Source organism: Haliotis rufescens, unplaced genomic scaffold (genome assembly GCF_023055435.1).
Source record: "Haliotis rufescens isolate VD_foot unplaced genomic scaffold, xgHalRufe1.0.p SCAF_8, whole genome shotgun sequence".
Classification (NCBI taxonomy): Eukaryota; Metazoa; Mollusca; class Gastropoda; order Lepetellida; family Haliotidae; genus Haliotis; species Haliotis rufescens.
This window is the reverse complement of record NW_025964372.1, coordinates 46,047,366-46,101,396: the sequence shown is the minus strand read 5'-3', so window position 1 is coordinate 46,101,396 and position 54,031 is coordinate 46,047,366. Positions and strand designations below refer to the sequence as shown.

General features: G+C 39.8%; 3 protein-coding genes across 4 annotated transcripts; 1 reads left to right on the top strand and 2 right to left on the bottom strand.

Annotated features, from left to right (window-relative positions):
* Positions 1-4,426: 4,426 nt before the first annotated feature.
* Positions 4,427-9,694, bottom strand: LOC124143580 (60S ribosomal protein L28-like). Its single transcript, XM_046512606.2, has 4 exons — positions 9,540-9,694; positions 9,036-9,159; positions 7,181-7,299; positions 4,427-4,560 (listed from the first exon to the last, which is right to left on the bottom strand). The coding sequence occupies exons 1-4, from the start codon at positions 9,618-9,620 to the stop codon at positions 4,477-4,479; spliced, it is 408 nt and encodes a 135-aa protein (XP_046368562.1). The 5' UTR covers positions 9,621-9,694; the 3' UTR covers positions 4,427-4,476.
* Positions 9,695-14,456: 4,762 nt separating this feature from the next.
* On the top strand, positions 14,457-21,942 carry LOC124143579. The gene is made up of 4 exons (XM_046512605.2): positions 14,457-14,827; positions 16,348-16,457; positions 19,018-19,254; positions 20,381-21,942. Exons 1-4 carry the CDS (start codon positions 14,598-14,600, stop codon positions 20,500-20,502), a joined length of 699 nt encoding a protein of 232 aa, XP_046368561.2. The 5' UTR covers positions 14,457-14,597; the 3' UTR covers positions 20,503-21,942.
* Positions 21,943-26,376: 4,434 nt separating this feature from the next.
* LOC124143578 (protein odr-4 homolog) lies at positions 26,377-43,971 on the bottom strand. Of its 2 annotated transcripts, XR_006862304.2 has the most exons (13): positions 43,788-43,971; positions 42,839-43,018; positions 41,066-41,161; positions 37,386-37,489; positions 36,712-36,748; positions 35,048-35,188; positions 33,978-34,148; positions 33,145-33,267; positions 32,196-32,280; positions 31,066-31,245; positions 30,211-30,306; positions 26,876-28,326; positions 26,377-26,826 (listed from the first exon to the last, which is right to left on the bottom strand). XR_006862304.2 is itself a non-coding variant. In XM_046512604.2 (12 exons), the coding sequence occupies exons 1-12, from the start codon at positions 43,881-43,883 to the stop codon at positions 28,259-28,261; spliced, it is 1,377 nt and encodes a 458-aa protein (XP_046368560.2). In that variant the 5' UTR covers positions 43,884-43,971; the 3' UTR covers positions 26,377-28,258. The 2 variants fall into 2 exon arrangements, 1 of the variants encoding a protein (XP_046368560.2); XM_046512604.2 differs by having other exon boundaries at positions 26,377-28,326.
* Between the last annotated feature and the right edge of the window lie 10,060 nt (positions 43,972-54,031).

Sequence of the window (54,031 nt, the reverse complement as noted above, 5' to 3'; positions counted from 1 at the left end):
CTTTTACGGGTAGACTGGGTTGCTGAAGACCTATTCTACCCCGGAATCTTCACGGGTCTGTCGTCTGCGGGATTCGAGCCCGTGAAGAACACACCGAAGGCGAACGAATGTCGTATTCTGCCAGGGCGACATGGAATACATTTTATGAAATGAACAACTAAATATTTAGTTTCTAACAGTTTTTCCGTTTATGAACGCTGAAATATGTGTTTGTGCAGTAAGTGTTGTGTTATTCTACGCATTGTACGAAAGTGTGATTTGGTAGTTTTTCGTTCAAAGAAACGAACAGATAGATAAAGATTCTCTTATCTCGATCAGGTATATCTTTGCTCATAATATGCCTATCAACAAGGGCAAGACATTTTTAGGTCATTGATAAATGTGCTCAAATTTGTGCTATTTAAATGGTACACTGGCCCGGAGTCGCCAAAGAGCGAGGTGCACGTGCGAACGCTCGAGGAACACCTTTCACGTGCATCACGCAGGGCCGACTCACACAGTGTCCTCACTGTTAAGCATAGCGTTCTTGAATATGCTTTTAAATACGGTTATAAAAAATGTTGTTTGAATATTTCAGGTGCTAGAGTTCTTTGAATGAATGTTAACAATGTTCTAAATAGGTATCTGTTCGGCGCTCCGTCTTACGTCTAACCGACCATATCAACGATTAAACATCGGATCCAAGCGGTCTAAACCTTAAATGCTACTGCAAATCATTACATGTTGTTTTTTACCAATATTGTTTGTCATTTGTTATTTACTTGGGGTTTTTACAAATTGTGTTCAGCAGCTGTCAACAGGGGGCGTAAAATGAACAAGAAACGAGTATTATTTTTAGTGTAGTAAAACTTACTACAAGCTTAGTTTGTTTGTTTGTTTGTTTGTTGTTTAACGCCGCACTCCGCAATATTCAAGCTGTATGCCAGCGGTCTGTAAATAATCGAGTCTGGACCAGACAATCCAGTGATTGTTATCATGAGCATCGATTCAGGCAATTAGGATACGATGACATGCATCAACCAAGTCAGCGAGCCTGACCACCCGAACAAGCTCAGTAAATATACCATTGCAGTGAGTAAATTATAAGAAGATTCTTTGAAAGATGGATAGTAATCTCTACTAACTGATTAGTAAATGTGTACTAGTCTCAATAGCATACTAACTGATTAGTAAAATTTGCTAACATGTTAGTATCTGACTGGATGGGGAAATTCACTAAGTAAGTATGTCAACTTTCTGTTTCTGTCTGTGATGGCTTTTAACCAGTCAAATGAATTGAAATATTCCCCAAATCAGCAATTAATATCAGGTAACCCCCATTGAAAACTCATGGAACCTCTTAAATATGTACATTTGAGTGTCTATTGACTTGGCTGCCAAGTGTACTGATGTCTGTAAATATCTTGTCATCACTGAGTAGCATGTTCTTAAAGAAACACGTGTTGATGAGTGAGTGAGTGTGGTTTTACACCGCTTTTAGCACTATTCCAGCAATATCATGGCGGGGGACACCAGAAAACATGTTGAATCATATGTTAATGAGGAAACGCGTTGAAGAAGAATCGTCACGTTGATCAAGATACACATCACGCAACAACTATGGACTATGCCGACATTATTTTCTTGTGAAACAAAACTGTACAAATATAAGGTGTTCAAAGAACGACAAAATATCTAACATATGAGATCAAAAGTCCCACTGAAGAGGTGGAAAGTTGTTTGTTTAATTATTGCTTAATTCAGCAATATTCTAGCCATGTGATAAAAGTCCTACGGAGGAGATAAAGACATATTTACATGTGGCACTAGGACGCTGCTACGCGCCAGTTATTCGTGAAACGGCTGGGGTCTTGGGCGATTGTAAATTTGGACAGTGAGTGAGTGAGTATAGTTTTACGCCGCGTTTTACCCGAAATGGACTTCACACATTGTACCCATGTCGGGAATCGAACCCGGGTTTTCAGCGTGACGAGCGAACGCTTTAACCACTTGGCTACCCGACTGCTCCAATTTGGACAATGAGTACTCGAATGGGAAATACATCTTTCTATAGTTTAGTTGAACGTGGAATGTGTTGTACACATCGATTCAATGTACATACCAACTTTAAAATATATTTTCAAGACGCCTTTACTTCCATGATTTCAAGAAAACATTTCGCTGCAACAGTGAGAGGACGGATGCTGTATGAACGAATATATTTTATGTACGCATCAGTGACTATTGAAGAGTCAGTAAGTTTTCACGCCACCTTCAGCAACGATCAGCATTATCATGACAGGGGTCACCAACATGGGAGTCGCCCCTCATATCCATGCGAGGAATCGAACCCGGTCCTCCGGAGTGACGAGCAAGCGCCTTAACCAGTGGGCTTCCAATAGTCCTCAGTTATGTGTGGCAGTATATGTTTTTCATAATTATATCTATTGTTTTTGTCGGTAGTGAGCGGTAGACTTATAGGACATCAATTTTAACATATATTATGTATTGTTTTCATATAAATGGTGTGATGTGCGAAGCTTTAATATTGGTGTCACTCCCTCACTCGAAAAAGTTGGTCCAACTCCTAAGCTGTTGAATATTGTGTGAAAAAACCCACGATGCATGAAAATGAGACAAACGTTGAAATGGTGCATAATACTGTTGGGTAATGAGTGAGTAAGTTGGGTTTAACGCCGCTTTTAACAGTATTCCAGTTATATCACGGCGTGTCTGTTTAATGTGGGAGGAAAGCCCGTGGTGATGCAGGTCTCAGACGTTTACCACTTCGGTGAAACCCACGAGCACGGGGATGGTGCTGACAAACCTAGAAACATAATCGGGGCAAACCGGGATCCGAACCCACAAACATAGGTTTCTGGCGTGCCCAAGGGACGCAACTCTGCACAGCGATTTGCGGCGCCTCAGACGACTGGGCCACCCGTGCCCCCCTGTTGGGTTATTTATCCAATTTACTTCCCTTTCCTTTACCACTGATTTATACGGACTTTTAATATGAAGTTCGAGTATTATTTACCTCCTGAACAGTAAAGTGTAGTTCAAAATGAAGAGTCTGTTTCGATATTTTGCAGTGCTTTGGTATAACAATATGGAGGCCTGCGGCTTGATCTTATGACCACGTTACCATGTTCTTGGACAACATTCCCAGGAGATTTTATTACGCTTCACGTGGTTTTGTAAGGATAATGCACAAATGTAGTGCGAGGCGTGATCTCCCATGAGAAAATACATTCGTCGAGACAAAGTTTGTTTGCCAATTAAATAACCAAACCTGATACAAGTTGTTTTTTTCATTTTGAGTGAGTGAGTGAGTTGGGTTTAACACCGCTTTTAACAGTATTCCAGTGCGGCGTATCAGCTTAATGTGTCAGGAAAGCCCGAAGTAATGCAGGTCTCAGAAGTTTACCACTTCGGTGAAACCCACGAGCACGGGTATGGTGCTGACAAACCTAGAAACATAATCGGGGCAAACCCACAATCATAGGTTTCTGGCATGCCCAAGGGACGCAACTCTGCACAGCAAATCGCGGCACCTTAGACGACTGGGCCACCCGTGACCCTTCATATTGAGTGATTGAGTTTGTTCAACAAACAACTGTTTCAGTTAACCGATCCCGTTCGTCACCTTTTACAACAAGCATAGTCACCGTATGCTTGTCATAAAAGGCGACTCATGGGATCGGGTGGTCATGCTCGCTGACTTGGTTGAAGCATGTCATCGATCTTGATTGCATGGATCGATGTCCATGATATCAATCACTGGATTGTCTGGTCCAGACTCGATTATTTACATACCGCAGTCATATAGCTGGAATATTGCTGAGTGCGGCGTTAAACAAGAAACAAACAAACCCAACCAAACCAGTTACACAACATGTCAGCTTGATGTGGGAAAAGCCCAAAGTGGTGCAGGTCTTGGATGTGTACAGCTTTGGTGAAACCCACGACCACAGCTTTGTGCCCACAAAACTGGGAACATAATCAGGGCGAATCTGAGAACAGGTTTCTGGCACGCCTACGGACAATCTCATTAAAATCAAATCCTAGTTCTCCCTATCGCTGAACAAAGTCTGTTTAGCCGCAGCGAGAACTCAGATCTGATATTAATGAGATTGGCCTACGGAATGCAACTATTCAGCACTTTGATAAAGGTCTGATAACTTTGACAGATCTCGACATTGCCCTTCTACACAAACATTGTTGCAGTAAGATACTTGGTTTGATCGTCACGTGATACACGGGATGATAGGGTACATGTTTGTACTCTTCAATCTCATAAAAAATTATGTTAATAATTGTTTCCAAGGGGGGCACTTTGCAAAGCCTTAAATTTGGGTTCCAATACATAAAATAATGTAGATATTCATATCATTGTGTCGCAAGCGCTACAACCCTATTACTCCGAACACACAACACAAAACGTGAATTCACCCAGACAGTTTATTATCTGTATTTACAATTTTTCTTGCTTGTATTTTAATCCCTCTTTGCCCGTCCAGCCTTCTTGACAACAATAGGCTTCTGGCTCCGGATGATGGCGCTGGCCCGCCGCACTGCAGCCTGCAACACAAAACAACACTCACGTTGTGCTGGCATGTTTGTGTTCCATTCTAAAAACAAACACTCAAACGTGCGTGACTGTCAAACGGCTTTTCAACAGTACATCCTGAATGAGACAATGGAATATCATTATTTGTTTACTGTTTCCAAAGATGATAGTGAGTGAGTGAGTTTGGTTTTATGCGCTTTTAACAGAATTCCAGTTATTTCACTGTGAGTCTGCTTAATGTTGGTGGAAAACCCGAAAGTGATGCAGGTCTCAGACGTTTACCACTTCAGTGAAACCCACGAGCACGGGTATGGTGCTGACAAACCTAGAAACATAATTGGGGCAAACCGGGATTCGAACCCACAATCATAGGTTTCTGACGTGCCCAAGGGATGCAACTCTGCACAGCGAATCGCGGCGCCTTAGACGACTGGGCCTGGCGTGACCCCCCAAAGATGATAAGTAACTTGAGAGTGAGAGAATGAATTCACCTGGCATGTGATAACACTGAAATATTTTCCTTTTTGGTGTTCAATACAATCCATCCCTCTCCTTCAATCAGAATACCTTACATGGTCATATATTCATAATTGACATATACTTTCACAAGGCCACAGAAATCATCTGCTACAGTCCCTTTCTACCTATTGGTAAAGTGGTAAAGTGGTTTTGTCCACAAGGAAATGTCACCAGCCGTTGAATTTTACTAGTGTCAGACTTTTTGCACCCTCCCTTAGAATACGACAAACCAATCAGAATGCGCGTATGATTTCAAGTTCTTCGTCAAAGAATCCCTCAGAAATAATTTTTGATTTTACATGTCTTTCATCTAAAAATATACCAAAGACACAGTTAAATGTGTGCAATCAAACTGTATGCTTTAAATTGCATCTGAAATATATATAATATATGGGGAAAATGTGTGAACCATTACGCAACGAGTTGACAATTGTTTTAGTTATGCCTGTTTGCGCTAAGACGCAACCCGGTTGCAAAAATGTCCCGGAATACCACGAGTTGGTCACGAAGGCCATAAACGCCTGTAATCAAGTGTGACCAGCGGTAACTGCATGAACAATAAGGCACGACATCAAGGTTATAATCAAGGTGGTCACACATTGAAGCCACAGTTGGGTCTTACAATGACCCTGTGGGGATTCCAGGTTACAATATGTCCCCAGCAATCTGTGCTCGTTGTAAGAGACGAAATGGATTGGATGGTCTGACTCAGTGACTTGGATAGTTCGTGTCTTCGTACCCTGATGGTGTTGATCATATCATCAATCATTGGATTATCTAGTCAAGAATCAGTTAGTTACAGGCTGCCATCATATACGTGCAAACTTGCCGAGGATGACGCTCAACCCCCTATCCTCACCACATGAAACAGTCTTACAAGCATGGGGGCATGGGACCTATTCTGAGCTAGACCCAGCCTTAATAATCTTAATTTTGAACTTCAAACAATAACATGTCATTTCACCAACAAATATTGTATTGCCATCTTACTAACGAAACTACAGTCGTGGTTTGCAAAAACGCCCTTCATTACTTTACTTTGCTCACGAACACACATTTATATTACTGGAAATAGCATATCAACAAATCGGTAATAAATGACAACATTCAGAATGTCTGAGTTTGTTAGTAGATCTACAGAATATTAGTTCATTGGCAGATTGCGCCAACTCACCGTTATTTACAGCAACCACGATCAGATTACCTCTATTACCTTGAAATAACCCATAGTTGCCAGAGAATAAATACTTTTATCAATTCATAAATATCATACTTTGACTTGTTAAAGTCATATTTGTTTCAGTTTTCACTATGTCAAAATAATGTTTTCACGATCAAAATCACGAACCCCCAGGAAACCTCAATGGTGACTTGTATTGATTATCCTGCAATATCAGCTTGAATATCGTTGTGACGAACTCGTGTCATCTTGCAGGTTACGGAAAGGGGCAAGTCGTGACAGGTGACAAAAATACATGACCTACATTCCATATAAGGGAAAGAGCTGAGCACACATGATGTAACCATTTCAAATCAACATAATTGGAAGATTTCGGGAAGTATAAAAGACACCAACAATCTTGTATGAATGAGTACTGAAGGGCAAACAAAGACTATGGCAAAAGGGCATTACATTTGTCGTGACAATGAAATTGAACTGTGATGTGTCAGTCAACGCAAACCTTGCGACACAGGATCCCCCAGTGTCCATTTGCTATTTCTATTGTGCTCCATGTGAGAGTGAGTGAGTGAGTATGGTTTTACGCCGCTTTTAGCAATATTCCAGCAACATCACGGCGGGCAACACCAGAAATCGGCTTCACACATTGTACCCATGTCGGGAATCGAACCCGGAGCTTCAGCGTGACGAGCGAACGCTTTAACCACAAGGCCACCCGACCGCCCCTTTCCATGTGAGAACAACAAAGACCCCAGGTATGGGTCTGACAAGCCCAGAAACAATCAGGGCACACTTGGTTTTGGAACCCAGAAAGACAGGTTTCAGACACACACAACCCCCCCCCCCCCCCCCCCCCACGAAACACCTCATGCCACCCTTAACCCTCACTAGCCATGAGGTATACTTATAATAACAGAGTCCACTTTAGTTACCATCTTCAAGTCTTTCCTGTACTTGTTTCGTCGGATGGTTTTCCTGACGGTAGCAAATGTCCGGCGAGGATCTCGCTTCATCTCAACGCGAGTGAAAGCTTTGTTGGGTTTGCGGGTGCCTGGAAGTGAAAAAAACAGTTGTGAGGATTGGTTGGCTTGTTGTTTTATGCCACACTCAGCAATATGCCAGCTATATGACAGCAGTCTGTAAATATTTGAGTCTGGACCAGACAATCCAGTGATTGATGTCATGAGCATTGATCCTTGCAATTGGGATCGATGACATGCTTCAACCAAGTCAGCGAGTCTGACCACCCGATCTCGTTAACTGCCTCTTGAGACAAGAAGTCGCCTTTCACAGCAAACATGGGTTGCTGAAGACCTGTTCTACCCTGGATCTTCACGGTAGTGGTACAAACTAGTATGTAACCAAATACCACATTGTACCCATGTCGGGAATCGAACCCGGGTCTTCGGCGTGACGAGCGGATGCTTTAACCATTAGGCTACCCGACCGCCCCAACCTGGGAAAGGGCCTCCCTACATAAATGTATTCCTTGTTGAGTAAAATACTGGAATACAGTACTGGACTACCGTTGGACTACCAGTGTGTGCATAATGCACGAATACAATGAGCTTTTTTATTTCACAACGCGAAGACGTTAGCATAAGCACACAACACCGGAAGTAGCATGTCAACAAATCTCTACTGAAGTATGCAAGTTAGTCCTGTTATTACATTGTCTGGCCATAAAAGCTTTCATAGGGTATCTGGACTTCCATTTGTACTCCATTATAGTACTTTTATCCAAGATTTCATTCAATTTTGTTTACATTAATTTTGATCATGTATGAACAGATCAGCAAATCACATTGTCTCACTTTGAACTCGCCTTGAAACGAACATTAGTCGCTAGAGATACAAAGCCTTTGGTCGTCCTATAACTGTATTAAAATGGTTTTTTTCAGTTATGATATTGGCCATGACATTAAGTTGTTTTTTTTAACTAAATCACCCACAGACTGGGGAGAAAATGTGTGAACAGCTGATTGCTATTTCTGGCTTATTTTACAAGACAAATACACATGTAATCCTAATCTCTGCGTATGAAACATTGTCCAGCATACAGTACACAAATACCACTGAATTTGCAAATCGTCTTGTCCAGTGTTTTTTTATTGTAAATTTCATGTTTTCATTGACCTAATTTGCAAATGGAAAAACAAGCGATGCAGTGTGCATGTAAAGGGAAGTAACTGCATGCTCTATTAGATCCATTGTTTTTAAGTATTCTAGCATTTCACTGCAAGAGTTGTGTGTTCGGAAAATTTAAGGAATTTGTAAAATTGAAAATAGAAACATAAGTGAACTGTGCAGTGGATTTTACGATGATGCAGGCGGTATCTGAGAACCAAGACTATTACTGTTTTAGCCTTACTGCAAATCACGACTACATTTCATCATGTTAATGTACCTGGTTTTCAGCTTTCGAATTTATGAACTTATGAAAACATCAGGTTGCTTAATCTTTTGAAATAGACCAATCGCAGTAGTATCTACAATCGATAAATTCTCACTACCAAGTTAGCAATACAAATGGTAACAATAGCAGTAATTGTTTTGAGCTCATTCAGTAATTGTTTTGTAATCATTCAGTACATGCTGTAGAGGGTTGTGGTTGGTCCTGAAGAAATTACGGTTGAATCACTTTAAACAATCTTCACACTAAAGTACTAGAATAACATCAGATCTAGATTTTCCTTCTCTATAATGTATTTTCTTCGCCCATGTCAAGTTTGAGTGAGACAAATGGATGCCCTATAAGATGCAGACCGAACACATTGCATCACTGACCCGTTGCATTTCTGGTGACCATGACAATGCCCTTTCCGTCTTTTGCTGGCTCCACGCCAACAGTTTTCCTGCGGATCAGACCATTGTAGCGGAAAGAGTTGATGTTCTTCAAATTGTTTCTTTCCTGCAATCAATACACACAAACACGCATGTAGTACATATTTGTTTGTTGTGTAATGCCGCACTCAGCAACATTCCAGCTGAGGAATATTCCAGCTACATGCAGAGATGCCAACCATTACAATTTGGAGCCTAAAATTACGATATGACACTTGACCTTTTTTGACAATGTATTTACATGCTTATAATATCACTGAGACCAAATTGTTTATAAACCAGCGACATGAAGCATTCTCCAGCAAACCAATGACAGCCATGCTTTCAATTCACACAGCGTTAAAATATCAATTACTCAGTGATGTCGGGTCTCTGAATGATTGTTATGCTTAAACACACTCAAGTCATTTTATTGATCGATCTTTGCAGGTTTGAGAGCAACTGTACCGTGCTGACGGTGAGGCCGGGTCTCTTCAACAAGAAGGAGGAGTTATTCCTGATGATCATCCACTGCAGGTCGGCCGACATTGTGACACGTGGTGACGACGATCTGTCAGCTGAAACAGGAAAACTATGAAAATAACTCTCAACAACCTTGTTTACTGCAAGAAATCAGAGCAATCAGGGATATAGAGAATCTCTCCCGAGTGTCTTTCAATTTCAAATTTATCATCACGAGTGGATAAAATTGGAAAAACTCCGAGGCTTGCCGGGGAGTTTTTTCCACTTTTATCATCAAGTGTTGATATATTTAATATCAAAAGATTTTATTTATCATCCAACATTATTCTTCCACCTTTTTCAGTTTGTAGACAGTCATAAGTAGTGTCTTAAGTGTAAAAAGTACTGCTTACAGCTTTTGTAGCAGAGCCATTTGTGATGTCATTTGATTGTGACGTCATGGTAGCCAATGACGTGGTTAACAACCATGTGGTTAACCAGTGGTTAACAACCAGAGCATCGATCTAGGCACTTGGGATATTGATGACATGCATCAACCAAGTCGGCAAGTCTGACCACCCGATCCAGTTAGATGCCTCTCACAACAACCAATGCTGACCTGGATCTTCAAGGGGCCTTTGACTACCGTATTTTCTTGAGTATAGTGCGCACCCATGTATAATGCGCACCCCCCTCTAGCGGGTTCAATATTTTGGAAAAAAAGAAATTTGAATATTATGCGCAAAAATCTTTTACACCGTACCCTTTCAGCGAAGTCCGGCAAACGAACGGGTGCTGAGAAACTTCGTCAGTACAAATTCAAATTTGAGATAAAAAATCACCAGACATGTTTATTTATCGTTTAAATAGTATTTATTGTTCTGCTAGGCATTGTTTTATATTTAGGGATTAAGATTACCTTGCGTATTTTCTCGTAAACTAAGCTGGAAACAGCAATCAGCTGTACACACGTTTTCTTGGAATCGACCGGTGATTCGGTCAAGACACACCCAATGATATAACTTTATAAGATTTTTAATGGAAGGATCAGCGACAATTGTATCTGAAACTATTTTATTTATCAGGAATAATATATTCCATTATTTTCTTAATTATATGCAACCTTTACTAAACATATTTAAAATAATAATAACCCTAAGCGAAGCAGCTGATCGCTATTCCCGGGTATTATTTTTTACAAGGAACATGTCTGACCAGTCACCGTCAAGGCTCACGCGCACGTGATCACGTGATCGCGTGAACTTCATGTTGACATAGAATCGTCAAACAAAAACAAATATGACTTTTAACGAGTCAAAGTATGGCATTTATGATATATGTATCGATTCTCTGTCAACTAAAGTTTGTTTCAAGGCGTCAATAGCGGTATTCTGACCGTGGTTGCTGTTAATAACGGTGAGTTGTGCGATCTTCCGATCGCTTCACACACGATTTCGCCGAAATTAATAAAAACAATATTATAAGGAATTTTGAATAAAATCAATGAAATAAGTTACAAACATAAGTCCAGATATACAAAGAACACTTTTTATAGCCAGACAGTGTAATTACATGATTATTTTGCGTACTTCAGTATGGATTTGTTGACATGGTATTCCCGGTGTTTCATGCTCACGGTAATGTCTTTCCATGGGGGAAAAAAACATCAAAACTCATAATTCGTGTATAATGCGCACCCCCTTCCACACAGCTGTGTTTTTTGGAAAAAAAGTGCGCACTATACTCAAGAAAATACGGTATTAACTGAGGGTGTTGTGTTGGTGCAGCTAGACCTTGCAAGAAAAGGCCAAAGCTGCTGAAACTTCTCTATAATTGGATGGAGGTAAGTCCTAAATACAACATGACAACACAGGTACAGTTGTCAAATATCACATCCTTTTCATACATTAACAGGTATGTTGAGAAGGATGGCTAAAAAGTCTAAGAAGCTGCGAGTTAGGGAGTTTGTTGCAGTTGGGGGCTTCATTATCATGATCATAAAAGACTATTTATTTTTTCTTTCTCGTAAACACAATACTTGTGCATAACAATTATTACTAGGCTGTTCAAGACATCCAAGCGACATTAAGTTACAATCTTTCCAACCTTAAATACATTTTATTCGACGTGTATACACGCATCCTTACAAAATAATTGATCACCAAACCACCAGTCATCAGAAACATGACTGACATGGAAAGTGTTTGTCGCTGACGAGGATTCATCTTAAAACAATTACAATGTGCAGTACTTGTAAATGAACTTCTATTCATAAGCCCTTCTAAATAATGTGCCCGTGATTTAAATCATGACTTTATAGTATACAAATATTCTGTCTTGGTCGCGGATACACCAATGCTTCTAAACAATTTGCTAACAGTCTCCCTCAATAAAATTTGTTCTGTCTTCACTGGGGATTTCGTTCGCCTAATATTAGGGTGTGTGCTGAACCCGATGTCATGTACATCTACATGTGTGCCCTTCAGTTACATTGGCTGCAATCCCTTCACCCTGTCAACAAATCTGTTAAACTGTCCGCAGTACGAACTAAGCATTCAGAAATTGGAGAGAAGGGAAGCACATGGCATGTGCGTGATGCTAGAAAGAGATTATTTTGTGATCTGGCCATTCTACACTCATAATTATGGGTAAACGTGATATCTAATACCATCACTTTGACACCTCCATATCAAACCATCATAATTTTCATAATTAGTGCATTTATTCACAGTTTTCTGCGACAACAATTGCAAAAGCACTGTACCTCAACGTGAGAATTGAAAAAGAGGCTGACCGGAAGTAACGGAACTATAATATTTATCCGCGAGCACAAGGAAAGTAGTTTCTATACAACTATTTAACACAGAGACCTGATGACACGAACTCGTGTGGTTTCGATAAAGTCAATAATTTCGTGTTTATTTTGTCCTCGCCACTTAAAATTGATTCACGAAATATTGCGATGATTAATTAACGAAGATAGATGCATGTGTGCTAATACAAGCCATTCGAACCATAATAAATATTACTTTTTATCCATTTTGTTAGCGATAAACATCATCATTGAGTTTTGTTTGCGTGGTTACAATCCGGCTGAAGATCGTCCCTTGTCTCTTGCCTCAGTTTTCATCTTGACAAATACTTGCATTGTTTAATTAAGAGGATAAGGGTTAATTGAATTTTGCATAATTAATTACTTTGTTTATGCACCATAATCAGTTTGTTTGGATGAGGTATTAGTTGCCTCTACTACGATGCGCATTAAGAAGTTAATTGAAGCTGAACAGTTTTGACAGACCATATCTAAAAATAATATATCAGTCCGTAATAGCCTATAAAAATATAACAACTTATCTGAGGCCATATTTGTGTAGCAGAATATGTGTGTGCATCGATAAATGATGTCAAAAACACGGCTACGGGTGTGATTCGTTTTATTAGATGACGAGTGGTATACCTTTCTTTCACACCCTGAAATGCATAATAACACTCAATAAGAATCTTGTAAATTATGACAATTAAAATGAGAACATGCTACATCATTAGGATTACCTTATACATATATAGAGGATATGTATACGTCCGAACATGATACATCATTAGAATTACATTATACATACATATAGTATATGCATACATCAAATCAAAATACTTCTTATTGGTGTAAAACGTGATCAATAGATAAACATAATAATAATAATAATAATATATATTTACATGTGGTGATAAGTAAACATACCAGAAGTATGGCCTCTAGTTGTAGGTTACACTTTAGCCTGTCACGACTACATGGTCAGGGCTACAGTGACATCAAAGTACCTATAAATATGGAAGTTATTCTAAATGTACAATAAAACTAGCTTCTTTACACAATGCTCTTGCGCGTGTGGACATTATTATCAAATCAGTGCTATTGTTTATACATATTTACAGATCTGAACACAGCACTACCATAAAACACAATAAATTACTAAACATCCTAAAACTATCATAAATGTCCACACACTTACAATACATTTAACACATATATGATAGCCTCATAACATAGTCAAAAAACACTCTGTCCAGGAGAATCAGACATTGACTAAATCTCACACACATCATAACAAATACTTTATTTAACGTACACCTATTTATATAATCATATTTATGAAAAGATAGATTTATATATGTTTACGTATTAAATTGGAAACATACCTTGACTTTACAAAATCTGTAAAATGTGCCTACTTGCTGTCGCCTGTCAGTGACTTGTCTGTGTAGTGACTGAGGTGCAAGTGAGGGTTAAAAAGCATGCAAAGCTGACCCTAAGGAAAACAATAGGGTCAACCACTCAACCAGAACATTTGCCCTGGATGACACAAAGGAGCTGATAGGGTAGTGACTGACCCAAGCATAACTAAGTTAAAAGGTGTTGTATCAAATCTTCATTAAAATCCCTAAAACCCATACTGCAAACTAATACTAAATACTAATACTAAATACTAATATTAAATACTAATATTAATAATAATACTAATGCTAATACTAACTACAGTATGTATTATTTACACTATATACTAATACTGACACAAATAACTAATGCTAATATTAATACTAATACTAACTACACTATGTATTATATACACTATATACTACTGGTATATTACTGGTTAGTTGACAGTTAAACAAAACCTGTAACTGCCACATTTGCATTGGGCCATTTTCTCTATATCCCGTTTTTGAAACGCAAATTATTGATATCATAAACTAATTGATGACTTAAGGGAATCGAGATTAAATAGAATATCGGCGCGGTATAATCTTTGCTATCAAATCACCTATTCACGGTCTTCATGTGAGGCTTTAAACAATGTTATTGGTAGTATAAATAGTTATGTGGTATATAGTATATGAAGAAGTACATTTTGCTGCGGGGCCATATCCGGCTGCGAGGTGCCGGAAATTATTTTAATTTGACAACAAGAAGGTGTTTGACAGATAGATGGTGCAAATGTTGCTCCTTTTCAGGGATGTTGATGTCATATATGGTCGGAATTGACTTTCTGTGCATACATCTACCCCATGTCAAAAGCAACCATGCCATCGAAGCATGACATTCTTTCTGAACATCTCTATACGAAAGTTGAAGAGCTAAAACCAAAATATTCCACTGCACAAATTACCGGGATGCTGTTGGATGGGAACGACGAGAACGTGATGAGAATGTTGGAAGATCCTTCATATCTGAAGAATTATGTGACAAAAGCAGTGCAGATATTGGAAAATCAAAATTTTACATCTAACAGTTATAGGTACAACATTAATATTTATATGGTGTTCGCATTGACACTTGGTTGGTGGCGTGTCATCGTAGCCTGCAACCTCGGGGTATCGCGGTACTTGTCATGTACGCTAAACGGAACAAAATGCACTCACTAACCTTTATGATTATTCGTGTTCTCTAGATCAGGTGTATTTTATTTTATCTAACAATGCATATTTCACTGATAAAAGTTCATTATTTACATTAGTGGCTCCGAGTAAAAGCCGGGCCTCGCGCTCAGTTTGACAAGGGAGAGAACTCCATCGTATCGCGATACAGAGAAAAGTTGTGTATGGAGGTCCGAATTGGACAAAAAGAGGACATAATTCTACCAACCACTTGGTATGATCATGCCAGACATCAGTGATTTGTCAAGACAAGTGCAAATACAGCACAAGTAAAATTCTAAATGTGTTATCAGTAATAGGTATTCAATGCATATTTACCGAAAAGTAAGAGAAGAATATTTTAAAAATCAACAGCAAAATATAAGAAATGATATTCTAAGATTTAAAAAAATAAAATTGGATGACAATAATTTGTCATAAAATGGAAAAATGTTAAAAGTCAACAATAAATAAATAAAAAGCACTACTAGTACATGTATATCCAAAGTATGTATGTATCTTTTGGCTTCTAGTGAAGAACGTATTTCTAAGTTTGGCATTATGGCCCGTATGATCTCCCAATAGATTCTCGGCACAGAGCGGGAAAAATTGTGCGGACTACGTAACTTCCGTTACCTTATTAGTCGCCATGAATATGCAGATGATCTAGTTCAGGTCGATAGAGAAAGTTTACTTGGGGAACTGCGGGTTATATCGTTGGCCATTGATAGATGGGGTTAAGGCAATATTAAAAAATATGCCAGAAGTAAGTATCAACACATTAATAACTCCTTACTTAAAGCAGACGGAACATTCCGAGGAAATTGAAATTGTTTACAAAGTGAGCACTTCCTGGTTACTGATTTGCATTAATAGACAGCCGCTAGGAGGCGTGTCCTGCGTGAACTACCGAAAATCACAAATGCCGCGATACGATGAATGCCGCGGTACCATGGGGTCCGAGTATACCTCAACGGGGGGATAGGGTGGTCACGCTCGCTGACTTGCATGTAATTGTAAACCAATTGTGTAGATTGATGCTCAGGATGTCACTCACTGGATTATCTGGTCCATACTTAATTATTTACAGCATTAAACCACGAACAAACAAACAAAACGTACTTGACAGCATCTATCATGTACACAATATCAATCACAGTATTGTCTGATCCAGACATTCTTATTTACACTCTGCCATCATATACTATAGCAGGAATACTGCTGACTGCAGCGTTAAACAACAAAAAATGAAAGCTGATTAAACGACAAAGTAAAATAAAAACAAACTGTTTCCGAATCATCCTTATGAGATGAGTAATTTGGATGATGGTGTTGTGGTCCTTGTTGAGCACTGAGAATGACTAAAGTTTTACATGTTTCAGTAAAGTTTTAAATGTTTCAGTGCATCGCGAGACGTGAGGAAGCCAGCAGCGGAGTCCTGCCCAGAACTCTGTGATGCCCTGTATGATAAAATAGCTGTTCTTGAACCATCAATGCCATCACAGTTAACAGGTGTAGTAGTGTTCTCGAGGATTTTGTACATATACATTATAGAATCATGTGTAGTATTTACTTCTGTTTCCTGTTCTGTACCTTTGACACTCTGGAAGGCAGTGCAAGAGAAGTGACACCAAGCAGAGGACCTGGGAGCCAGTCTAAACAGTAATCTCTATCATAAATGAGTAGGTTTTATACTGCATTGAGATATCTTAATTCTACATCACAAATGATGGAGATCTGGAACAGAACGAAAATCGGAACTAAATCCTACACATGATTGTATATCTACTCAGGTATGTTCTACAAGGTTTATGATTGTTTTGTTTTAATGGATGTTAGTGTGTCACCGGTATTAACATACACCTGTATGCCGCAGCTGAAAACATTTTAGAGGGTAACTTGATACCAATCAGTTGTGTTTTTCTGATCCAGACTTGTTTTTCAAGTCACCTTCATAAAGGTAGATTATTGCTGAGTACAAGAAACATACAAGACCATGTCTTGAAAAGTATTTATCATACAGATATCGCCTTAGTTTTAGCCAATAAGATGTTTCATCTTATTATATAATATACTTCATCCTATTATATAAGATGCTACAGGATGAATTGCAAAGAACAGTGAAAAACAAGGCTATGGTATATTTCACGATAAAACATTGTTCTATTACAGAGCTCCAGATAAGCTGCGTATCTGCGTGAAATACGCATCAGAAATGCAGAAATACACAGTAAAATATAATCTAAGCGTATCAAATACGCAACGAACATTACAGATATGCTACAAAAATCAAACTTGTGCGTATCATCAAAATATTGTGAAGTAACCCTGCGTATACGATTAGCAAATCAGCAACTTATTTTGAAATTATAAACGGGCATTTGTCAACCTTGCCAAACTCCACAATGACAGTTACATCATGATCATTTGCCATCACACTTTCTTGTGGAAGTATCTGGGTATTTTTTAGTCCTATAAAGCTCTCCAACCCACACGACACCAGTTTGTAGGGACTAGATGAATAGTGTTTTTAAATATTTAACTTAAATACCCACATGTGTAAAAACTAGTGGGTAACAGAAATTTGAATACGCAGATAGAATTACTGATACCCAATGATTTTAAAATGTATGGGTAAAATAGCCACAACACCAAAAGCTTATCTGGAGCTCTGTATTATGACGTGATTCTGAAGATTCGAACATACCCTTGAAACACGATGTCTTGAATTGGACCACACTATGTTAGAGTAGTGAGTTGCTCCCCTTAGCTGTAGCTGGGCAATGCAGATAAATGCAATGGCCGAAACAATCACATGAAAAAGTGGGCAAGATATGGCAATCTGTAATGGGAGGAAAGGTACAGATGGTGGCTGTGAGAGTTGGGAGAATATTCAGGAAATACCAAACTGACAGCCCCATCCTTCCCCATTTTAAACAATGGACTTGTCTTACATTGCCGAGATCAGATTGTATTCAGGGCATCATTATTTACAGATGGGTTCTTGTTTTTGAAGCTTGTAAATTTAATAACATCCTTAAAGAGGCTGTAAATGATGTTGTTATCTCTTATAAGATATCAACGTGAGAGGGAGTTGTTTATCAAACAATAAAACACTGCAGGGAGAATAGGCCACTCGTGTCCTGAGTGGTTTATTCTCCCTGCAGTGTTTTATTGTACAATAAACAACTCTTTCTTGTCATTTATTTCTAAAGTATATATGATCTCTGTCATCTTATGTTACAAATGTAGTAGATGTGCATTTACCCAAATTGATATTAAGTCATGGTTGGTGAAAGATTTAAAGGGCTCATGAAATGTAAAAGGCCAGTTGAGTCTCATAAAAGATCTTTTTGGTGACAGCTGATTTTCTTCCATTCATGCATGTAGTAATTTTCTGTTCAATGCACAATGTATTCAGGGTTCATTTTAACACATGCACATGCCCCAATCTCCCAATTTATGCTTGTTTGTTCTCAAGGGATAACATGAAACTCACTCTCAGGGCATGCCATGAGTAGAGTTGGTCTCCAGCCTCTAAAGATTGTCCCATGGCAACTTTGGCTCACTGACTGAAAGCACATCACTGTACCCCAACTGTGTGGGACCGCCTCCGTGGTCTAGTGGTAGAGCGTCCGCCCGGAGAGCGGAAGGTCCGGGGTTCAATCCCCGACCGCGTCATATCAAAAGACGTTAAAAGATGGTACTTGTTGATACCCTGTCTGGTGCTCGGCATTAAGGGGATAAAACAAGGACTGGTCGGCTCGGAGTCAGTATACTGTGTCTAAGTGGAGTATTCATGTTAAACTGCGGCATGGTATCTCAGTGAGCTAGCACTATAAATCGGCATCAGTCCGGGCTAGTACAAGCAGCCACACACACACACACGTGCATGCACGTCGCTATATAAGTGCAATAATCTTGGACGCGACATTAAACCCCATTTCACCTCACCTCACCCAACTGTGTGGATGAATATTTATCACTTGTTTGTCTGGTCAAAACTCAATTATTTACTGATCGTCATCATTTAAACAATATCTCCCTACATGCTCTATTTCCCTGTGGACAGGCATGCTGGCCGAGCTGGACACTGACACTGTGTCACAGCTTCTAGTATCGCCCGAGATGTTGAAACTAGCCGTGTCCCGAGCCAAGGAGTCCTACCTCAAGTGTAACCATGTCTCACCGGATGGCAGTGTTCCACACACAGAGCCAAACAACAACCAAACGACAGACAGTGATCTCGGACAGAAAGTTTATGACAAAGTTCAGGAAGTTTTCCCTGATCATGCTTCTCATATCACAGGTAAACCAAGACAGCACTTTATATTCTTTTCTTGGAATGTCACAAGAATAATTTTATGACACAAAAACGTTTTATTGAACATGTCTTAAAGTTGTTTCGGTCAGTAGGTTCAGTGAGCAAAAATACTCTCTCAGTGCAGAATGTTTACAGTAATATGTTTATTAATTCTGTCGGAGAAAGCATTGTATCCATCATAAGCTGCAGTTACCATGGTAACCAAATTGTCCAGTCAAAACATTTCAATATTTTTTTTTAATTATGAACAGTGTCTTTTGTCTTTTTGTAGTTCAATGTTCTTTCAAGTTGTCCAAAAAGAAGTGTCCTTAAGACCAACTAATGACAGAACTGTGGAGTAATGTTTATGAACATAATAATCACTGGGGGGTAATTTTCTAAAGGTTAGCGACTTCCTACTTTGTGATACTTACTCTCAACATGGCGTGTTTGTGTTTGTTCGGAAATATTTACAATTTATCCTGTGATTGAATTTGATGCTTGGCACATCTTAACGCACAATCAAGGTAATTAATTTCCTTTTTTGGTCAGTTAGTCCGAGTCGATGGTCATTGTGACAGTGAGGTTGTAATCGGCTCCTCACAAAATTCATGAGCAGGAGGGTCTGCCTTCGACTGCCATTGTAAAAATCTTTTTCATACTTTCCTTTAGTAAAAAAATTGACCCGTGAAGATCCATTAGAATAGAACCTCAGCAACCATGCTTGCCGTAAAAGGCGACTATGCTTGTTGTAAGAGGCAACTTACAGGATCGGGTGGTCAGGCTTGCTGACTTGGTTGATGCATTTCATCGTATCCCAATTCCATGGATCAATGCTCATGATGTCAATCACTGGATTGTCTGTTCCAGACTCGGATTATTTTACAGACTGCTGTCATATAGCTGGAATATTGCTGAATGCGGCGTTATACAACCCCCCAAAAAACAGTAAAAAGATCTCACCACTGTTTGATTTTCCTACATGCGGATGAAAAGCTTTACCCGCCTGTTTTACATGTCTGATACAGTAACAAAGCTCCAAACAGTCAACACAGATACCCACTTACCTGTTTTAACATGAGAGTGTAAGGAAAGTGCTGACTGACTGAGGTGATGTTGACTGTTGTTTCAGGGATGCTGTTGGAGATGGGGACGTCACGGTTGCAGCATCTTCTCTCCGACGACCCCGCCCGACTGACTGTGTACATGCAACAGGCCTACCACACACTACAGCAGTACCACGCCCAGTGCTGAGGATCTCCAGCCACAGATTGCCTCTGCATGTCTTATTTATCATACCCCGCTTCCACATCGTTGCCATGGTTTCTCGTGTCAAACAATATGAAAAATATCTGTTGATGCTAAGTTGATGGTACACATGCTTTGCAAATCCTTTAATTGACCGAAATATGCACGGTACTTTATAAACCAGATGTTGATTTCATTACGCAATTTTGATTGGACTACGCAGGCTTGTTACTCGAGCCAAAATATAACTTCATAATACCAGCCTAGTTCGGCAAGGGTGGAAAGTGGACTGTTACAGTCAGTTAACTCCCTTGTCTCAGGAAGATGGACACAATCTGAGTGGAGGAAGTACCCTTTGAACACTACAGGGGTTTCAAGGAACCCGTTTTTGAACATATTTTGCATTTCAGTTACTTCACATTACAATGTAGGGAAATGTTAGCATGGTTAGTCTGTTGTCTGTGGTCCCAGTACAAAGCTGTGTCTTGTCAGATGACCTCAAAATGATTGACGTGGCTCTTGTACTACACAACTGGAGGGGGCACGGGTGGCCCAGTCGTCTAAGGCGCCGTAAAACACCAGAAACCTATGATTGTGGATTCGAATCCTGATTTGCCTCAATTATGTTTCCAGGTTTGTCATCCCCATACCCGTGCTCGTGGGTTTCACCAAAGTGGTAAACATCTGAGACCTGCATCACTTCAGGCTTTCCTCCCACATTAAGCTGACATGCCGCAATATAACTTGAATACTGTTAAAAGCGGCGTTAAAACCTCAACTCACTCAACTGGAAACTAACCAAGTTTTGACTAACATAAGGACTGCCATCACAGGTGGTTACATATCTCTCAATTATTAACAGGGCACATGTGTATCCAGTCCCTTAAACGTTGCAATTCTCTTGGCTGAGTTGAATCCTTAATAGTTGAAGCCTGTTATGGTGAGTTCGAATCCCAGTTCACACGGATTATGTTTCTTGGTTTGTCAGCACCATATTCATGTTTTTAGGTTTCACCGAAGTGGTAAACGTCTATGACCTCCATCACTTGGGGCTTTCCTCTCACAAGTCGTGAGATGATGACATACTGTTCAAAGCGATGTTAAGCCAAGATCACTCACAAACTCAGTATTACCTTTTCAATTAGTTTTTTAACTCATGAAGATTTTTACAACTTGAATATGAAAACAAATATTTCCTTTGCCATCATCAATGAGCTTCCATCAAAACCAAAGGTCATTCATCATCACATGTATCAATAAGGTACCGTATTCGACATAATAAGCATCCAGGGCGCTCTCAAAATTAGAAATAGGGGGCTTTGTTAGAATATATATTGGTGAGAAAACAAAACAGAGTTGAAAGATCAGAAATTTCGTGGTTTATGCTGACAGTCTGAAATGTTTATATATGACAGATATATTTTTCCAGAATTTAATTGCCCATAATTAAGGGTGCATATGACAAACCAGTGCGTATTATACGAGAATAAATAAGTCTTGTGTACATTGATCATTCAGAAGGAGTGCTAATAGGGATTGTTCACTAGCCAATACATTAGCAAATATCGCTGTGGGTGCTCATTAGAGCGGGGCGCTTATTACGTCGAATACGGTATATGTATAATATTGCGAGGACCTGGAATGATGGGACTATTTTAGTTGCAAAGGAATCCAATCTCATTAAAATGTGGCTTTTTACTCTGGTATTATACCTCCCTGCATAAACACATGTAATTGTCATTCAAAAGTGGTGCAATAGGTAGAAGAAATACAGTAAACTACGGTTATAACGAACTCAAAGGGACCACTAATTTTATTTCGTTATAACCGTAGTTTGTTATAAGCATATATGCAGCATATATACAACAAATGGCCGGGACTAAAAAATAAGTTTGTTATATCGGTCAGTTCGTTATAAGCGTGTTCGTCATAACCGTAGTTTACTGTATCCTCAAAAGACATGCTGATTCACATCCAACAACAATCTGCTTGAAGGTCTTGGATTTTCACTGCGTGATTAAAGAAACAGTTTTCCCTTTCAATCCTTTTCCTTGGAAATGTTATATCTTAAAATATATGCAAAATATTTTGCGAATTTTCTGAAAAAAAATAGTATTGCTAAATATTTTGCATACATTTTAAGACGTAGCATTATCGGGGGAAAGAATGGTTGCCAGAAAAACGTTATTTTCAAACGTAATTGGCGTTGCCAATGATTGGCTGATGTGACCTCCATGGTATGGTATCAGAGCAGAAGATCACATTTTAATGAGCCCGAACGGAAACAGAACGTTTGTGTTTCAGCAATGCATTGTTGCAGATGATGATGATGGATTTAGTTATGATCACATACTCATGATAATGAATTCCACTTTGTACAATTGTCTTTCCATATATATGAGGGCATTTGCTATTATATTAACAACTATTTACAATTAGTATTTTATTTGGTTGTCTGTTGCCTGTACTGCTTGATGTGTTCGGCGTGAGGGTCAGCGTCTGCCCCACCCAGCGCTGTGCTGGGGGGACGGTGAAGGGGAGAAAAGATTTTGTTATTTTCAGGTTTGTTTTTCTCTTTATTTTGGGGGGAGTTGGTGAATCAAACTAATTCAGTAAGGTGATACGTACTGGCTAGGGTGATATGGTGTGATTAGACCGCCGTCATATAGCTGGAATATTGCTGAGTGTGGCGTAAAACAACAAACCAACCAACCAACTGGATCGGGAAATCTATATCTTTGTCTCTGGGAGAAGTTTGGTGCTAGGTCTTCAGCACAGCATGAGGAGTACCGTAGTGCTGCCACAGTGGTTGTGAAGGACCTGATCGGAGTCACAGATCTTCCTCCATGTGCTTTGTCTGTTTGAAGAAAGGGTGGCTGTGAGGTGTTATGTTTTTCCTTCATCTGACATGATCTGGTTACATAGTGTGGCATGATCAAGTTACTTGGCATGACATGATCTAGTTGCATGGTCTGACACGATCAATTTTCATGGTCTAGTTGCATGATGTCAAATTACCAATTTACATGATGTAACATGATCTAATTAAGGGTCTAACAAGATCTATTTACCTGGTCTAACATGGTCTATATAATGGTCTAATGTAATCAAGTTACAGATGTAACATGGTCTATTTTATGGTGTAACATGATCTTGTTGTGTGATCTGACATGAACCATTTACATGGTCTAACATGAGTTACTTACATGGTCTAAGTTTGTTCAGTTTTTGTAATCATTCCATGAAATCCACCAAGTATTGATGATAGGTTTGTTTCCCAATGCATGGTATTATAACACTTCCAGTGTCATTTATTTGTGTTCACGACCACTTTTGCCGGGAAATCCTGAAGTATAAAATATCCGAATGTGCATATGTGATATTGTTTTGCATTTTCTACAATGTATGGGTTGTTTCGGTGATAGAATTATTGGTGTTGTTTTTCAAATGATATAAAACCAAAGTACCTTTTGTTACAGAATGGATTTTAAACAGGATTGGAAAAATTATGTCAGATTGTATGATGACTTACAAACAATATGTTGTATGTTTTGTTTTTTGTTTCCCATCCTCAGTCCGCCATGTTGATGTATGTACTTTACTACTCAAAAATAATTAAGGACTAGCCGATTCTTTTATATTACTTAAGCTAATCTGACATTATGACTGATGAACCATAGTAATATGAAAGAATTGTGGGGTCCTTAACATTTTTTAAGTCATTTATATGTTGATCTCTATACCTTGAATCCTGAATGGTTCATAGATAAACTAAAAAAACAGTGTGAGACAAGCGGACGTGGGAATTAAAATGACGCTGAGCCAACTAGTCCTCGTTTTAGCCCCTTAATGTCGAGCGCCAGAGTAACAACAAGCATCATCTTTTGATGTCTTTTGGTATGATGTGGCCGGGGATCAAATCCATGACCTTCCTCTCTCTGGGCGGACGCTCTGTCCACTAGGCTACAAATTGCAATAACACTGCTAGTTTCTATGAAATATTCTGGGTAGAGGTAAAGGAATGTTGTGTTACATACTGCAACAGATTGAGGATGTTGTTTGGGTTCCAATGAAGAAACGAAGAACTGCAAATATAAGGACTATATATGTACCTTTTCATGTATGCTTCAAGAATTTAGTATTATGATAATCGCTTTGCATTCCAGATAAAATTTATAATGAATATGTTCTCTTGTTTGTGTTTTGTACTGAACAGTGAGTGAATACTGTTTCATGTTGCACCTCCGTGGGTATTCTGTAGCAGGTACCCAGTACCGATGCTTGTCTGAGGTGGAAGATTGTTGGGTTACAATGTGTCGTGATTGATCGTACAGCATGTATTGTTGCTCATGCTGTTGACCACTAGTGTGCTTGGAGGAGACTCGATCCTTTATTCATTTTCAAGCCCTCTCCTCTCCCCTCAATCTTGGTAGCTAGCATCAAGATGTGATATAAAATTGATTGAAGTTGCTGTGATTTGCTGACTGCAGCATTAAACAACATTCGTTCACTCACTGTGACTTTCTTTGTGATATCACAGTGGTGGTTCAAACACACACATTCAAAAGCATGACTTTCCTAGTGGTGTGAGATACAGCATTTAGTGTTCAGAGTTACCTCCCTTACTTCTAATTTGTTTTGTTTGTCATAAAATGCAACACTCAATATTTCAGCTATTTGATGGCAGTCTTTTGATAATGTTTGGACCAGACAATCTAGTGATTGACATCATGAGCATCGACACAATCAGGCCACAATGACATGCAATCCACCAAGTCACAGGGCTTAACCAACCGTTCTTTAAAGTCGATAAGCAAAACTCCAATGGAAACACATATTTATGTTCTCAACTTTTGTTCCAAGTATATTGTCGGTGTATCAGATGACAGACTGCTCACTATTGCAACAACTAATCATAATCCCCCCTCAAATTAAAACCTTGATTAATTGATAGTAAGTTAATTTTAAGGTACAAATCTTTTTTTTAGGCCAACTACATTGAACGCGGGCGAAAACATTTTGTAGGCAAACTAATAGTAAGTAAAAGGCATCATTGTTAAATCCAACTCATTCACTGAACGCCTTTAGTTTCGACGTTGTTACCTGACAACACGGCTCCAGGAACAACCATCTTCACAAGCCATCACACCTGTTACGTGGCAGTGGAGATCGTGGTATTTGTCAGCGGTAGGAAATGACAAACACAGTTAAAATGTTGATTGCTGTCATGGCAGTTTTCAGCGGTCTGCAGCAGCAAAAGTCATTTAGAGTTACCTCCCCTGGTTGTTGACAATCATGACATGATCTGGTTTGATTGTTGAAGTTTCGAAATAAAGGAGCTACACATGGGTGATTCGAGGCCCTTTTAAGACCAGACTTGCATCTTCTTGCCAAGAGTGGACAGATACCTGTCTGAAAACACTGATTTCTTGCCAGCTTCCAATACTATTCAGAATCAACAGTGACAATATTCTGGAGATTCATTAGTGCACTGACCTGTGATAGGGCTTGTTACTAATTGCTCCTGTCTCATATTTCACCATTGGTATTGTGATGCTTACGACTTGGTGAGTATGGGTATGTTTGCTGACAAACCTAGGAACAATCAGAGTCAACTCTAAGATACGAACCCCTTCTCATCGGATTATCACAACTAAGGGAGGCAACTCTGCACAATGAAAAGCAGCATATTTGGCAACTGGACCATCCTGCTTCCTCTCCCAAACTTAAACTTTTTCGTCAATTCTAACAGTGGAAACAAATAGAGTCAGAAACTTCAGAACGATTTTCAATATAATACTCCGGGATTGTTCTTTTGTTTCCAGCTTCAAATCAATGGGATCATGGTTGTTTCAATGCAACAACAACAAAAAACAAGACAACTGTGTCAATATTTATTTGTACATCCAAGCAAACACTTTTGTTTTATACATATAGATTATGTACAATATCATTCATACAAAAGATTAACAGACTCAAGCCAACACTAAAGCTTAGGCAAGTCAAAGCCACTCACATCATCAAACAAATCCTTATCCTAAAATGCCTCACAGTCTTTAATCACAATAAAACCTTTCCCCAACAGACAGAACAGACATCTTCTGGTATGTATTTTTCTGTTCACTGCGCATCTCTTGTGTACCATCATTCCACCATGATTTGTGAATACATATGGCTGCTTTATTGTGTAGTCATTATATTTAACCAACATGAGCAAGAGCTCTGACCAATGAGGGCTCAGAGGACACTTCCTGGTTCCAGCATGAGCTCTGACCAATGAGGACTAACAGCACATTACCTGGTTCCATCAAGAGCTCTGACCAATGAGGGCTGGTTCCAGCAAGAGCTCTGACCAATGAGGGCTCAGAGGACACTGCACCTGGTTCCAGCAAGAGCTCTGACCAATGAGGGTTCAAAGTACACTTCCTGGTTCCAGCAAGAGCTCTGACCAATGAGTGCTGGTTCCTGCAAGAGCTCTGACCAATGAGAGCTCAGGGTACACTGCATAATAAAGGCAATGTTTCTAATGCAACATGATTCAGCCTTGAGGCCTCAACTCTACACGTGCACATAGCTTCAATATCAGGCAACAATTGGGTTCCCAAAATTCATGCGTGGAATAGGGCTCATTTGACATTCATGAATTATACAAGGCCTCCTTTCATTGTCTTAGATAGATAGGGGTCTGTATCACACCACATAGCGGCCATGTGTAGTCTCAGGACGAGGAATGTATTGTATACAATCCCTTGAAGTACTGACGACACCTCACGACATATCTTAAGTCAATCTATTCCCAATATAAACTGGTGCAGCCAAGAATTGTGAACAAAAAGTCAATTTGTCAAAAGTATGCAGTTACAGAACAGAAAGTCAATTAATTGGCATTTCATTTCTCATTGTCTATCACGGCAACAGTGAATGGGAAACACTGCGACATCTAGTAAGTACGACATCACCTCATCATGTGACTTCATGGAACTGATAAATGGATGACCCTGATGTCATTAATGACGTGTGTAAATGACCATGTGTTTATCCATTTGTTAATACATAAGAGCACCAACATAGACAAAATGGTGGTTTCTTACTGAAGGTTTTACCTATGTGCAATTAAAATATTAATAAAGAATAATCAGTCTAATAAAGAGAAAGAAAACATTTATCGGGCATTAGCGTGTCACTTTTAATCCTGTACATTATCTGTCATAATTATTGAATTTTTTTTTAAAATTTTCAAATTTCCTGTATCATATAAAGCAGGCTGTTATCAATGCTGGACAACTGACATTGTGTTACAGAGTTGAGATAAATGTTGCCCAGTTGTGTTTGTTGGTATTCCGGGAGGGTTAAATAATAAAATGTGTTCCTCCCTCATCACTTTCGGTTTCAATAAAAATTAAATGGTCCTACCACCCTCATATTTGAGGCAAATGTGCTTGAGAAACAGTGGATTCGTACTTCGGCAAGGGTGGAAACTGGACTTTTATAGTCAGTTAACTCCCTTGCCTCAGGAAGATGTTTGAAACCTGACAGGTTTCAAAACTTGTAAAACTTAATGCTGAAATTTAACCATGCCATAAAATAGCTAATATTTTCTTGTCAATACAGTCAATGAATCGGTTCCTATCCTATAGCACCTCGTCCTGTTTGACCTCCAGGGATGTGTAATTGTGATGCACCGAGACAGGGACAGCGGCAGTACCATAAACTTGTAGAAACAGCAAGAAATAGAGAAGTGGGTCTAGCCTGACCCCCGTCATCAGCTGTCCCCATACATCATGTAGGCCACGCCCGCCAGCGCCGCCACCAACCCACTCACGGCCATGCCTGTAGGGGAGAAGACAATAGTGCACTATAAGACACAAGCAGAATTATCAGGAGACTCTTACAGTGATGGGTATTGGCCTGAAGTTAGTATTGCAATTCATTGCAATCATGATTCGATACACGATATTGCGATACGTACCACAATAGATTGCCTAATTTCATCTGTAATCGGTTACAAACCTGAATCAAACAAGCATGAAAGACTAATCTCCCCTGCCAATATGACATGTCTGCTTGTTTGCAAGCAAGAAATATTGCACGGTTTTGAAGATCTGCTCTGGAAACGAGCACAGCCGCCATTTTCAGTCTAAGTCAAAGTCGTTGCTAATGAAATTTAAAAAAATCGAAATTTTTTCAAAATTTCCAAACTATCAAAAGGTACCAGTTCACCACTAGACCTATCTACGTGCATAAGATATCTCTCATGGTTTTTGAGTTCTGCTCCAGAAAAGAAACGTGACAGACGGACCATATTTTGGACATCTTCGTATTTTGTTGGATGTTGCTATGGTCACCACACATGCATAATAGACCCACATATACAGGAAAATGGTCGCAAATAGTTTCGCTTTTTCGATCACAGGAAACAGTTGCTAATTTCATAATTTCTATCCAACTTATCTATTGTTGTCACTTATGTTAAATTTGCCAACAAGATGAAAATACAGATTTGAAAAACACAATATACCGGTATTTTCCAAACATATTGTGATACGTATTCATTAGTGTGTCATATCGTGGTATACCTTATGTCGGTAGTATCGCGCACCTCTACTCGTACAATGGCATGTGAGGGAAAACACATCGCTTCCTTATTCTGGGGTAAATCTGTTTGAGTGTATAGTCTCGTCATGGATGTGTATGATGCTGCTAATCTCACTGTTTTCAGCTGTTCTAACACTGGAGTTGCATACTCACACCTGTTCATGCCTATCTACAGCATCACACGGTCAGGTACCTAGTGGTTCAAGTGTTGCCTGTTTGTGATGAACACCTGGGTTCAATTCCCAACATGGGGGCTTTGAATGAAACCTGGCTTTGAGATTCCGGGTAAGAATATACTGTATTCGACGTAATAGGCGCCCCGCTCTAATAAGCGCCCACGGCGATATTTGCTAATATATTGACTAGTAAACAATCCCAATTAGCACCCCTTCGGATTGATCAATGTTCACAAGATTTATTTATTCGCGTATAATACGCACTCGTGTGTTATATGCACCCTTAATTATAGGCAATTAAATTCTGGAAAAAATATATATGTCGTATATAAACATTTCAGGCTGTCAGCATAAACCACGAAATTTATCTTTCAACTCTGTTTTTTTCACCAAAATAATATTCTAATAAGAGCCCCCTATTTCTAATTTTAGAGAGCGCCCTGGGCGCTTATTACGTCGAATACGGTAGGTCCCAATCAACCTGTGCTTGTTTTAAGAGGCAACTCAGTGGACCAGTTTGTCAGGCTTGGTGACTTGGCTGATTTGTGTCATCGTACCAGATGGTTGCTCGTAATATCAATCTCTGTTTTGTCTGGTCCAGACTTTATTATTTACAGACCGCTATCATATAGGTGGAATACTGCTAACAGCAGCGTAAAACTAAACTTCACCAACAAGCACACAGGCCGGATCCACATGGGCGGTCCAGGGGGTCCCGAAACTCCCTTTTGAAAACCAAAAGTAGTATGTTTTAGACAATCCTTCCCCTCCCCCGACTAACCCACTGAGCGAGGCGGCTGTAATATAGCTGGAATATTGCTGAGTGAGGCATTAAACAAAAACGAACAAACAAACTGAGAGGATTTTGATATTTTGGACCCCTCCTTTTTAAAAATGATGGATCCGCCCTTGAAGAGACCCCCACTGGGAGGCCTGGTCCTACCTAGATAAGCTCCAAGACTGCTCCTGGCGCCAGCAGAACCTCCCGCGTGTTCCGTGCCGTCCTCTGACACAACTCCTGAAGACCAGTCCTCCTCCTCTGTAACAGGACAAACACAGGCACATCAGGGAGATGTCACCTTTGACATCAGCACCACCCGTGTCCCTTGGCATACTACATTACACCAGATAGCATCACTCTTTTAACTTGAGACACTTTTGACATAAACATATCCAAGAAGACTTAAGAAAGGGGACCTTTTGTTGTAGAGCAATGATAGGTAGAAAGAATGGAAGGGGAAAAGAAATAATTCCCTATCCCTGTTTGCACCTCTCAAACAGAAGTTCAAGGTCAGTCTACAAGCATCTCTCTCAAACTGAAGTTCAAGGTCAAACCATCCTGCATTATGTCTCTTAAACAGAAGCTCAAGGTCAGACCATCCTGCATGTCTCTCAAACAGAAGTTCAAGGTCAGTCTACCAGCATGTCTCTCAGACTGAAGTTGAAGGTCAAGGTCAAACCATCCTGCATGTCTCTCAAACAGAAGTTCAAGGTCAGTCTACAAGCATGTCTCTCAAACAGAAGTTCAAGGTCAGTCTACAAGCATGTCTCTCAGACTGAAGTTCAAGGTCAATGTCAGTCTACAAGCATGTCTCTCAAACAGAAGTTTAAGATCAGACAACCACTATGTCTCTCAAAGAAGATGTCCAAGGTCAGTCTACCTGATTACATTGGGGTATGTCTTCCAGTCTGTCTCCCAAACCGAAGTTCAAGGTGCGTCTACCTGCATTTGTCTCACAAAGAAGTTCAAGGTCAGTCTACAGCATGTCTCCCAAACAAAGGATCAAGGTCAGTCTACCTGCATGTCTCTCACACTGAAGTTCAAGGTCATCTTCTGTGACATCGATGTCCAGCAACTCCTTTAGCCTCTCTGTCACCTCCAGCGTCCTTTCATCTTGGAACATGTAGTCGCAGAACGCCAGTGACGACTTGGGCACCGTGGTAAAAACGCGGACTGGTGTATCGTACAACTCCCTAGCTGAAACAGGTGCGTCAACGCATGAGACGCTACACAACCTTTGTCACAACAACTAAATGATAAAAAATACTGAACAAAAAAGTCGCGAGGGAATATTCATGGGATATTACTATGAAAGTGTTTGCATAGTCCCCACTACAAAAACATCCCAAAAACATTAATGACCCCTAACCTTTGTTCAGCATCTATATCTTGCAAGCTGCTTATTCAGCCATGCCTGGATCCACTCTTCTGGTTTGAATTACAGGTTCTCATGGATTTATATACCTCGATGGTCAACACAAACTGCATGCTTGTCGGGTTGAACAAAGTGTGTTTCAGTTATCACCTGTATCACTATACTAGGGCTTTCCTCTCGCATTAAACTGATACACTGTGATGTACAGAAATAGGTTCAAAGCAGAGATGGAAACAAACAGTTTTAGTCCACTTGTCCATATAATGATAACATATAGCAAAACCCTTAAAACGGGCCAATTTCTACTAATCTCTCTGATACCTTAACTACTGGGCAGTTTGGCAAGGACTATAGGCCTAGGGCCAATTTATAACACTGTCAAAGCAGAGCTATACCCACTTGATTACTCTACATAAACAACACCAGCTATCACAAGGGCATTATCATGATAACAGACCTGTGAAGATCTGGGGTAGAATAGGTCTTCAGCAACCCATGCTTGCCGTAAAAGGCGACTATGCTTGTCGTAAAAGGCCACTAACGGGATCGGGTGGTCAGGCTCGCTGACTTGGTTGATGCATGTCATCAATCCCACATTGCGAGGATCGATGCTCATATCAATCACTGGATTGTCTGGTCCAGACTTTATTATTTAAAGACCGCCGTCATATAGCTGGAATATTGCTGAGTGCAGCGTTAAACAAAACAACCAATCAATCATGATAAAAACCAAGAAATCACAAGGCCAAGTAGAGCTGTGCAGGTCAAATACCTCCATCCTCTTCCACGACCTCGAGGTCCTCACACAGCAGCTCACACCGAGACACCAGGCTCCGCACGACGTCACTGCGTACCGCCTGTAGGAAACGACATATCGAGCGTGAAGAACGCTTAACGCTGTCATCAACAATGACAACAGTTATGACAATTACCTTACCTAGTTCAGCTGATCGCCATTACCTTTCCGCCCATCACAGAACACAGTCTGATCGCATACTATTAGACTAAAACTAAACATGCATGTGAATAAAACTCAAACCTGACAGCGATAACCTCCTGTGAGACAGGTCAATTCGAACCTGGTGAATTTCATTTAAAACATGACACATATCATAACGTGACTCAAGTATCACAATTTATTACCTACGAGGACAAACATATCTGGGTTCATAAAAATCGTAGGTGCCCTTGGGTCATATCATAACAGTGTATTGTTTCCATCATCCGGACCGGATTGTTGACGTCATTCGTATCTTATTGTGACATGAGGTTGGAATCACGTCACACTAGAAATTACGTCATAGCTGAATATTTTTGACGTCATTCAACAAATTGTGGTTCCACTGCTGTTACGGCTTGCTGTCATGTACGTTTTCAGGCTTAGTAAGGGTCGCTTAAAGGTAACCTATAGATTGGTTTTGAGGTTGGTCAGGTGAGTGCTGCAATTAAAACTGAAAATATGGAATATAAACACTTTGCATCCAAACTGTCCCCTACAGCAGATATGACAGTGTGACATTGTATGTCTGAGTGAGTGAGTGAGTTGGGTTTAATGCCGCTTTTAACACTATTCCAGTTATATCACGGCGTGTCAGCTTAATTTAGGAGGAAAGCCCGAAGTGATGCTGGCCTCGGACGTTTACCACTTTGGTGAAACCCACAAACACGGGTATGCATTGTATATCTGAAGTTTGAAGCCGTCATCTATGAAACATGCATACCTCAATAGCATCCTTTACAGTTGCACGATTGTTGACCAATGACCTTCCAATCATCTGACCTCTGACCTTAAGGATGGCCTTGACTGACAGCACTGTGGGGTCAGACACACTGTTGTTATCTGACTGCAACAGACATGAAAATATCAAGATAATCTTAGAATAGGTCAGGAGTCATTGTCATAAAATAGAGGTCCGTCATGGACAGAATGAGAAATTTGTGGAAATGTTGTATTAATACACCCCATCTACGTATGTTCACATAGACTGTCGACCGCCTCTGTGGTAGAGTGTCTGCCAACGGAGCGAAAGGTCAGGGTTCAGTCCTCAGCCGCATCATACCGCATCAGACGTTTACCACTTCGGTGAAACCCACGAGCACGGGTATAGTGCTGACAAACCTAGAAACATAATCGGGGCGAACCGGGATTTGAACCCACAATCATAGGTTTCTGGTGCCCAACTCTGCACAGCGAATCGTGGCGCCTTAGACGATTGGGCGACCCGTGCCACTAGCACATAATAAATAAATCTTAGAAAACACTTGAAGCCACGTCAGTGAATTACAGTTGTCACATTAAGGCGTTTAGGAAATAAGTGTTTGTTTCACAGAGTCAGTAGCAGTTATCCGATCACAGTACATAACAATCTGATCTCACTTGTCCACACACAATTTTGCCTTAATTATTCACACAATATTCAAGGCCGTAGTTAACTTTTTTTGACAGGGGGACGCAAATATTTGTACAAGTATCACTTGTCCCCAACTTATATTTTCCTGATTCAAATAGAACTGTTTTAAAAAAAAAATCATAAAAATGGTTTTGTTGTTTTACCCTACTGACGAGAAGATCCACGGCAAACTGCTGCCTCACGGGACTTCCCCTGTCCTTGGACTTCCCTTTCCTTGTTTCTGATTGGTCGAGTAGTTCGTCGTTGTTTCTGAGCTCACCATTCAACAGCGCCATGCCACTGTATATAGATTTGCAGAAGGGTTGAATTCCTTGCTGTAAGAGAAGTAATATTTCTGAGGAACTGGTATATACTGATGGAAATAAATAAGGGAACATCTGTGCATAGCAAGTGTTTCACAGTTGGTACGTGTGTCAGTGAGTTAGTGGAATGGACACATCCTAGGGTACCTTTCTGTAAGGGCTGGGACGAGTCCTAATTTACTACCCGGGTACCCATCCCCTAATAACCCGACACTCCCCGGGTACCCACTGTAGGTCTCAGGAGATGTCTCAAAATGTCTGATTTGGAACATTTATAGCATAGCACTGGCAAAACGTATTTAGAAGTATGTATTAAACAATCTGGTCATTCATACACTGATGTTGAATTAAGTTTTTGTCTTTATTCATCCATACGAAAAATCAGAAGGAATGGGTGCAAAGTTAGAAAGAAATGCGAACATTAATGACCTGTAGTGTAACCATAGAGTTCTAGATAATTTTTGACATTAAACAATTTTTCACATGACTAACCATGGGTCCGGGTAGTCCTGTGGGTACCCGGGTCTTAGTCAGTACCCACCTGACCCGGGTACCCGAGTTACCCGTCCCAGCCCTAGAGGAAATGTTAAGTCACATCAGCAATATTTCAGCAATAATGGGACTTGAACATGAGATCACATATATAATCTGTCTTCGAAGGAGTCCATCACAAGAAATATATCACATATTTATCTGAATACCCAAGGGGGCAAAATCATTTTATTTAAATCGTAAGTATGAAATAAATTATACTCTGTTCCCATAGGCATTTAAGTTGAAAACACTAAATAAATCCTGACACTAGATAACACTATTTCCCTGTGTCTAATGTTGTTGATACTTAGCATTCATATCAGAAGCATCCAAAACAGAAACGTTTTCGTAACCATGGTAACTCCCAGAAATCTGACCTGAATCTGTTTATGCATGCTGGTGGTGCGAGTGTCGTTGGGGACGGTGATGGTGACATCCACTGACACAATGGTGGACAGCTGCGACCAGCGGTCAAGAAGACCACTCATGTACCGCCATTCTGCTGGACGGGCCGTACTCTGCAATGGACAGAAATGAGTGAGTAAGTAAGTTTGGGCAATTGCAACTTTGAACAGTATTACAGATACCATATATGACGTAATAAGCACCCACGGTGATATTTGCTAATATATTGGCTTGTGAACAATCCATTTAGCACACCTTCTGATTGATTAATGTACAAAAGACTTATTTATTCTTGTATAATGCGCATTCGTGTGTTATATGCACCCTTGATATATATATCTGTCGTATATAAACATTTCAGACTGTCAGCATAAACCACAATATTTATCGTTCAACTCTGTTTTTTTTCACCAAAATAATATTCTCATAAGAGCCCCCTATTTCTAATTTTGAGAGCACCCTGGGTGCTTATTACGTCAAATACAGTACATCACAAAGTCACTTTAAGTGTAAGCTTGATGCAGGAGCATTGCCCGAAGTGATGCAGGTTTTAGAGGGGTACCACGCTGGTGAAACCTACGAGCATGGGTATGGTGCTGACAAACCTAGAAACATCATCAGGGGGAATTGGGATTCAAACATACAATCATAGGTTTCATGTGTGCCTGTGGGATCCAACTCTGCACAGCCTTGGCAAACAAAAAAAAAACATATGTGTCTACACGAATACAGCCCAGTGAGTGGGCTCAACTGGGTGTCCTTTACACCACTGGTAGTGAAGTATGACAACTCATACAAATACAAGAGTCATCAGAAGATGACATATCCCCCGGTTTGGTGCAATTTGGAAATGGAGTTTGGCTAGTCATACCCCACTTTTGATTCACTGCCATTGGATACTTTCAGTTCAGTGAAGAAAAAAATAATGCTGTTCAGTATTTTTCAATACAAATCATCAAAAGGCACCAGTTCACCACAAGACTGATCTGTTAAAGCCAGTTTCATCTTGAAATATTCAAAGGTGGTAACAACACTACTAGGGGTGTCACGATAAATCGAAATATCGATACATTGCTATTGGTAAGCACTTAAAGTCAATAAATCGATTGTTATATCAGTGTCTGATCAATAGTATCGATTTCAGTTAGGAATATCGATAGTTTTGATTGTATTTACCATATCAATAAAATGTATGCAATGCTGTTCAAATTTGCTTTTCTTTTGATCATGAATGGTAGTAATAGATATCATCTAAAGGCACCAGTTCCTAACTAGACTATATAGCATCTATATAGCAAGTTTCAAAAAGAAATATTTCAAGGTTTTCGAGTTCTGGTCCATTTCACAAAGCAGGAGTATAAACAATAATATGATTAAGCAACTGAAATGAAGGATATACTCTTTCTGAAACCATTACATTTTGTTGCAGATATAAAAAGTATTATTGTGACTGAAACTGTGCAACAGAAAAAGGTTGCTTGCTGAACATATCACAGAAATGTAATAAGAATCTGCTTCAGAATCGGGAAAAATCTGCCCAGGAAATTTTGTTATCTTAATTTGAAAATGTTTAATTCAAACACTGACTGAACTGCCTCGACTAAAAATTACACTTGCTCTATTAGTCACGTCTTACCTTCATGTCTGCCACATCAAACGTCCTGCAGGTTGCCCTGACACCAAGATAAGGAAACTGGTTGCAGGGGTCTCTGTTTGTTTGTTTGTTTGTTGTTTAATGCTGCACTGAGCAATATTCCATCTATATTAGGATGGACTGTAAATAATGGGGTCTGGGCCAGACAATTATGAGCTTCAATCTATGCAAGTGTCAGCGAGCCTGACCACCCAATCCCGTTATAGTCGCCTATTATGACAAGCATGGGTAGCTGAAGATCAATTATAAGCTGGACTTCACAGGGCTTGCAGAGAATGTCGAAGAAGAGTGAGTGAGTGAGTGGTTTGACGCTGTAGTCCAACAATATCCCAATTGGGGGGTTGGCATCAGAGATGGGCTTCACACACTGTACCCAGGACTGAAAACAATTCACCCGAATACATCCAGCATCACCATGGGTTTGTCAGGTGATCAGGTTGCGTAAGCTCACAATGCACGGGATTACAGTGAGAGAGCCATTCATTTTGGTGGTGACCATGGTGATGCTGGGATGCGTTCAGGTGAATTGTTTTTAGAAGCTGGAAACTTTGTTCAAGCACATTTCCAAACAAGAATCAAAAGAAGAAGGAAGAAATGCATAGTGTGAGATGGGAGAGGTTTAAAAATTCTGATTTGTTTGCTTGTATGAAGGATACTTTCTGGCCACTGAGCATATCTGTAGCACCAAGCGGTCAGTGATGGCGTTGTCTCGGTCACAGACGGTCAGTTTACTGAGGGCCTTGTGGACAGCAAAGACAACCTGAAACAGAGAAACACCATGTGAATGGCTTCATTTAGCCACATTCATGTGTATCCACCTGAAGTGTGAGGAGCACCCTAAGTGACACGCGCCATAGATGTTTACCTCTAAAGGAACAAAACATCTGGGATTTGTACACACAATTCTGGCATGACTAAGATGAGAAGAGATCTAACTGTGGGAGGAGAGATCTACCTGTGAGATGAGAGATCTACATGTGGGAGGGGGGATCTACCTGTAAAGGGAGAGATCTACATGTGAGGGGAGAGATCTACCTCTGAGAGGAAAGATCTACCTGTGGAACAAGAGATCTACCTGTGGGAGGAGAGATCTACCTGTGGGGGGAGAGATCTACCTGTGGGAGGAGAGATCTCCCTGTGAGAGGAGAGATCTCCCTGTGGAAGGAGAGATCTACCTGTGGGAGGAGAAATCTACCTGGAAGAGGAGAGATCTACCTGTTGGAAGAGAGATCTATCTGTGAGTGGAGAGATTTACCTGTGAGAGGAGAGATCAACCTGTGGGAGGAGAGATCTACCTGTGGGAGGAAGATCTACCTGTTGGGGAGAGATCTACCTGTGGGAGGAGAATCTACCTGTGGGAGGAGAAATCTACCTGTGGGAGGAGAGATCTACCAGTGGGAGGAAAGATCTACCTGTTGGGGAGAGATCTACCTGTGGGAGGAGAATCTACCTGTGGGAGGAGAAATCTACCTGTGGGAGGAGAGATCTACCAGTGGGAGGAAAGATCTACCTGTTGGGGAGAGATCTACCTGTGGGAGGAGAATCTACCTGTGGGAGGAGAAATCTAACTGTGGAGGAGAGATCTACCTGTGGGAGGAGAATCTACCTGTAAATTTCTAGCGGTGTTAATTGTGCAGTTACAAAATTGACATCATTGATCATTACTTGTGCTTCTGTCAGTGATATGAAGGTAATTACAAGCTCAAACATATGTACATTTTCAGGAGCAAGATGGCATGATAGCGAATGTAAAGAGTTGAAACATGAGAAATATCGTATTCTTAATATGTTTAGAATAACTGGTGATCTGAACTATTTACAACAGTTTAGACAGTTAAGAAATGCGTATCGAAATATGTGTAGACAAAAGAAATTGATTTTTGAAGAGCAATTACTTGAGGATTTAATGTCTCATACTTGTACTCCTAAGATCTTCTGGAACCAAGTGAAGGGACTTGTATCAAAAAACAGTAATGCAACTCAGTTTATAGCTCCATCAGAATGGGTCTCCTACTTTAAAAATATTTTGAATATAACTGATTATGATGTTGATCATGATAATCTTGCTTCCGCTGAGAGTTTTGTTTATGAACACGAGGAATCTAACTGTTTTGTCTGCAATGATGAAGAATTAAATGATATTTTGAATTGCGAAATCACTGAACCAGAAATCTTACATGCTATTGATCATTTGAAAGATGGTAAGACAGCTGGTCCCGATGGAGTTCTACCAGAAATGATAACGTGTTGCAAGGGTAATCTTCTTCCTTATCTAGTTATATTATATAACGCTATTTTGCATAGTGGTAATTTTCCTGAGGACTGGGCTCGAGGTTTACTTACTCCCCTTCATAAGAAAGGCAGCAAATTTGATGTTAACAATTATAGGGGTATTACACTTAGTGATGTATTGGGTAAAATATTTACTTTTATTCTTAATAAACGGCTTACTATGTTTTGTGACATTTACGATAAGATACCAGAGTCTCAGGCAGGTTTTAGGGCTGGATACAGCACCATTGATAATATATTTGTGTTGCAAAGTCTAATACAGAAATACTCATCTAAAGCTTATGGCAGATTTTACTGTTTATTTGTTGATTTTAGAAAAGCCTTTGATTGTGTAAATAGAAAATTGTTGTGGTATGTCATGTTAAATAAGGGTATACATGGAAAGTTATTTTATGTCATTAAAGATATGTATTTAAAAGTGAAATCGGCTGTAAAGTTATCAAATAGCACAGCAACTTGCTACTTTGAAACGCTAAGTGGTGTACGCCAAGGCTGCACCCTTAGCCCTATATTGTTCTCTTTGCTTATTGTTGAATTAGAATCAATGTAGTTGGTCTCCAACGAAAACTTAATATCCTTAAATCTTTCTGTACTAAATGGGGTTTAGAAGTTAACCATAGTAAGACTGAAATTTTAGTTTTCAGAAATGGTGGAAAACTTAGGAGTACTGAGAAATGGAGGTTTGGAGAGGTTAATGTTAATGTATCTACCTATTATAATTATCTAGGTTTGTTATTTTCAAATCGGCTGTGTTGGACGACTGGTATCAACTCTCTTGTTCAGAAGGCAAATAAGGCTCTGTTCGTCGTTAAGAAATTACAGCATTGTTTGAAGAACATACCCGTACATATACTTTTTAAAATATTTGACATTCAAATTAAGCCTGTATTATTATACACTTCAGAAATATGGGGCTATTCAAAAATTGCAGCTATTGAAAAATTTCAGATTAAATTCTGTAAATTTACTATTGGAATTGGAAGTCATGTTACAAATGTTGCTGCCCTTGGCGAATGTGGTAGATATGGCTTATTTATTGATTATCACAAGAGATGTATTAAATATTGGTTGAAATTGTTATATTAACCCAGTTATAGATACCCTAAGCAATGTTATTTAATGCTGAAATCTTTAGATGAAGTTAATCGCACTACATGGGTAACTTGTGTCAAAAGACTATTATTCAGTTATGGATTTGGCCACGTGTGGATTTCGCAGGAAGTTGGTAATGAGACCCTCTTTATTAATGCATTTACCGGTATTCAAAGGTTAAAAGACTGTAACCAACAGGACTGGTATTGTAAAGTTTGTGAAATACGTAAATTATCAATGTATAAGGAATATAAGTCATTGCTAACAGTTGAAAAGTATCTCTGTGAAATCACAAGCCGTCATTATAGACGTATGTTTTGTTTGTTAAGAATTGGCGAGTTGCCATTGATGGTAAATTTAGGTAGAAGATGCGGTATAGAGTACTGTAATAGGCAGTGCAGATATTGTAATTTACAGGAAATTGAAGATGAGTTTCATTTTATGCTTGTCTGCCCATGTTACAGATATTTAAGAAATAAGTATTTACCTATTTATTACTCTTCCAATCCTACCTTATTTAAATATAATGCTCTATTATCTTGTAACCGCACTAGTATTGTAACTAATTGTGTTAAGTATATACTGGAAGCACTTGCAATCCGAAATACTATCACTTAATACCCTCTGTCATCTGCCTCATACTGTATTTTTCAATGAGTATTTGTACGTGGGCCTATGGCCTTTATACTGAAATAAAGAATTGAATTGAATCTACCTGTAAGCAGAAAAATCTACCTGTGGGAGGACAGATCTACCTTTGAGAGGAGACATCTACCTGTGAGGGGAGAGATGTACCTGTGGGAGGAGAGATCTACCTGTGGGAGGAGAATCTACCTGTGGGAGGAGAAATCTAACTGTGGAGGAGAGATCTACCTGTGGGAGGAGAATCTACCTGTAAGCAGAAAAATCTACCTGTGGGAGGAGACATCTACCTGTGAGGGGAGAGATGTACCTGTCTGAGCTTGGCTTGAGCACTCTGCATCATGTTGGGAGGAGCCAGGGCAAAGATCCCAATCACATCCAGGCCGCCCAGTAACATCCTGTCTACCTGCAAAACAAAACCATCCAGCGTTCAAAATCTCCATCCCCAAACATAGTGTAACTATAGTTACGGTAACAATACGCTGTGAAATTATGGGAAACTGACTGTTCTGGAAGAACCACCTAATTCATCTAAAGTCATTGGTCATGACAGCGAGAGAAACATAATTGGGTGCATCTGGGATTCAAACACACCAACCAGAAATTCCTGGCAGGCAGGATATGTCATTTTGTTTGTTTGCTTGTTGTTTAACGCCGCACCCAGCAATATTCCAGCTATATGATGGCGGTCTGTAAATAATCAAGTCTGGATCAGACAATCCAGTGATTGACACCATGAGCATCAATCCATGCAATTGGGATATGGTGACATACATCAACCAAGTCAGCAAGCCTGACCATCCGATCCCGTTAGTCCCCTTTTACGGCAAGCATGGGTTGCTGAAGAACTATTCTACCCCGGAGCTTCAGTGGTCATATATCATCTAAATCCAACAAGACTCATCACAGTACTTTTGGAGAATGTTTTTCATGACTCACTGAATGATGAATGGGGTTAAGAGTTTGGAAGAAAATAAGTTCTACTGAATAAACTGGAAAGAAAAGAATATCATCCTATAACAATATAATAGTGTAGCTTTATATTTTTGCATTTGGAACCTGTGGATTGTAGTCGAGATACAGAAATCAGATATGCTCATCTGAATATTTCGCTTTTGTTATGAGAATTTAGAAGCCTGAATTGGTTTATTAGAAAGTTCAAAGGTTTGTTTGTTTGTTTGTTTGTTGTTTAATGCTGCAATATTTCAGCTATCTGATGGCGGTCTGTAAAAAATACAGTTTGGACCAGACAATCCAGTGATTGACATCATGAGCATCGATCCACGCAATGGGGATCAATGACATGCATCAACCAAGTCAGCGAGCCTGACCACCCGATCCCGTTAGTCGACTCTTACAACAAGCACAGTCGGCTTTTACGGCAAGCATGGGTTGCTGAAGACCTATTCGACCCTGGATCTTCACGGGTATTGTATTGGCGTAAAAGATATGATAATAATGAGACTGAGACTAGGGCTGAAGCATTTTGATGCAAAATAATATGTATTTTGAAATCTAAGTCACAATCATTGAGACAAACACCTGTCATGATAAAAATCTGTATTCAAACATTAAATGAATGACTTGAGGCCCAACCTAGACATATCAAATGTTATAAAAAATAGCTTGTGATCTTTTTATATGTTGCACATGCAGAAGTAATTTTATTAAAGATTCATGCTATAAAACACGCCTTCCGTATTGCTCTTATCAGTAATTGAGTCTGGACCAGACAATTAAGTGACTGATATTAAGAACAACAATCCACACTGTGTGTGTACAATGACAAGTTACAACCAAGTCACCGAGATGGACCCAGTCTACTAAGTCACCTCTTCAGGGGCGGTCGGGTAGCCTAGTGGTTAAAGCGTTCGCTCGTCACGCCGAAGACACGGGTTCAATTCCCGACATGGGTACAATGTGTGAAGCCCATTTCTGGTGTCCCCCGCCGTGATATTGCTGGAATATTGCTAAAAGCGGCGTAAAACCATACTCACTCACTCACCTCTTCAAGCATAAGCTGCAGTGGAATCTAACCTGGAATCTCCATGAGTGATATATTTTTTGCATGCTTAGAACTCACTTGTGTGGCATGAGAAGAAACCCACTGTTCATCAGTGAGGTCGAGAGATTTGGGTCGGACACAAGCTTCCTTCTTCCTCTCTGTGACTACTTCTTCTCCCTCTTCCTCCTCACTGACTTCATCCTCTGCCGGATCTGGGGTCCGAATCAGTCGGACAACGTAGTCTTTGCTGTTTGTTAGCTGTTTACACAAACAATTGTCAAAATGAATGAACTCACCATCAACAGAATTAACATGTTTTCATATTTGGCATAGATTCTGCACATAGCATTCCACACCACCTCCACGTGGCAACATACGGAGAGGTTACATCCTATGGCAGCCATGTAGCTAATTAGTTTAAGCCATGGCCTAAGTATGGGTAAAGTTTCAGAAAAAACGCTGAAATCGTAAAACAGATTAAAAGAAGCAAAAAATGTATCAATACTGCAGACAGTCTTACAGTTTCATCATAATAAAAAAGCTAATTAAGACGACATAACTTTGTTTTGTTTCTTGTTTACTCCGCAATATTCAAGCTATATCACAGGAACTCGACGATAGCGTGTATAGCATAATATATTCGTATAGAAAAAAAATTCACACCCCTCTATATATACATAGTCTATATGTATATAGAGGGGTGTGAATTTTTTTTATACAAATATATTATGATATACACGCTATCATCGAGTTCCTGTGAGCTATATATGTGACGACGATCTTTTAATAATAGTCTGGACCAGACAAACCAGTGATTGATATTGTAAACAACATTTCACGCAGTCGCGACTACCATGACACGCAATAAACCAAATCACCGAGCCTGACCGTCTCTAATTAATTACAGTCGTAACAAGCTACTGGTCAAGAAGATCAATCTTTCGGCTAACTATCGTCGGAGTATGTCATTACGTGTCCAAACTACGAGTTGCGCCCATATGGAACTCCCAATAGTGGCGTTACCCACCTGACCGACAATCAACCCAATGTGCCACTGTCCAGACTTAATTAGCTGTTCTATGTAGGCCTCTATGGCTTCATCAGCTTGAAAAGAACGACCCATGATCGTCAGTAGCACTTGATGCAAATCTACAACCTCATGCACTTTGTTGACAACATGGGCCGGAAGTATTTGCCAAGGGAGGCAACTCGCGATAACTCGCTTCGTCTTCCGCAGAAAATAAATATGATTTTATGTCGGAAAATTGAAATGGCCATACGAGTTCAAATTTTCTTCAACACGACAGCGTTCCTTTAACTTTTTGTTTACCAACAACATTCTGTGAACACGTGCCTCTGTTAGTTCAAGATTGTGGATACATGGCATATGAATAATTGATGTGTTTTGGATGTAAGAAATTAAATACCACACACAAAAACAACAATTATAACTGACTTTTCTGAATAATATGAGTGTGCTTTTGTTAACTAGGTCTTTAAATAATCCAGTTATTGATATTTCGAGAAGCGATCCGCGCCTCCTAAGTTCGTACGACCAACAGGGATCCATTCTAACCCGGAGTATTATTTAATCCCCTGAACAAAGTCGTTTCTTTTCTGCAACGTTTAGGGGGCGGTCGGGTAGCCTAGTGGTTAAAGCGTTCGCTCGTCTCGCTGAAAACCCGGGTTCGATTCCCGACATGGGTACAATGTGTGAAGCCCATTTCTGGTGTCCCCCGCCGTGATATTGCTGGAATATTGCTAAAAGCGGCGTAAAATCAAACTCACTCACTCACTCACAGCAACGTTTAAGGGTTGTTATACTTTGAGTGAGTGGGGTTAGGCTGCAGTCTGCAATATTCCAACTGTAAGGATCACAATAAATGTCAATTCATCCTCGATCAAAAGTACAAGTCACATTTCCATTTCCATCTTCATTCTCCATCTCATCTCATCATCAATTATCAATAATGACCCTCTTTTGAATTGGAAGATTGACATTTCTCCTCTATCCTTTACTTCTTGTTTTTTTTTGTTTTTTGTTACTGACCACATGGGTCCTCATTCTCTCCTTCCAGAAACTAAAAAGCATGCATGGCATGCAGCCTAAACAGAGTTACCGTCCTTGGCTAAACTCCCGAAGCATGCATAAAATAATAATCTTTTACATGCTAAATTTGGAATGAAAATTTAAGAAAAAATTTAACTTTAATAATTTGGAAAAATAAATAGAAATTATTTTAGAGATGTTATTTTGACCGTAACAAGCTATTTAACGGCGGCTTGTAAATAGTCAAGTCTGGACGATCAAACCCATTGTCCCACGCTTATGAGGCATGTTCAACTGGGTCACACGTTATAACAACTCGACCTTTATCAGACAATTGTTTGTTTGTTTGTTGTTTACGCCACACTCAGCGGTATTCCAGCTGTATGACGCCGGTCTGTAAATAATCGAGTCTGAACATCCGATCCTGGTAATCGCCTCTTACGACAAGCATGGGTTGCTGAAGACCCATTCTCTTCCCGGACGCACTGAGAACAATGTGTGGAGCTACTCGTGGTACCAGTCACAAGTCTCCATACTCTGAAACTAACCATACACCCTATCCAAAAGACGGCAATCTCTTAAATTAAAAACATTTACAAAATGGTTAACAAGTTGGCCCCTGAATATCTATGTAATCTTGTTCATCATAATGTCTCAGCGGGCGCACGTTACAATTTAAGAACTTCTTCACAGATACAGACTGTAAATGCTAGAACAAATCATTTTTACCCGACACAGTGCAAATGTGGAATGATAATGTTCAGTCAAAATTTACTGTAAATGACTTCACTAAATGTATCATCACGACAGAAATTCCTAAAATATATGGCTTTAACGTAGACTATGGTACCCATTTCTGTCAAATTATCCATTGCCGCCTCAGGTTAGGATGCAGTGATTTAAATGCACACAAATATCTTAGACATATTCATGATTCTACTACCTGCTCCTGTGGATATCATTATGAGGATCCTACACATTACTTCTTTTCATGTCGCAATTACTGCAATCTTCGGAACGATATGTACTACTATATAAAGGGATATGACTTGGATTCAGTATTATATGGAAATACTACAACATCTACTGATACTAACCTTGCTATTGTACAATCTGTCCATTTGTTCATTGCAAAGTCTAAAAGATTTAAAATCTAAATATGTCTTCTTTACGATTACATCAGTCAAATAGTTGTTTGTATGTCTGATATGCTGGTATGCTGTTTGTTTATGTACCGATATATGTATGTGTGTATTTGTGTGTGACTTGTATATTCGTATCATAATATTTGCAACAGTAGGTACAATTAATCTAAATTATTATTATAGGTACAGTTTACTCTCATTAATTGTTAAATGTCCTTTGTAGGGAGAGTTGTTTAAATAGGTTGAACCTGTTCACCAATCCCATTACTTTTTCTTGGAAATAGATATTGTTTAAATCATTCTCTACCCGGATCTTCACGGGTCTAGCTTCTACCAGTCAATTTTGTTTTGTTTTTTTTCCACCAAAATCCGTCAAAATGCATCATACATGTTCTGTATTCTGTATTCAAATTCTGCAATCGGTCTGTAAATTGCTTTTAATCCTGATACCAGGGGAGGCATCTGGAATTTGCTACAATATCGAGCAGCCGTAGTATTATGCAGACCTTGACAGTTAATAACTTTAACGGTTTGAAGTATTTGAAAGGCATTTAGAAGTGATACACATAAGGAAGAGAATTACTTACTTACTTACTTTGGAGATTTAACGTGCGCTTTCCGACTGATGCGTATTTCGCACACGGGCCCGGCCAGGCCATTAAATGTGTTTCCGAAAGGGTCGAAAGTGGTCTGTGCAACCCAAGAGATGGGTTTTAGGGGTTGCTTATATAGAATTTGGGAATTTTGAGATTTGGAATAGATGCCGATGGGATTGGGGAGGAGAACTAAGGGAGCTGGGTATGGTGGATGTTTGTTTATGTGATTTTGATTTGGTAGGTTATTGTGTTTTTAGATGCGTTTTATTAGTTCCGTTTTTATTAAGAATACGCCTAAGGCCTTGAAGTTTTCTAGTTTATTTTGTGGGTTTAGTATTGCTTCTAGAGTTAGAGCCTTGTTTAGATTGAGGGTGGTTTGTAATGCGGTTCGATGTGTTAGGTAGTGTGTGCAGTGGATGAGTGCGTGTTCTGGGGTTTCTGGTTGTTTGCAGTGTGGGCAGTTACTTGTAGTGTGTTTTTTTATTTTTTTTAGGTGGTTATTTAGGTTGGTGTGTCCTGTTTGGAGTTTAGTGATTACTCTGTCGATTTTTTTGGATGGATGGAGAATTTTTGGTTTGGTTAGTGGTTTGCTGAGCACTTTTTTGATTTGGCTATTTGAAGTGATACTCATAAGGAAGATAATTTATGGATGTCAACTGAGTCTAATGCTTGGGACTTATTGCTTTGATCTTTGTCAGTGCCAATTATCTATAGCTGGCTTCCAATTGCCCATTACTATTTCTGTTCCTTTACTCCGGCCTCCCGTTTGCCCATTGTCCATTGCCCATTGCCAATAACCTATCAGTGATAATTTAGTCCTGGCTTCCAGTTGTCCATAACTATCAGCGCTAATTACTGTAAAGTGTTGGCTTCCATTGTCTAATGCAAATCACCTATCAACGCCAATTATCTGTTGGCTTCCAATGCTAAGTTGCTATGTACACGTAAGAACAACAAAAGTAATATATAGTTATATATAGTTATTTATTTATCATATAATGGGTAGGTTTCTCGGCAGGATAAAGCCAACGGATAAAAACGATATCCGTTGGGGTCATATGCGGATAGAGATGCAAATATCAAAGGTCAAGTAGGGACTACTTTCAGTGTTTATAAACAAACATGGCGTCGCCCTTGTCATTCGGCGATCGAGTCAGAATTACCATCGGGATTCTGGATAAACTACAGGGATAATTGCTATCATTTTCAAAAGAACAGTCTAATATACTGAAAATCAGTGTCTAAATGTCACGTAGCTAAAGCATTATAAATTTTGGCAACTTTGGAGATATAAATTTCGAAATAATTTTGCGAAGGCACGAGGCCTAGCCTTGCGGGATCAGTAGCCAAATCTGTGCTTGTAGACCTCTGCGGCTTGAAACATTTTCCACAAATTAAAATAGTTGGATTTGGCCGAAATATGTTTGAATTGTTACCTTGTTTCGTTTTGTCGCTGTGTGTACATCTGACTACACTTCTTAACGTTATGACAGGACAGACCGACTGTCAACAACGTCTGACCGTGGCCGTGACGTTTCATAGACTAGGATTAGAGTAGCTTCCCTTTGACAAAGGGCAGTTACTCTACCGGACAGACCGATGGATTGCCGCGAAAGGCAAGTAAAAACAATTGATGTTTTGCGTATATGTTGCTTCGCCACTGTGTTAGAAACAGATTTCAGTTGGAACTATATTGCCTACTGTCACTGTCCGACTGACACATCACTTACCCTATGACGTAATGAATATTATTGCGCGCATTCCAGGAACACTCGCAATGTTTCAGCAATGTTTGTAGAGAGGGAAAACGATTTTCAAGCACAGAATTAAAGAATGACATCATATGACATAGAGGTTATCACGCGAGTGTTTTTGGGGATGGTAAATATCCTGTATCGGGAATAAACATTGTATTTAGCGAGGATTCGCAAAATTCAAAGTTACTCTTATGTTTAGAAAACACCTAGCATTTTCTGAGAGTTACTGTTACGTCTAAGAATTGTCTACAGAACGAGTTATAAAACCTCTTTGGAAGTAAGATAAGTGTTAGAGTGAACAAAAGTTGGGAGACCAGTACTTACGAATGTTCTAACACTACCTACTCTAAATGGTTGTTTGATGGTGATGTAGTTGGTACGGGTATCAAGGAAGTGTTTTGGACCTCAAGTTTGCAGACTGTGCTCATTCAGCCTTGTAACATCTTGATAACGTAGTGGCACTGGTGGCTCAGTCGTCTAAGGCGCTACAATTCACTATGCATAGTTGCGTTCCTTGGGTACGCCAGAAACCTATGATCTTGGGTTAGATTCCCGGTTCGCCCCGATTATGTTTCTAGGTTTGTCAGCACCACACGCGTGCTCATGGGTTTCACCAAAGTGGTAAACGTCTGAGACCTGCATCACTTCGGGCTTTCCTCCCACATTAGGCCGATACGCCGCGATATAACTGAAATACTGTTCAAGGCGGCGTTAAACCCAACCCACTCACTCACTTTGATAACGTTTGTAATTCTTTGGTAAAATCCAATTTTTACGTGTATACTTTCTTTTGCGCGGCACTTTAATAAACAGTAATCAATAAACACGTTGTCAGAATACAAATATGTTGATGTTGACATCGCTTTTAGCAATACCACTGCAATATCACGGAGGGGGCACCAGAAATGGGCTTCAAACATTGTATCTATGTTGGGAATCGAACCCGGGTCTTCGGCGTGACGAGCAAACGCTTTAACCACTAGGCTACCCGACCGCCCCGATGTTTACATTGAAACATTGCACATATTTATTACTATTGCAACCACCACTGTAGACTAGTTTCCAGACAAAAAACTCGTTAAAATCATCAAAATACAATATGATAAAAAGGAGCTAAGAAGTTCCAAATGCGTTACCTTATAAATGTCGTAAGAGGCGACTAACGGGATCGGGCGGTCAGGCTCACTGACTTGGTTGACGCATGTAATCGCATCCTAATTTCGTGGATCGATGCTCATGATGTCAATCACTTGATTGTCTGGTCCAGACTCGATTATTTACAGACCGCCGTCATATAGCTGGAATTTTGTTGAGTGGGGCGTTAAACAACAAGCAAACAAAACAAAAACCTCATAAATGTATATACACCCATTACTATATAACATGTACTATAGGCCTATGGCCTCTCAGTACTATGAATAAACACATATACGATAATAAAAAACAGAGACTTACTTCATTTTCAGAAATTTCCTGAAACTGCAATAATCTGTAGCCTACGGGATGGGGGTTTGGGGGTCGCAACTCGTTTAAGACAAGTGTACCTCCGCGTCCCCAGTTGCTGGTTACAGTGTCTTTAGGTTTGTAAATTTCAGTAATCGAAATAACATTGATAGACAGTAGAATGGACATTGTGTCACGAAGCGTCAACTAAGTCATAAATGTTCGTGTGTACCTTTCCCCATACTGGTAGTTTTGTTTCGTTTAAACACTCAAATTAAAACAATTATGGCTTTGGTGTCATCAATTATCCGTTGAACAACAGATTTAATTTATGAATATCCCATTTTTTTAAAAATCACTACTATAAGGATATGGCTAAGTTGTAAATACTGCAATGCACATATATTACGAACAATACGGTATTCAAGTTCATAATCTCAACTGCTTTGAACTCTTATTTTGTATTTACAGCTTAAGATACCGTATCTTCTTGATTTGGTGATAAGCAATATCGTGTCGTTATACAAATGATGCATGCGTTTGATGCATGTAATGGTTGTTTTCCGGTATTGTGCATAGTCCACAGACAACAGGATAGAACATAGAGTGTTTTTCAAGTGCAGTACAGACAATAGGATAGAACATCGAGTGTTTTTTCAAGTGCAGTGCAGACATTAGGATAGAACATCGAGTGTTTTTCAAATGCAGTGCAGACATTAGGATAGAACATCGAGTGTTTGTTCAAGTGCAGTACAGACAACAGGTGAGAACATCGAGTGTTTTTCAAATGCAGTGCAGACATTAGGATAGAACATCGAGTGTTTGTTCAAGTGCAGTACAGACAACAGGACAGAACATCGAGTGTTTTTTCAAGTGCAGTACAGACAACAGGATAGAACATCGAGTGTTTTTTCAAGTGCAGTACAGACAACAGGACAGAACATCGAGTGTTTTTCAAGTGCAGTACAGACAACAGGACAGAACATCGAGTGTTTTTCAAGTGCAGTACAGACAACAGGATAGAACATCGAGTGTTTTTCAAGTGTAGTACAGACAACAGGACAGAACATCGAGTGTTTTTCAAGTGTAGTACAGACAACAGGACAGAACATCGAGTGTTTTTTCAAGTGCAGTACAGACAACAGGATAGAACATCGAGTGTTTTTTCAAGTGCAGTACAGACAACAGGACAGAACATCGAGTGTTTTTCAAGTGCAGTACAGACAACAGGACAGAACATCGAGTGTTTTTCAAGTGCAGTACAGACAACAGGATAGAACATCGAGTGTTTTTCAAGTGTAGTACAGACAACAGGACAGAACATCGAGTGTTTTTCAAGTGCAGTACAGACAACAGGATAGAACATCGAGTGTTTTTCAAGTGCAGTACAGACAACAGGTGAGAACATCGAGTGTTTTTCAAGTGTAGTACAGACAACAGGACAGAACATCGAGTGTTTTTCAAGTGCAGTACAGACAACAGGATAGAACATCGAGTGTTTTTCAAGTGTAGTACAGACAACAGGACAGAACATCGAGTGTTTTTCAAGTGCAGTACAGACAACAGGATAGAACATCGAGTGTTTTTCAAGTGCAGTACAGACAACAGGACAGAACATCGAGTGTTTTTCAAGTGCAGTACAGACAACAGGATAGAACATCGAGTGTTTTTTCAAGTGCAGTACAGACAACAGGACAGAACATCGAGTGTTTTTCAAGTGCAGTACAGACAACAGGATAGAACATCGAGTGTTTTTTCAAGTGCAGTACAGACAACAGGATAGAACATCGAGTGTTTTTCAAGTGCAGTACAGACAACAGGACAGAACATCGAGTGTTTTTTCAAGTGCAGTACAGACAACAGGTGAGAACATCGAGTGTTTTTCAAGTGCAGTACAGACAACAGGTGAGAACATCGAGTGTTTTTCAAGTGCAGTACAGACAACAGGATAGAACATCGAGTGTTTTTTCAAGTGCAGTACAGACAACAGGACAGAACATCGAGTGTTTTTCAAGTGCAGTACAGACAACAGGACAGAACATCGAGTGTTTTTCAAGTGCAGTACAGACAACAGGACAGAACATCGAGTGTTTTTCAAGTGCAGTACAGACAACAGGATAGAACATCGAGTGTTTTTTCAAGTGTAGTACAGACAACAGGACAGAACATCGAGTGTTTTTTCAAGTGCAGTACAGACAACAGGATAGAACATCGAGTGTTTTTCAAGTGCAGTACAGACAACAGGACAGAACATCGAGTGTTTTTCAAGTGCAGTACAGACAACAGGATAGAACATCGAGTGTTTTTCAAGTGCAGTACAGACAACAGGACAGAACATCGAGTGTTTTTCAAGTGTAGTACAGACAACAGGACAGAACATCGAGTGTTTTTCAAGTGCAGTACAGACAACAGGACAGAACATCGAGTGTTTTTCAAGTGCAGTACAGGCAACAGGACAGAACATCGAGTGTTTTTCAAGTGCAGTACAGGCAACAGGACAGAACATCGAGTGTTTTTCAAGTGCAGTACAGACAACAGGACAGAACATCGAGTGTTTTTCAAGTGCAGTACAGACAACAGGACAGAACATCGAGTGTTTTTCAAGTGCAGTGCAGACAACAGGATAGAACATCGAGTGTTTTTCAAGTGCAGTACAGACAACAGGACAGAACATCGAGTGTTTTTCAAGTGCAGTACAGACAACAGGACAGAACATCGAGTGTTTTTCAAGTGTAGTACAGACAACAGGACAGAACATCGAGTGTTTTTCAAGTGCAGTACAGACAACAGGACAGAACATCGAGTGTTTTTCAAGTGCAGTACAGACAAGGGGATAGAACATCGAGTGTTTTTCAAGTGCAGTACAGACAACAGGATAGAACATCGAGTGTTTTTCAAGTGCAGTACAGACAACAGGACAGAACATCGAGTGTTTTTCAAGTGCAGTACAGACAACAGGACAGAACATCGAGTGTTTTTCAAGTGCAGTACAGACAACAGGACAGAACATCGAGTGTTTTTCAAGTGCAGTACAGACAACAGGACAGAACATCGAGTGTTTGTTCAAGTGTAGTACAGACAACAGGACAGAACATCGAGTGTTTTTCAAGTGCAGTACAGACAACAGGACAGAACATCGAGTGTTTTTCAAGTGCAGTGCAGACAACAGGATAGAACATCGAGTGTTTTTCAAGTGCAGTACAGACAACAGGACAGAACATCGAGTGTTTTTTCAAGTGCAGTACAGACAACAGGACAGAACATCGAGTGTTTTTCAAGTGCAGTACAGACAACAGGACAGAACATCGAGTGTTTTTCAAGTGCAGTACAGACAACAGGACAGAACATCGAGTGTTTTTCAAGTGCAGTACAGACAACAGGACAGAACATCGAGTGTTTTTCAAGTGCAGTACAGACAACAGGACAGAACATCGAGTGTTTTTCAAGTGCAGTACAGACAACAGGACAGAACATCGAGTGTTTTTCAAGTGCAGTACAGACAACAGGACAGAACATCGAGTGTTTTTCAAGTGTAGTACAGACAACAGGACAGAACATCGAGTGTTTTTCAAGTGCAGTACAGACAACAGGACAGAACATCGAGTGTTTTTCAAGTGCAGTACAGACAACAGGACAGAACATCGAGTGTTTTTCAAGTGCAGTACAGACAAGGGGATAGAACATCGAGTGTTTTTCAAGTGCAGTACAGACAACAGGACAGAACATCGAGTGCTTTTCAAGTGCAGTACAGACATTAGGATAGAACATCGAGTGTTTTTTCAAGTGCAGTGCAGACAACAGGACAGAACATCGAGTGTTTTTCAAGTGCAGTACAGACAACAGGACAGAACATCGAGTGTTTTTTCAAATGCAGTACAGGCAACAGGATAGAACATCGAGTGTTTTTCAAGTGCAGTACAGACAACAGGACAGAACATCGAGTGTTTTTCAAGTGTAGTACAGGCAACAGGACAGAACATCGAGTGTTTTTTCAAGTGCAGTACAGACAAGAGGACAGAACATCGAGTGTTTTTTCAAGTGCAGTACAGACAACAGGACAGAACATCGAGTGTATTTTCAAGTGCAGTACAGACAACAGGACAGAACATCGAGTGTTTTTCAAGTGCAGTACAGACAACAGGACAGAACATCGAGTGTTTTTTCAAATGCAGTACAGGCAACAGGATAGAACATCGAGTGTTTTTCAAGTGCAGTACAGACAACAGGACAGAACATCGAGTGTTTTTCAAGTGTAGTACAGGCAACAGGACAGAACATCG

Coding starts and splice junctions, on each gene's coding strand:
- LOC124143578 (XM_046512604.2), bottom strand. CDS start 43,883: ATGGGTCGTTCTTTTCAAGCTGATGAAGCCATAGAGGCCTACATAGAA. Junction 36,749..37,385: donor ATATGCTCAGTGGCCAGAAA/GTATCCTTCATA, acceptor TCTTGGTGTCAG/GGCAACCTGCAGGACGTTTG. Junction 31,246..32,195: donor GGTCGTGGAAGAGGATGGAG/GTATTTGACCTG, acceptor CACCTGTTTCAG/CTAGGGAGTTGTACGATACA.
- LOC124143579 (XM_046512605.2), top strand. CDS start 14,598: ATGTCAAAAGCAACCATGCCATCGAAGCATGACATTCTTTCTGAACAT. Junction 16,458..19,017: donor AATGCCATCACAGTTAACAG/GTGTAGTAGTGT, acceptor CCCTGTGGACAG/GCATGCTGGCCGAGCTGGAC. Junction 19,255..20,380: donor TCATGCTTCTCATATCACAG/GTAAACCAAGAC, acceptor CTGTTGTTTCAG/GGATGCTGTTGGAGATGGGG.
- LOC124143580 (XM_046512606.2), bottom strand. CDS start 9,620: ATGTCGGCCGACCTGCAGTGGATGATCATCAGGAATAACTCCTCCTTC. Junction 7,300..9,035: donor GGTCACCAGAAATGCAACGG/GTCAGTGATGCA, acceptor TTTCACTTCCAG/GCACCCGCAAACCCAACAAA. Junction 4,561..7,180: donor ACAGGAAAGACTTGAAGATG/GTAACTAAAGTG, acceptor TTTGTGTTGCAG/GCTGCAGTGCGGCGGGCCAG.